The 72089-nt window shown below is 38.2% G+C and overlaps 3 long non-coding RNA genes across 3 annotated transcripts in view; all 3 read right to left on the bottom strand.

Moving 5' to 3' along the window:
* Positions 1-13746: 13746 nt before the first annotated feature.
* On the bottom strand, positions 13747-20514 carry LOC142173225 (uncharacterized). The gene is made up of 2 exons (XR_012702680.1): positions 20180-20514; positions 13747-14061 (listed from the first exon to the last, which is right to left on the bottom strand). It is a non-coding gene; the product is annotated as an uncharacterized LOC142173225 (long non-coding RNA).
* A 17019-nt stretch (positions 20515-37533) lies between these two features.
* On the bottom strand, positions 37534-40251 carry LOC107816499 (uncharacterized). Its single transcript, XR_001654976.2, has 2 exons — positions 40006-40251; positions 37534-39651 (listed from the first exon to the last, which is right to left on the bottom strand). It is a non-coding gene; the product is annotated as an uncharacterized LOC107816499 (long non-coding RNA).
* Positions 40252-71426: 31175 nt separating this feature from the next.
* The window catches only part of LOC107803041 (uncharacterized), an 886-nt gene continuing 223 nt past the window's right edge, over positions 71427-72089 (bottom strand). Inside the window, exons 1-2 of the long non-coding RNA XR_001651938.2 lie at positions 72084-72089; positions 71427-71729 (exon numbers count right to left, since the gene is read on the bottom strand). The exon at positions 72084-72089 is cut by the window's right edge and continues 223 nt beyond it. This is a non-coding gene — a long non-coding RNA (uncharacterized LOC107803041). The remainder of the gene's footprint in view (positions 71730-72083) is intronic.

Here is a 72089-nt window from a genome sequence, read left to right as displayed (position 1 = left end):
TGGTAGATTAATTGGTAGTTCTTGGAATAAGGAAAACTGTTTGTGAATCTAAGTTTTTCTTTTTCCCATTGTTTGTGGATCTACTTGATCACTGCAAAATTTTATAGACTTTCATTAGTGCACTTTTCTTTGAAGAATTATATTATTGATATAGTTTAATAGCAACAAATTATTTTCTCTCTTTAATAAATTACCAATTCAAGATAATTGTTTGATTTGCTTATTTTTTGGAAACAAAGCAGATGTCGCTGAGCTAGAAACTTTCTGTTGCTGGGTTAGACATTATGTTGTTGGGTTGTTGCTCGTTACTACTGGCAGCTAATGTTTCCAGTATTTTGTTTCCAGCATATGACTTACTATGAGTTTGTGAGACTGTGACATATCACAAAAAAAGGTGTTGACATTGAAAGAAATAGATTAATATTCTCCACTAGGGGAGATATTGTGATAGCTATAGAACGAACCCGATCAACAATCAACGACTTAGCACTTGTCGTGCAGTGAACAAGTCACGTTTAAAAATGAAATCCCATCTCAAAATCCAACTTCCAGAGTCAAATTTCCTCACATTACCATCCAACTTCATCTTACTATCTTAGCTTGCTGTGATAATTTATTTACTTATTTTTCCTTTCAAGTACTTGTTGTGATAATCAAGTGTGCATCTGGCTTGTTTCTGCTTGCTTAATGCTTAGGCTTTTAGCACTTAGCACTTAGCAGTACGTGACACATGAATATGTATCAAACGGAAACCGTACCGAACAAAAATAAAAAATACCGAACCGTACCAAAATACTTTGGTACAGTATTTAATATACACAATTAAAAAATCGAATACCGAAATACCGAATGCCCACCCGGCCACCCCTAGGGAACATGGAGGACCACAAAAATTAATAATGCATGGCTTGGAAATCAAAAAATAGAACAGTCTAGATCTTGAGTCTTGACTGTGGGGCTATAGCACTTAAACCATGGCACCTAAAGTCAGCTTGCAACTTGGGTGACATCCGCTATATTAGAGCCATTTTGGACGAAAATATCAGTACATAAATAAAATTTTATCCAAATAATCGGGTGATGTATCACTCCCAATCCCCTACATAGATCTGTCTCTGTTCATAGATCACGCCCGAAACGGGATAGGATGTGATAGTGCTCAACCTACCTTATTCGTCAAGCAAGTTCTATTCTAACTAACTTAAATTCTAAACTGAACATCAATATCTAAGAAATTCATAAATAAATCTTAAAGATAATAACCATCTAAAACTGGATTAAAACATAAACCTTAACATGTCTAACAATTGAACCACTAGCAAAATCATGAGTCTCTATTTGAAAAGAATTTGAGTACATGTATGTCACCGCGACATTCTTCTAGAATAATATATGTATATAATAATAGCTAAATGTCTGAAAAGAATATTGACACTACTAAAAGAAATCAATGGCTCACCAACTGAGTTTATTGAATCTGCCCTAGCCATGTGATTCGTCATCTACAAACTCAATGGCTACCCCATGATGTGGCATGCCCAAACGGGTAAAAACCATCAAAAGATATCCAAAAAGTCTTGTTGACAATACCCAAAGCGAAAGACAAGACTAACATAAGCTATTAATATAAGAAAATACAACAAGTAGAGCTGATAATTCACATAAGAACAACTAAATAATCTAGAAGCTAAAACTGATTTAGACAACTGGATTTAAACTAATAACCGAAAGTTGAAGCTGTAAACTGAGTATGTATCTTATAACTGAAACTAAAGCAGAAAGCTGAGTCTACAATTGATATCTCTTCTAAAGGTGTAAATTGAATTATTTTTAAGAAAATAACTTTTCTAAAAACTTTGCACATAGTGAGTGTCCCTACATATGCGAGTATCGGGGACACGTATGGGCATTGCCAAAGTTGCTATGAGACCTCTGAATAAGCTTACTCAAGCTAAGCCCATAGGTAAGGCCATCGAGTAGCCCAATCAAGCTCAACCCACTCCGAGCGCATTAATAGGTCCTCTGATTATGCTCACTCAAGCTCAACCCATATATGGGGCCATCAAGTAGCTCAATCAAGCTCAACCTTGAGCGCGTTAGCACTTGAAAGCATGGAGTAACTAACGCTAGCCACCTCGACACTCACGCTCGGGGAGATTGGCTACTTCTCCCATTCCGAATGTGATCACAGTAATATAAATTTGAACTGAAAGTCTAAACAGTACAACCAATGGCACATAAACAAGTAACCACATCACATCATAGAAACTAATCATTTTTCATTCTAAATCTGAAAAGAAGATCTGAGCAATACAGGCATTTGCACATGGACAAATAATTTCACATAAACAAGTAAATGAAATATCTAGTTTAACTTAGTTATTTTTTATCATAAGGAGTTTATTCTAAAAATAATGCAAACAATAATATACACATTCTAATCTAGTATGGGAATATTGGAGTTGATTACTAAAATCAGTGTAAAGAGTAATTATTTTACCGGATATCATTGTATAAATAATGGAGCGTAAATAATTTGGAATATGTTATGAAATATAGATCAAAGTAACAATATAGAACAAAGAAAAATAAGCTACGAGATATAGACAGAAAGAGAGAAGAAATTCTTATTTCTTCTTCAATTGTGTATTTATTCCTATCTATTACAAGACCTTTATATAGGCATGAAAAGTAAAGAAAAATATGTCATTGAATATGTCATTAAGCATTTGAGAAGATCATTGAGGAAGAGTAGACATCCACCATAATTTAATTTTTCTTATTACACTCCCCCTTGGATGTCCATAGATAATGTGCCTTCGTTAAAACCTTATTAGAAAAAAAAAACCTATGGAAAAAAATTTTAATGAAGGAAAAAGAGTACACATGTTTAGAAATACACCTTTTATGCTTCGTTAAAAACCTTCAAGAAAAATCAAGTGGGACAAAACCTTGTAAGGAAAAAAGAGTACAATGCATATTAACTCCCCCTAATGAGAGCATCAATTCACATCCTTGAGCCTTCGCATCCCAATCTTGTACACTAGTTCTTTAAGGTTGACGTCGGTAGAGATTTGGTGAACAAATCAGCCATATTATCATTTGAACGAATCTGTTGCACATTGATATCACCATTCTTTTGAATATCATGTGTGAAAAATAACTTTGGTGAAATGTGCTTTGTCCTATCTCCTTTTATGAATCCTCCCTTCAATTAGGCTATGCATGCTGCATTGTCTTCATACAAAATTATGGGTAGTTTTTCATACTTTAAACTGTATTTGTCACTAATAAGATGTATTATATACCTCAACCATACACATTCTCGACTTGCTTCATGAATAAAAATTATCTTAGCATGATTAGATGAAGTAGCCACGATTAATTGCTTAGTCGATCACTAAGATATGGAAATGCCTCCACATGTAAACATATAGCATGTTTGAGATCGAGCCTTGTGTGGGTCAGATAAATACCCAGTATCGGCATAACCAACAAGGTCGGGATTGCAATCATTGCCATAAAATAAGCCCATATCGATAGTCCCTTTTAGATACATTAATATGTGTTTGATTCCATTCCAATGTCTCCTTGTAGGAGCAGAGCTATATCTTGTTAAGACATTAACTGAAAAAGTTATGCCAGGCCTTGTAATGTTAGCAAGATACATTAGTGCACTAATTGCACTAAGATATGGTACTTTAGGACCAAGAAGCTCTTCATTATTTTTATGAGGTCGGAATGGATATTATTTATATCGAGTGATCTCACAACCATCGGGGTACTCAATGGATGTGCTTTATCCATATAGAATCGCTTTAAAATCCTTTTAGTGTATGCTGATTGATGGAAAAAAATTCTATCTTTCATATACTCAATTTGTAGATTAAGACAAAATTTTATCTTTTCAAGATCTTTCATTTCAAATTCTTTCTTTAAACAGTCTACTCCTTTAGGAAGCTCCCCAGGAGTTCCAATGATATTTAAATCATCAACATACATGACTATTATAATAAATTTAGATCCAGATCTTTTTATAAAGACACAAGGACAAATTGAATCATTCTTGTACCTTTTTTTCAACAGGTACTTATTCAGGCAATTATACCACATGCGCCCTGATTTTTTCAATTCGTATAAGGATTTTTGAAGCTTTATTTAATAAATTTCTTGAAAACCTTAATATACTTCAGAAAAATTTAAATCCTTCAATAATTTTCATTATACGCATATCAAGTTTTTTATGTATTGCCAGATTAAAATCTAAAATGACTACATCCACCACAGGAGGACATGTCTCTATATAATCAATGCCAAGGTATTTACAAATCTTCTTGTGATGCAATTCGTCTTTATGTCTATCAACTTGACCTTTTTTTTTGCACAAGAACACATTTATACCTCCACTGACTTTATACTTTCAGGTGTTGGAACTATCCGTCCAACTTCATATTTTTCAGGTGAAATCAATTTTCATTGCGTATTTTTCATTTGGCCAATCATTTATCTGTCCAAATTTCATGACAAAGAGGTTGTGAGTTCGAGTCACCCCAAGAGCAAGGTGAGGAGTTCTTGTAGGGAGGGAGCCGAGGTAAGGTCTGCATACACACTACCCTCCCCAGACCCTACTAGTGGGATTATACTGGGTTGTTGTTGTTGTTGTTGCCAATAAAGACATAATTTATGGAGATCTCTTTATCTCATTATTTTCAAGTACCCGAGCCTCTCCCATGAGGTCTTCTGAAGTATTATGTCGTGGTGCTCTTCTAGAGCACTTGCTTCCTTATTTTGACTATCTTGAACATTTGCTCCTCTCCTTCTTCAAGAAGTTTTATCTTTGGAACCGATTAGTCTATTATACTTCATGCATGCCATAGACTCTATTCATTATGAACTTTATTTTATTTAGATCATTAGCAGTTGAATATGACATGTAACTTTGGGTCAGCAAATACGCCTGGCAATATTTTGCAAATGAATTATCACTTGAACTTCAAGTTCACATTTTCTCATACGAGGATCTAGATGTACTCATAATAATTTATTACATGCATTACTATTTCAGCTGCCCATTTTCTCCCCCTATTGTTGGAATCACCAACACATATCCCTAGCCTTATTTGGGGATCCATCTTTGTGCATTGTGGTAGAACAATTAAATCATATAACACATTAATATTTCTAGATGGAAATTATTTGGTTTCTGACCGTGAACCGATTGTGATAGGGAGAACTTATCATAACTTGGCTAGATGCGTACAAGTATTATTGTATATTAAATAATACATCACATACCAAATTTTATTTTGGCAGTTTTGTTCTCATAACCAATGGTTTAGCTAAAATTGGAGGCATACAATTTCTGCTAAACCAACTTAGATTTAAACCAGTATTATCAAGATAAATCATCATAATTTATATTCTGAAATTGTGCTCTAATATTTTGATTTAATTATTTTCTTGGTTATTTTAATTTACCTGATCTTTTCATATTGTTTTAATTCTTGCAAGTAAGAAGAGTTTAATTACTCGGTTCCTTTTAAAAGAATTGAATATGGGTTTTTAATTAATAGTTGGCTTGCCTAGTGTCACGACCCAAAATTCCACCACAGGCGTCGTGATGGCACCTAGTCTCTAAGACTAGGTAAGCCGATTTCTATTACATTTTGAAGCCATTTTTTTTAAATCTAACAGCGAAAATAATTACAATACACAACCTCCCAAGACTGGTAGTACTGAGTCACGAACTCTACTGAATACATGGAATGATCACGAGGACCGAATATACAATAATGTTTGATTACAAATTAACAATACAATGAAATGAAAAGACTCCAAGAGACTGCGACGACCAAGCAGCTCTACCTTGAATCCTTACAGTCCTGCTTTAACTCTTCTCAAGTCCGTTATCTTCAATACATGGCTCTGCACAAAAATGTGCAGAAGTGTAGAGTGAGCACACCACAGTGGTGCCCAGTAAGTATCAAGACTAACCTCAATGGAGTAGAGACGAGGTACAGTCAAGACACTCACTAGTTTAATAACCTGTGCAATATAATATACAAAATAATAGGAAACACATAATAATAAGGGCAGGATAAAACAACCAGTGTTATGCACAACAGACAACAAGAATACCATTAATATCACTCAACAATTAATAAACACAATTACACCCAATTAAATTAAGCCCTTCAAATAAAAGTATTTCACATAGTTCTTCCAGATAACTCTCTTTCAAATATAATTTTCTCAAATAATTATTTTCCAAATATAATTCTTTCAATAAATCTTTTCAAATACAATTTCCTCAAATAAATATCTTTCAAAATACAATTCTTTTATATAATACTTTCTAAGTAAAAATCCTTCCAAATAAATATTTTGAATATAATTCTTTTAATTAAAAAGTCATCATGTGACACCTCATTTCAAAATCATCAAAATACGGGTCTCAGCCCATTTACATATTCTTCGTAAATACAGGTCTCATCCCCTTTTCATATTTTTACGGCACCTCGTGCCCATAATTAAATCATCATATTTGCCCGGCACCTCGTGCCCTCATTTTCATATCACAACTGTACGGACAATTCATGTGCCAAATATCATTATCATTTTATCACAGCGCCTCGTGCCCACATTTTATATCACAACTGCACGGACAATTCACGTGCCAATATCCCCATTTCATATCACAATTCATAGCACCTCGTGCCCACATTTCATTTTATAAACCGCCTGGCAATAGCCACAGACTCCCAATTTCAACATAAATCAGATTATTATCAATTTACTAACAACAAGACAAGTTGCACAAGGTATAAAAATAAACACAAGAAAATTACAACATCACATGAAAATTGTCAACACCACAACCCCACATCATCACATATCGTCCCTGACAATAGCCACCCTTATCACTCCTATTGCCACCATTATCGCTCCTATAGTCACCCTTATCGCTCCGCCCAGACAATATCAATAGACACTCTTATCACTCCTATTGTCACCCTTATCGCTTCTATAGCCACCCTTATCGATCCGCCTAGACAATATCAATAGCCAACAAACACAACAGTGAAATACCACCCTTATAACCATATAATATCAACGGTGAAATGCCACCCTTATCTCCCCAAAATAATAACTCACACAACACAATAATTTACACGAAAAATTATCACAATATAACAAAAATCAATTCATATCACAATTTGCCCAATGGACACAACCAAATTTCAAAGCTACAACCAAATTTCAAAGCTACAACCAAGTCAATTAATTTCACAGCAAATAGCCAAATGCTCTACACAATGTGTACAACACCCAAAAATAATCAATAGAGATAGAAATTACTCAGCATAAAGCAAAGTCTTCATAAAAGATTAAATTTTTAATAATTAGATAAACATCTCTTCTTAAGCTCATTTAATTAATTATTTGCAGAGGAAAAAATCCAAAATGAAATTAAATTCCAATAATTATCAAGCCAGCAAATTCACGAAATTTCATAAATAATCAAATAACAATAACATCACATTGTCATATAACAACAGAGTTAACAACAAGGGTTTAGGCGCGATAAGTAGATGATTAAATATATGCCAACAATTATCCAATTTACTACACAATATGCTCAAGACTTTAACTCAATAAAATTTGCACATATAAACCAAGTACGTACTCGTCACCTCGCGTACATGGTTTTCAATTACCCAAGTTGCACATAAGACTCAATGCCTAAGGGGAATTTCCCCCACTCGAGGTTAAGCAAGACACTTACCTTTTTGAAGCTAGGCCGATATTCCAAAATAGCCTTCTTGCTTGAATTGACCTCCGGACAGCTCAAATCTATCCAAATTAATTGTATAACTTCATTAAAATTTATCAAAAATAATTTCGGATAATAATACGTCGACTTAAAAATTTATTCCAAAAAGTCAACAAAAGTCAACGCGGGACCCGCCTCTCGGAACGCGATATAATTTTCATGAAATCCGAACACCCATTCCGATATGAGTTCAACCATACCAATTTTATCGAATTCCAATAACAAATCGACCTCCAAATCTTAAATTTTTGTTTTTGGAAGATTTTACAAAAATCTTGATTTTTCTTCTATTAAATTCAAATTAAATGATGGATTCAAAGACATAATCATGGAAATTAATCAAAATTGAATAAGAATCACTTACCCCAAACACCCACGCAAGAATCTCTCCAAAATCGCCTTCTACCGAGCTCCCAATTTGATTTTGAGTTATGAACTCAAACCCCCGTTTTTGGGACTTTTAATTCTGCCCAGATACACCTTATTCGCGTTCGCGACCATTCCTTTGCGTTCGCGAAGGCCAAAATCCAGCTGCCTCAAATCCTTCTTCGCGTTCGCGTGACAAGCATCGCGTTCGCGAAGGCTAACTGCTCCTGCCCGTCATTTCCTCTTCGAGTTCCCGAAGTCCTCGTCACGTTCGCGATGACCAACTGACCAACTCCTTCGCGTTCACGTTCCAAGCTTCGCGTTCGCGAAGGCCAAACGCCCCCAGGCCCCTATCTTCTTTTACTTCTTCGCGCGCGTTCGCGAAGACTTGCCCTGCTCCTTCTTCGCGTTCGCGAAGGACAAATCATCAGCCCCTCAAACTCCTCTTCGCGAACCCGGGACTCCCTTACCGTTCGCGAAGAAGGAAACTAGACTTCAGCAACAATAGTCCAAACAACTCCAATTTGGTCCGAAACCACTCTGAAATACACCCGAACCCCTCAAAACCCCGTCCAATCATGCTAACCAGTCCTATAACATATCACGGACTCGCTCGGGGTTTCAAATCACATCAAATTATGCCGAAAATACAAATCGCACCACAAAGCGAACTTATGAACTTCAAAAACTTCCAACTTCTAAAACTCATGCCGAAACCTATCAAACCAACCCGGAATGACGTCAAGTTTTGCAGGCAAGTCCCAAATAACATAATGGAGTTGTTACAACTCTCGGAATCGCATTCCGAGCCCGATATTAATAAGTCAACCCCCGGTCAAACTTTCCAAAATTTTGAGTTTCGCTATTTCAGGCTTAATTCCACTATGGACCTCCAACTAATTTTTCGGACATGCTCCTAAGTCCAAAATCATCATACGGAGTTTACGAAACCGACAGAACTCCATTCCGGAGTCATCTTCATACAGTTCTGACTACGGTCAAAATCTTAAGACTTAAGCTCCCTTTTTAGGAACTAAGTATCCCAAATCACTCTGAATCATCCGTAATTCAAACTCGACTACACACGTGGGTCATAATACATATTGCGAGGCTGATCGAAACCTTAAGTCACTGAACGAGGCGTAAATTCTTAAAATGACAAGTCGGGTTATTACAAGAAATCAAGGGATTCAATCCCAATCTTAACTGGTATATCATGAGAATAAGTAGCATAAGAGAATTCTTGAAGTATCTTATATTTCTTTAATATATTCCAATGTAATTCTCAATTAGTTTTTCGCATCATAATTGAACCGGGATAGTCAACCGGTTATGCCAACTAATATTCGTTTCAGTAAATCTCTAGTTTACTTGTGGCATATAATTCCATCATCATGCTTATATTTGTGTAGTACAAATCGAAAGAAATTCGGGTAATCTTTCATATTTACCCGTTATGATTATAGAAATATGAAAATATGAAAATATTCCTTTCATTTATAGTCTCAATATGCCAACCACTTTGACTTATACATTTGAAACTCAAAAGGTTTCTTTTGAGACTTTACAATATCAATATCGTGAATAATTTTATTCATCCGAGTATTAACAAATTAATTTTTTCAGAGCTCTTAACAACTTTTGTACTACAAGATCTTTTGTCACACCATTCATATGGTAAATGTCTCCTTCACGGAGAAAATTATATCATAATTAATTGTCATGGTCAAAATTATCATAAGCAAAATCATTTCTTGTTTAATTTTGCCTTTAATAACCTTTTATAAGGCACAATAAAATATATTTTGGCGTATCATATGTACGCGACCAATGACATATTCATGTAACCACACAATAATATTTATTCTCTTTATTTCACTCAAACCTCCCTTAGAGGTGAGTTGTGTGGTATTCATCTAATCATGTATTGCATGTCTTTATTCATTACTTTTATCACATATTGCAACATTCACCATTAGGAATGAGTCTGCATTCTCAATATTTATCACAAGTCACATTCTTTTTAAGGAATAGATCATAATCAGCGGCGTGTTTTATTATTTTTCATACCAATTTGATGGTAAAAATTGCCTTCACATTTTGAAGGACTATTTTGAGAACCCTTATTGCTCTCCTTTTATAATCATAGTGATGATTATTATTATTTTGATCTTTGGAACGCTCATGTTCATTGTTCAACCACTTGTTTACATTTAGACTTATTATGCGCCGCTACCACATTCACTTCAAGAATGGAGCAAATCAAGTGGGACAATATTCATGCCTTTTCATGAAAAATATATTATTTTTTTTAGTCATTATTATATCATCAATATGGTATAATGGGAATAACCCAAAGTCTTACCAATATAAAGGCATGTTAGACCATAATAAATTGGGACTCAAACCCAACTCTTATCATCATGGAGCATCAGGACTTGATCCTGATGTCTTACCCTCATGGTGCACTGCGACTTGAACTCATTGAAGTTGATATCATTAATAGCAAAAGACAAAAACAATTTCAAATACGAAGGAAATGCTTACCTCTTGAGTTAAACTCTTCATAATGTCATTTGGATATAATTCTCAATAATGGACTTTCATTTACTCAAATTAGCTAAGTAATTAGTGTCAAACAGATAAATAAAAATATAAAATAATATTAAAAATTCACACGTGGTCTTTGATGCAATAAGCTTAATTCAAGATGGAAGTGATATGACCAGAACATTAAAGAAATATGATGTATCAAATAGAAAAATATAGTACTACTAGTTACCATGCACTTTTGTGAAAACTAAGTATTATGCTCTCTAGAAAAACGAAGAGATATAGTAGAACCTTTAGGTTAATCAGGGAATAAAAAAAAAATAGAGGACAAATTTCTGTCTACTATCTACTACTATATGCTTTCCATATAGAAATGATTAAACATGTTAATTTGATAAGAACTATCATCAATGAAAAATTTGGTGTAGTGCATACTTCTTGTACTAATATTTTATCTTATTAAAATAAAATAGTTACGAGTATTATTATTATTATATTATATTTGACTATAAACTAATATATAATCATTATACTAGGCATACTAAAATCATATTATAAGGTAAAATCATACGCATACATAATAAAGTATAATTTTGTAGATTATTTAGTATACCGCATGCCACCTATTATTTAGTTCATGAAAATTTAACAAGGTGGCATCCTTAGCAGCCACATAAATACTAATTTTCTAATAACCAGATCATTTCTTATTCCAAATATTGGTATAAACTTATCTGGTTTAAAGCTCTGACTTGTTGCTGTAGCAGAAAGACGTGCCTGTAACACAGAAGTGGTATTCAACCTTGAGGTTAGAGATTTCGTGCTGATAACGTGTTATGAAATATAGCTCAAAGTAACAATATAGAACAAGAAAAAATAAGCTAAGAGATATAGAGAGAAAGAGAGAAGAGATTCTTATTTCTTCTTCAATTGTGTATTTCTTCCTATCTATTACAAGGCCTTTATATAGGCATGAAAAGTGAAGAAAAATATGTCATTGAATATGTCATTAAGTATAGAAATATGTCATTGAATATGTCATTAACCATTTGAGAAGATCATGGAGGAAGAATAGACATCCACCATAATTTGATTTTTCTTATAACATAATAGGTATTCATGAAATTTTTCATTTCTATTATTCATTCCTTTTAGCAACAGGAGTGAAATTGTCTTGGGCCCAAGGACAATGATAAGCCCAAGAGACTTTACCATGGGCTCTGTCACTATTCCACGGCCTTACGAGCCAGCTGAACTCAGCATTTGAGGCCAGCATGCTGGGCTGAAAATTTCATAATCTCCCACTCAACTAACAAGGCTAGCTTGGACGAGCTTTAATACGTTAGTTTTTTTTTTTAAAACTACATTTTTCAAAATAAGACAACTTACCTTGGCAATTTAAGATAAAAATATATTTTTATTGAAAATGAATAAATTATAATCACATTAGTATTATATAATAAGTAGCTTGCCCATGCATATTATTAGTAAAACTAATTCTTGATTTTTGTATCGCAATCCCGACATAATAATTTATGTATCATTATTAATTGCGTGAAAATCATATGTGTAAGCCCTACACATTCGTCTTATCAGTGTAGTTAAACTGCTTGTACTGCAGTAGTTAGATTTTTCAAGTTAAGGCTAGTGTGGAAGTTAAAACTGTTTGCCTTTTATAGTCAACTAGTGTGGAGATAAAGCTCCGCTTTATATGTTTATAGCTAGGAGTGTTAGTTTTTCGTTTACGGCACAAAAACTGACTTCTAACTGACTTATATTCAGGTGGATAAAACATTTGAAAGTAACTATTACACCAGAAAATAGGACTACTTTTGACATTGTACAGCACAAAGCCACAAACAAAATAAGTTAACGATTGATGTGTGTACTCCTAACTGTTTCCTCATGCTGATCAACATGCATGAGAAATACTCCATCTATTTCAATTTATGTGAACCTATTTCTTTTTTAGTCCGTGCAAAAATGAATGACCTCTTTCCTTATTTGGAAACAATTTATCTTTTGTGCAATCCTTTATAGCCACACAAAATATATGTGCTTCATTCTACATCACAAGTTCAAAAGTCTTCTTTCTTTTCTTAAACTCCGTGACCAGTCAAATGAGTTCACATAAATTGAAACAGAGAGGGAGTATTAAAATTTGACTGCTAACTCTTTTTAATCTAATTAAATTATACGTAGTTCATTTGCCACATTATTATTAGTATTATAATAATAATTATTATGATTTATGGCTATGATTCTTCAAATATTTAAATAATTTTGTTCTGAATTGTATAATATTGCATTAAATTTACATTTTTTAAATAGTTCTTAATGAATGTAGAAAACTTTTGCGATCTTTCGGCCTTTTAATTTATTTCTTTTTTGTACGCAGAGGGGATCCAGGATTTCAAGAAGATGGGTGAACTACTGAGAATAGATGGATATAAAATTTAATTATATTTGACGGGTTTAACTTTAGGTTCTTACCATGAACCCATAACACTTTTGAAAATATAGTTTCAAAATAATATTTGTTTAAATTTTTAGTGATTTTCACATACACACACACACACATAATACGTGTTAAAAACAAGACCGTATGAAGTGCGATTTGAAACATTAATTTTCACTTGTAGTGGTTCACCCATTGTACCATAGGAGTTTTTGAGCTTTGGTGCACGCACATATATTTAAGTAATTTTATAGAGATGTAATATTATTATACATGATTTAAGAGTATGGGTTCACGTGAATAACCTAGATAGTGTCACACCTCCTTTTTCCCGAGGGAATAGGGAGTTTTTATAATTAAAGTGACGTTAATCGAAATGAGATTATTTGTCATGCCCCAACCTCGGGGAGCTCGACCGGCGCTCAACCGAGTGAACCCGGTCGAGCAAGCCTATTAAATCTTTCCTACCCGACTCATTCATAATCCAAAAAGGGATCGCATCACCATTTGTAAAACATGGGAGAGATCAGTTATATAAATATATAAACGTTGCTAGTTCATTTTTCCTTATATACATTATGCCATAGTTGAGTTTCCAAAATACAACTCGATCCAACGACTACCCCAACATACATACATGACCCACATAAACGTCTACGGAGCCTCTAATGATACAAAAGACCAACATGACAATGCCGACAACAAGGCCCCGGCTATACCTCAAGATATGAAAACTTATTCAAAAGAAGGACTACATGACCCCTAGGAGAAATGGGACTCACCAAGACTGCTGTGAGGAGAGAAAAAGAGCACCACTATCTGCGATTGACACTATCTGCAATGGAACCACCTACATCCATTCAAAGATGTAGCGCCCCCGGCCAAAGGGACGTTAGTACTGTCGAATAGTACTAGCATGTAAGGCAAACACCAATCTTAGTATAATGAACAGTGAAATAAAGAGAAGACAGTCATAATAATCAATAAGTACTTCATAGAAATACAAGGAAACACCAAGTAAGGATCACATAGTTTCCAATTCAATCTTTCCATCTTTTTAGATTAATAACCTTTAGTGCCAAAGCCACAACTCACAATGCCACCATATTTTACACGGAGTCCGATCTCGGCCCGACCGGCTAAGCCATCTCAAGTGAGACATATCCATATCCACCATGTAAATCAATAATTCCAATACAAATGCCACCATGTGTACAACATGGTGTCCGATCTCACCGACCGGCTAAGCCATCTCACTTGAGACATAACCTCTTTCAATTGTTCACTCAATTCACATTTCTTTTCCATCTTTCGTTACATGGCACAAACAACCTCATTTATTAAGTAGTTCTTGGTACTTGGTAATATTTTACAATTCAAAGTCTTTCCCTTTTTATTTGTTCAAATAACATGATCATTCATGTCGATAAGTACCATCACACAAGGCATTTCACACATAAGGGAAGGAGCTTGGAAAATTATAATTACGTTCTCAAATAGCATGATGATATGGTAACTATCTAAAATAATTAGGGAACATGAATCTTTCAATCCAACACACTAAGGAAAATAATTCTAGTATGATCAAGTTGGAACTTATACCCATTATTCGGACACCAGGAGTTCGATTCTAGGAAGGAGAGAGTTAACCATACATACCTCAATTGCGCTTCTTTAGACTCTACAATTATCCAGAACCCTTAGCAACCTCAATCTATTTTAGCAATATACAAATTGAACCCAGAATTAGGAAAACGTTCATGGTTCTAGCCCACTTTTTCCCCACACTCTTTATCACATATGCATGCAAGATAAACCACCCTCATACCCATGAAGTATCACCCTAGTACCCCACATAGCTATGTTTGAAATTAAGAGCTGGGGTGATAAAGCTTTACCTTTTAGGATGAAGAATTTTGGTGCTCTACTTGAATATTTCCAAAGCTTTGAGTAATGGTTGAAGATCAATTTGATGAAAAATTAGGCCCTCCCTCTAGAACCCTCTCACTCACTCTAGAAATATCAGAAATGAGCTTCAAAATAGACTAAATGGGTGTTTTAACGGAATGAGGGTCGGGTTTTAAATTAAGAAAAAGAGTGCCACGACACAGGTCTACGGTCGCATATGCGACCGCATAATGGTTATGTGGTCCGCAATGTGACCGCAGAAATGGCCCTCAGGGGCCTAAGCTTTCGGCCCAGGTATGCGACCAGTATGCGGTCCGCATACTTGTTCTGCGGTCGCATAACGCACCGCAAAACTCCCTCCGCAAAAATCCAAGAGGGATTATGCGATCGATATGCGGTCTGCATAGTGATTACGCGGTCGCATAATCGACCGCAAAGCTCACCTCAAATTGGCCAACTTTTTGCTTTACTCTGCGGTCATTATGCGGTCCATAGAGTGATTATGCGACCGCATAATGGGCCGCAAAAATGCGTTCTTCTGAGAAACATTTTCCTCTAAGTCCGTAGAGTATTGTTCAATCCAAAAAGTCTGAACCGCGGCTCGCAAGCTCACCGCGAAGAATTTCTATTATAGTAATGCAAGAATCTATCTTGGCAACGAAACCCCAAGTTTTTGGTTAAAATTTTTACGGGTCCTTACATCCTCCCCCACTTAAGATCATTTGTCCTCGAATGAGGATCAAGGTTCACTTAACATAGTTTCAGTTATGCCACATACCATCAGCCCCAAATTTTCCTAACTTCCTAATTTTTTAAAAATTTCGCCAGAGTTTCCTTTGTATTTAGTCCTATCCACCTGTCAGAGAGCCCCCGAAGCACACCTTAGCAACATATATGAATTAAATGACACAACAGAATGCAAAATAACACCAACTGAAGCCTCATGGGGGACATATAGCTAGAAAGAAGTGTCTTTATATTAGCCGAACAAGTGATACAAACTTTAGGGGAAGGGGGGGGCAACTTTATAGAGCTATTACATGGCTATTTAAATAAATAAGGGTACTTCTCTTTCATTTCATTCTCGGCTTCCCAAGTAGCTTCTTTGACTTGCTGGTTTTGCCATAATACCTTTACAGATGCAATTTGTTTGTTCCTCAACTTTCGGACCTGTCTTTCAAGGATAGCAACCGGAATCTCTTCATATGACAGTTCGTCACTAACCTCCATGGTCTCAACCGGCACAATAGCGGAAGGATCTCCAACTACCTTCTTCAACATGGACACATGGAATACCGGGTGTACTAATGACATCTTAGGTGATAGCTCAAGCTTGTACGCCACCTGAACTATCCTTTGAATAATTCTATACGGCCCGACATACCTCAGACTTAATTTCCCTTTCTTTCCAAACCGCATGATCCCCTTCATGGGAGATATCTTCAAGAACACCCAATCATTTTCCTTGAACTCTAAGTCTCTGCGATGAACATCCGAATAGGATTTTTGACAACTCTGAGCAGTTTTCAACTGCTCTTTTATAATCTTAACCTTTTCCATAGCCTGATGCACACGGTCTGGTCCTATTAGTTCAGCTTCTCCAACCTCGAACCACCCAATCGGCGATCTACATCTTCTACCATACAAGGCCTCAAACGGCGCCATCTGAATACTGGCATGGAAGCTGTTGTTATAAGAAAATTCTATGAGCAGCAAATGATCATCCCGGCTACCCTTGACGTCAAGCACACATGCACGCAACATGTCCTCAAGCGTCTGAATAGTTCGCTCTGCTTGCCCGTCAGTTTATGTATGGAATGCCGTGCTAAGATTTACCTGTGTACCCAAACCTTGCTGAAATGTTTTCCAAAAATTAGCTGTGAATTGGGCTCCTCGATCGGAAATGATGGAAACTCGAGTGCCATGAAGCCTGACCATCTCCTTGATATACAATTGAGCATACTATTCTGCAGTGTCGGTGGATTTAACCGGCAAAAAGTGAGCTGATTTTGTGAGTCGATCCACGATCACCCAAATTGAGTTAAACTTATACGGAGTGCGTGGTAACCCTACCACAAAATCCATATTGCTCATTTCCCATTTCCATATTGGAATTTCTATACTCTGAGTTAACCCACCAGGCTTTTGATGCTCGGCCTTCACTTGTTGACAGTTTGAATATTTTGCCACAAAGTCTGCCACACCCCTCTTCATGTCATTCCACCAGTAAACTTTCTTGATATCATGATACATTTTTGTAGAGTCTGGGTGCACGGAATATCTAGAAGTATGAGCTTCTGCCATGATTCTTTCCTGAAGACCATCTACGTTTGGATCACATAGTCGTCCTTGGTACCGTAATGTACCGTCATCCATGCCAAGAGAAAAAGCCATAGTCTTATGTTTATGAATCCCTTCCTTCAGCTGTACCAACACTGGATCATTATATTGTTTCTCCTTGACTTCCTCCACAAGCGATGGTTCGGTCCTATTTCGCATAATCACTCCCCTTTCACTACAGTCCGTAAGACGAACTCCCAAACCGGCCAACTGGTAAACCTCCTGGGCCAAGGGTCTTTGACTTGCCTCCAAGTGAGACAAACTACCCATAGATTTCTGACTAAGAACATCCGCCACCACATTAGCTTTTCCCGGATGATACAAAATGTCGATGTCATAATCTTTAAGCAACTCAAGCCACCTTCTCTGCCTTAAGTTCAATTCCTTCTGTTTGAAAATGTATTGAAGACTCTTGTGGTCCGTGAATACATCTACATGGACTCCATACAAATAATGACGCCAAACTTTTAATGCAAAAACCACCGCCGCAAGCTCTAAATCGTGAGTTGGATAGTTCATTTCATAATTCTTAAGTTGCCTTGTAGCATATGCTATGACATAATTTAAATAATGCTGCCTTCTGCGTTAATTTAGTCAATGGAGAGGCAAGAGTGGAGAACCCCTCCACGAACCTCCTATAATACCCGGCCAAACCCAAAAAACTGCGAATCTCTGTTGGAGTAGTAGGTCTAGGCCAATCCTTCACCGCTACAATCTTTTGAGGATCAACCTTAATTCCTTCTTCGGAGACGACATGACCCAGGAATATAACAGATTCAAGCCAAAATTCACATTTCGAGAACTTTGCATATAATTGGTGTTGATGAAGAGTCTGCAGAACTGCCCTGAGGTGGTCGGTGTGATCCTCTCGACTTCGCGAATATACAAGGATGTCGTCAATGAATACTATCACAAAGGAGTCAAGAAACAGCTTGAAGACCCGATTCATAAGATCCATGAAAGTTGCCGGAGCATTTGTTAGCCCGAAAGACATTACCAAAAATTCAAAGTGCCCATACCGGGTTCTGAAAGCTGTATTCGGAATATCCTGCTCCCTTACCTTTAATTGATGGTATCCGGACCGCAAATCAATTTTGGAGAAGAACTTAGCACCTTGCAATTGATCAAACGCATCATCTATCCTTGGCAATGAGTATTTATTTTTGATTGTGACCTTGTTGAGCTGCCGGTAATCAATACACATTCGCAGCGATCCATCTTTCTTTCTGACAAAGAGAACCGGTGCGCCCCAAGGTGATACACTCGGTCTGATGAAACCTTTCTCTAGCAAATCCCTTAGTTGTTCCTTTAGCTCTTTTAATTCTGCTGGCGCCATTCTATAAGGTGGAATTTATCTTGGCACCACGAAACCCCGAGTTTTTGGTTAAAAGTTTTACGGGTACTTACATTATTTAATTAACCAGAGTTGCCACTTGGGATAATTTATGGGGTCCCAAGTCACCAGTTTATTTTTAAAGTTCCAAATTGAGGAAAGTGACTCTATTTTTGGTCCGCGAACACAGAAGACCGGGTAAGAAATTCTGTTAACCCGGGAGAAGGTGTGAGGCACTCCCGAGTTCCGTGATTTTAGCACTGTCGCTCAACTATTAATAATTAGCCTAATTATCTGATTTAATACATATTTGAACCTATTATGCATTTTTACCTTTTAAACTGCTTTTAGTATTTGTGAAATTTGTTTGAACAAGTCATGATGTCATGCACTCGTTTGTTTTTGTACACATTACGAGTCGCGCCACGTGAAATGCACCCGCGATTTATAACGTGTTAACTTTTATTATTATTTAAAGTTAGGGTCGAGTCACGAAACGCACACTCAAATTGGGAATTACGTATCATGACTATGCCACATAAACCGTATCCATAGTCACGATGACTTATTTAATCGCGCCTAGAGCAAACTATGATATTCATAAATTCATTACCTATCTAAATTTGAGATTATTGCAAGACCATGAATTATGGAAGAGAATTGTTGAAACAGAGATTTAATCATTCTTATACTGTCACACGTCAAAATGTTTCCATGCTTGAGTTAGTGTGGACAAGTCATGATGAAGCATCTACTAATTACTTGTTCGAAACTTCAGTTTAACAAATTAAAAGAGGAGGATCCATTAAGCTGTTACTATCATAGGAATGGAAATAAACATAATAACGGACTATCATTCTATTGGCCCAAACACGATTCGCGACTCCTAGGACTCTTCTTACGAGATCTTCTCAAATCTATCAGATTGATAAATAACAAATTCACATCTACATAAATTGATCATTCATAAAAATATAAATTGAAATTTAAACTAACACTTGCACCCGCTTTCACAGTGTCTGTTAATCAATCCAAGACGGAATAAAGTCTAAAGAACTAATTGATAGCTTAAGATCATGCATGAATCAAACAAATACATCTACAATTAATATAAACAGCAAGTATTTGACAATGATATATACATGTTGAGGTCTAAACAAACATGTGAAATCAGCTACAATTCTAGTTATGAAATGGCTATAGAGATCAGTTGTCCTTAACATGCAAATCCATAGCAGGTTTTAAATCTTAAACATATCGAACTAACATCCATTTATGTTTAAAACAAAACAGACAGCAAGTTTACACCATAACAACAAATAACTTTAAAGAATAGCCAACATTTCATTGCAAATCAAAAACAGAAGTACATGTGTGAGATATGTACCTAAACTCGTAAACAAGCTGAACCTTTTGCCAAATAAAGGCTAAGAAAAACCAACACTGGATGGATTCAGCAATATCAAGCAGCAGGAAACAGAAGAAAACAGCCTCAAAATCTCAGCTAAACCAGCAAAGTGACAGCAACAGAAATAAAAAAAAAGATCCAATTTTCAAAGAATTCTGTGTAAAATCAGTATCTGTTCTTGAGTGTATTTGAGAGGACTGCTGAGTGAATTAACATGTGTGAGAATGTAAGGAAGTGTCACTTTTTACAGAATATGCATATGCTATATGAGGGAATGCGATAAGGCCTAGAAAGGAATCTGTCAGCCTCCTACAATTTAGGAAAACGACATCTTTTTAACAATAAATGGACAGCTGTCCTTTTTTTCTCAGATATTTTCCTAATTTTCAGAATCTTTCTTAACAGATTGGGACAACGGTCCCTTTCTAGAAGTTTCTTCTTATTTTAACTTATGAAAATTCACTTTTTTCTACCTACAAAAGACCAAAACCACGACCTCTCTCTTTTCTGTATCATTTTATTTCTATTTGATCCCTTTCCACACTCTTCTAGGACTTTCCTAATTAGTTACAAAAGATTCTCCTGATTTTTGTCCTCCAGTCAACCCCCTTAGGTCACCCTTCCTTCATTTAAACCTTTTTTTTAACTTAAACTTTGCTCCCTTCTCTTTTATCAATTTCAAAAATAGACCTAGTAGGAAACAATCTTATTTTCTTAATGTCAGAAACAAATGCAACGACAGATTAACCAATTAAACTAAAACCTAGAATCTATATCAATGCACAATTACACTAATCAAAACCCCAATTCAAACGCTGGCCTAATCATGGGACTATTCGAACAACCATCACAATTCACGAGCTAACTATTAATAGATGATAAATCAAAAATTAAACATGCTAATAATTGAACCTTCTTCTGAACTCAACCAACAATCAAGACAATTAAACCATTTCGGACCAGATTCGAGAACCCTTATTAATTAAGCAATTATGTTGTTATTTTCCACCGGAATTTAGATAGGCTAACAACAAACGCAACACAAAAGAAAAGAAGATAAGAAGGATCACCATTTTTGAGCCAAAAATGAAATGGAAGGAGATTTTAAGAGAAACCAGTGACAAACAAACACCTGCTCGGACTCCGGTGGTCGTGTGATGAATTGAAATCATCATCAATCGACCGCTCTTATCAAGAGTAATCGACTGATATCGATTTCAAATTCAAAAGACCAGGATTGAAGAAAAACAAGCGAATTAGGTTTTTTTGATTTCTCAGATTTGAAAATCGACGGGTTTGGTGGAGCTTTTTGGAAAACTAATGGTAGAATAAGAATAAGGGTGATGTGAGGAGTCTAGGGTGTGAATTTGGGCGTGATTGGGGTGGTAGCCGTTGGCTAGTAGGGTTTGGAAATTTTAGGGCGGCTAGGTTTAGAAGGGTTGAAGAATGATGAAGAGAGTGGTTCCTAAGGGTTTTTTTTTGGGGGGGGGGGGGGGGGGTGTTCGGACAACTATAAGAGGGAAAGGGGTTTGTCATGACCCAAAATCTCACCTGTCGTAATGGCGCCTATCTCAATACTAGGCAAGCCGACAATCTCTATAAACCACCATATCTATTAAGTTTGAAAACCAAATAATTAAATTCAGCGGAAGAAATCTCACAAATACAAATATGACACTTCCAAAACCCGGTGTCACTAAGTACATGAGCATCTAAATGAATACAAAGTCGGACTGGCAAACAAAAATCACTGTCTGAAATATAAAACAGTACAATAACTAAACAGGAAGGGAATCAAGTCTGCGGTCTTCAAGCAGCTACCTTGATGGTCTCCAACGGAAAGAACTCCGAATTCTAACAGTCGTCGTATCCGGGAGCACCTGGATCTGCACACAAGGTGCAGAGTGTAGTATGAGTACAATTAACTTAATAAGTAACAAGACTAACTTCTGGGCTGAAAGTAGTGACGAGCTCCGCAGGTACGGTCCAATATAAATAATGGTACAAAAATATAGGCATGCATTCAAGTTCAACAGTTAAACTCAGTACAAGCGAAATAGATCAATATTGCATGATATGAGGAATATGACATCTCAGTAGAAAGACCTCAAGTAAAAACTAGTCACCAATTATTCGGTCACTCGGTACTGTTTATGGCCAATCCAGCCCAGGGGTGTTCCAACTCGTATATAAATACACATCGACAGTCAGTCAGTCACTCAGTACCGTATAAGGCTAATCCAGCCCTGGGGTAATTTATCCCCAAATATAAATGATACGGACAACATCCATGTCCAGGTAAATTCATTATAATACAAATAAGTAAGGCAAGTCCATGCCCTGGAAAATCCATCCCGAATATAAATAATCATCTACGCTCACTGGGGGTGTGTACAGACTCCGGAGGGGCTCCTTCAGCCCAAGCGTAATACAAAGCCAATATGGCCCACTGCAAGCGGGCAGTCCCGATCTATATAATAACAAAGCCTATAAGGCCTGCTGCAGGCGGGCAACCCCAATTCATAAAATAGTAAAGCCTATAAGGCTTGCTGCAGGCGGGCAGCCCCGATCCATATAATAATAATGTATAAAGCCATTATGGCCTACTGCAGGGAAGCAACTCAATCCCATAAATATCCTCACAATGGACAATTATTATTGAGTGTGAACTGTATATTTTTAAACAATTAATTCAACAGCAACATTACCCCATGGTTCCCAAAATATTGGCACGTAGCCTAAACATAATCTTTAATAGGAGTCTCAGCTCAATTTCTCTAACACGTAGAGAATGTTCAGGTAATAACATGATTCATTAATCTTACAACTGCACAGGATTTATTCAAGATACAATTTATATGGTGCACGTCCACATGTTCGTCACCTATCGTGAGTGTCACCTCCAAACAATTTATATCATACCAAATTCGGGGATTCATACTCTTAGAACCAAGTTTAGAAGTGTTACTTACCTCAAACCGTGTAATTCTTTATTTTGGTATGCCTTTTACTCATGAATTGGCCTCCAAACGCCTCGAATCTAGTCATAAATAATTCGATTCAGTCAATAAAATTTATTGGAATTAATTCCATAAGTAAATGCTAATTTTCCATAAAAATTCGAATTTTAGCTCAAAGATCGCCTGTGGGGCCCACGTATTGGAATTCGGCAAAACTCACAAAATCCAATAACTCATTCAATTACGAGTCCAACCATACCAGTTTCACTCAAATCCGACTCCGAATCGACACCGAAATCTCAAAAAATCGTTTCTATGAGATTTTTAAAATTTTCCCAAATTTCAATCTCAAAATACTAATTAAATGGTGAAAACAAATGATGGATTCGGGTAATCTAACCATAATTGAGTTAAGAACACTTACCCCGATGTTTTCTCTGAAAACCTCCCAAAAATCGCCTCTCCCCAAGCTCCAATTTGACAAAAATGAAAAATGGGACGAAGTCTCCTGCTTTATAATATACAGTTATGTCCAGGCCCTCGGCCTTCGGTCCTCGTCCCTCGTCCATCCGCCTTCGGTCCTCGGCCCTCGATCTTCGGTCCTCGACCCTCGATCTTCGGTCCTCGGCCCTCGGTCTTCGGTCTCCGGCCTTCGGTCTTCGGCCTTTGGTCTTCGGTCTTCGGTCCTCTGTTTTTCATGGCCTCGATTGTTTCCAGCAGCAGAAATTTCCAGCAGCTGTTTAAGTCCAAATTTTGATCCGTTAACCATCCGAAACCTCCCAGACACAAACCATATATGAATTTCAATCATAAAACATGCTACGAACCTGCTCGCGCACCCAAAACACCGAAAAGAGGTCGTCTTGACCCGATATTGACCATGGTCAAACTCCCAAATTTCTTAACCTTACTAGTCTCTCAACCAATGATCCAAAAAGAAATACATCCAAGCCCCCCGGGACCTGTCAAATCATACCAACAAGTCCTATAACATCATATGGACTTAGTCGAAACCTCAAATCATATCAAACAACGCTAAAACCATGAATCATACCCCAATTCAAGCTTAAGGAACTTAAAAATTTTTAACTTCTACATTCGATGCCGAAACCTATCAAATCAATTTCGATTGACCTCAAATTTTGCACACAAGTCATAAATGACATAACGGAGCTATAAAAATTTTCAGAACTGAATTCCGACCCCGAAATCAAAAAGTCAACCTCCGGTTAAACTTCCCATAAATTCGACTTTCGCCATTTCAAGCCTAATTCTACTACGGACTTCCAAATAATTTTTCGGACACGCTCCTAAGTCCAAAATAACCATAAGGAGCTATTGAAATTATCAGAATTTGAATCTGAGGTTGTTTACACATAAGTCAATATCTGGTCAACTATTTCAACTTAAGCTTCCAATATGAAATTTATTCTTCCAAACTAACTCTGAAATACCTTAAAACCAAAACCGACAATTCATACAAGTCATAATACCTCGTAGGAAGTTATTCAAGACTTCAAATAGTTGAAAGGAGCGTAAATGCTCAAAACGACCGGTCGGGTCGTTACAGGTTTAGTTGTGGACCGTAGGTTTAGATAGAATGGAGGGTGGGGATTGAAAGATAATAAAACGGGGTCCTTTGGTTATTTTAATGAGGGGAAACGGACTGGGTGGGTATTTAGTGTGGACTAGGCGGATTTGCCCAATTTGGGCCTCTGAGGTGCTTGGCCCAACACAAACAAAAAGCCTTGTTTTCCTTTCTTTGTTTCTTTTCTTTGATTTTAAATCCTAAATAAATTAAATAAAACCCTATACTAAATCCTAACTTAAATCTAATTTGTAAAATTAACCTACTTACTATTTATAATATTTAAATAATTAATTAACTAAAAACTAATGAAAGGAAATTAATAATTTAAGACTAAAAGCTAAAAATATAAAATGACCATGGTATGTTTTGTGATTTTCATTTAAAAATACATTTAATTAATGTAGCTAAATCCTAAATGCAATTTAAGATCTAAAATGCAATGCAATAAAGAATGTAACATTTTTATGGTATTTTTTATAATTTTTAAAATATTAAATATGTACAAAAATGTAACTAAATAATTAACAAGAAATTCCTGGAAATTCTATGAAAAATTAAAACAATTAGAAAAAATCTATTTTTGTGGATCAGTAGATGGCGCCCACCTGGAAAATAAGGGAATTCATTTCAAGTTCAAGTTATTAGCAGGCACACACCTGTAGAATGAGGGAATTTATTTCAAGTTCAAGGCATTAGCATACGCCCATCGTGAGAATGAGGGAATTTATTTCAAGTTCAAGTCATTAGAAGGCACTCATCTGGAGAATGAGGGAATTAATTTCAAGTTCAAGGCATTAGCAGCGCCCACCTGGAGAATGAGGGAATTCATTTCAAGTTCAAGTCATTAGCAAGCACGCACCTGAAGAATGAGGGAATTTATTTTAAGTTCAAGGCACTAGCATGCACCCACCGGGAAAATGAGGGGAATTCATTTCAAGTTTTAAGTAATTAATAGGCACCCACCTGGAGAATGAGGGAATTTATTTCAAGTTCAAGGCATTAACAGGCGCCCACTTGTAGAATGAGGGAATTTCATTTCAAGTTCAAGTCCTTGGCAGGCGCCCACCTGGAGAATGAAGGAACTCATTTCAAGTTTCAAGGCAGTAGCAGGAGCCCACCTAGAGAAAGAGGGAATTCTTTTAGAGTTATTTCAAATTTTGAGTTAATATCAGGCGACCACCTGGAGAACGATGGAATTCATTTCAAATTTATTTCAAGAGTTTCAAGTCATTAGCAGGCGCCCACCTGCAGAATGAGAGAATTCATTTTAAGTTCAAGTCAGTAGCAGGCGCCCGCCTGGAGAATGAGGGAATTCATTTCATGTTCAAGTCAATGGCAGGCGCCCACCTGGAGGGTATTCATTTCAGAATTCATTGCAAGTTCAAGTCAGTAGCAGGCGCCCACCTGGAGAATGAGGGAATTCATTTCAAGTTCAAGTCAATGGAAGGCACCCACCTGGAGAACGAGGGTATTCATTTCAGAATTCATTGTAAGTTCAAGTCAGTAGCAGGTGCCCACCTGGAGAATGAGGGAATTCATTTCAAGTTCAAGTAAGTGGCAGGCGCCCACTTGGAGAACGAGGGAATTCATTTCAGAATTCATTTCAAGTTTCATGGAAGTAGCAGGCGCCCACTTGGAGAACGAGGGAATTCATTTAAGAGTTATTTCAATTTTCAAGTCAATAGCATGCACCCACCTGGAGAACGAGGGAATTCATTTCAAAATTCATTTCAAGTTCAAGTCAGTAGCAGGTACCCACCTGGAGAATGAGGGTATTCATTTTAGAATTCATTGCAAGTTCAAGTCAGTAGCAGGAGCCCACCTGGAGAACGAGGGAATTCTTTTCAGAGTTATTTCAAGTTCAAGTCAGTAGCAGGCGCCCACCTGGAGAATGAGAGAATTTATTTCAATTTTCAAGTCAGTAGCAGGCACCCAGCTAGAGAACGAGGGTATTCATTTCAGAATTCATTGCAAGTTAAGTCAGTAGCAGGCGCCCACCTGGAGAATGAGGGAATTCATTTCATGTTCAAGTCAGTAGTAGGCACCCACCTGGAGAACGAGGGAATTCTTTTCAGACTTATTTCAATTTTCAAGTCAGTAGCAGGCACCCACCTGGAGAATAAGGTAATTCATTTCAGAGTTATTTCAAATTTCAAGTCAGTAGTAGGCACCCACCTGGAGAACGAGAGAATTCATTTCAGAGTTATTTCTAAGTTTCAAGAGTAGCAGGCGCCCACCTGGAGAGCGAGGGAATTCATTTCAGAATTCACTTCAAGTTTCAAGTCAGTATCAGGCACCCACCTGAAGAACGAGGGAAGTCATTTCAGAATTCACTTCAAGTTTCAAGTCAGTAGCAGGAGCCTGCCTGAAGAATAGGGTCAATTCAGGTTAGAAGTAGCAGAAGCTCGCCTCAAGAATGCGAGTCGACAGTTCGAGATGCACAACAGGACTGTAGAAGATTCAAGATCAATCTTCAAAAAATTTATAAATAGGAATCTTGTAACTCATAGCTGATAGGCTTGTTTAGTTTCTTTTCATTTTGATTTTGGTGTAATAAGGAGTTCAGCGAGCAGTAACAGAAGCAACAATAGTGAGATCACAACTTTTCGGTAGTCCCAGCTACCAAAATTCCCAGAACTATACTGACCTGATTCCTTTATAGCCAAGGATATGTAGGCAACCTCCGAAGTAAGGTTCGGTCAAACTTTTTCAAAATGCTTCCCATGGAGTATCAAACGGAAAAAAATTGCTCATAATTGCTCACTTTATCTTTGCCCGAAAAGTCTTTGTGTTTCCGAGTAAAGAGGGGCAGCTGTAAGCAAGTGATTTTTGCCCGATGAAAATACTCCTATAATTAATGACTTGAACTTGAAATGAATTCCCTTATTCTCCAGGTGGGCACCTGCTAATGACTTGAACTTGAAATAAATTCCCTCATTCTCCAAGTGGGAACCTGCTAATGACTTGAACTTGAAATAAATTCCCTCATTCTCCAAGTGGGCACCTGCTACTGACTTGAACTTGAAATGAATTCTCTCATTCTCCAGGTGAGCGCCTGCTACTGACTTGAACTTGAAATAAATTCCCTCATTTTCCAGGTAGGCACCTGCTACTGACTTGAACTTATAATGAATTCTGAAATGAATACCCTCATTCTCCAAGTGGGCGTGTGCCATTGACTTGAACTTAAAATGAATTTCCTCATTCTCCAGGTGGGTGGCTGCTACTGACTTGAACTTGTAATGAATTCTAAATAAATACCCTCGTTCTCCTGGTGGGCACCTCCCATTGACTTGAACTTGAAATTAATTCCCTCATTCTCCAGGTGGGCGCCTGCTACTGACTTGAACTTGCAATAAATTCTGGAATGAATACCCTCGTTCTCCAGGTTGGTGCCTGCTACTATCTTGAAACTTGAAATAAATTCCCTCATTTTTCAGGTGGGCGCCTGCTACTGACTTGAACTTGAAATAAATTCCCTCATTCTCTAGGTGGGCGACTGCTACTGACTTGAAACAAATCATGAAATATTAACCCTCGTTCTCCAGGTGGGTTCCTGCAATCAAAACAAACAAAATAAACAAAATTTTCTTCATCAGTTTGCACTAGGAAGATTTGTGAGTTGTTAGCAAAACTTTAAATCACCAATGCTATCGATGAAGGATGCAATGATGAGACTAAAACTAAAGACTCGACTAGGATGTGCGTCTCCTGTGAGTAAAACCAAGAAAAGTTTGACTAGCAAATGCGTCTGCTAAAAATAAAATCTGAATGACCTAAACTAGGAAGTGCGTCTCCTAGGGGTGACACTTGAATGACCCAAACTATGAAGTGCGTCTCCTAAGGATGAACTCAAATGACCCAAACTAGGAAGTGCGTCTCCTAGGGGTGAAACTTGAATGATCTAAACTAGGAAGTGCGTCTCCTAAGGATGAACTCAAACTACCCAAACTAGGAAGTGCGTCTCCTAGATGTGAGATTGAGCCTGAGGAAAACTGTAAAATGAGCTTGACTAGAATAAAAACTGGCCTATTTTCTAGGCGGGACCCCTGAACTCACAGAAAACTAGAGATTAACAACTAACCCTATTCTCCAGGCGAGACCCCTGAACTTAAGGAAAACTAAAGATTAACTTAAAAAAACTAAAATTGACCCTATTCTCCAGGTGGAACACCTGAACTCAAGGAAAGCTAAAGATTAACAACTTAAGAAAGCTAAAATTGACCCTATTCTCCAGGAGGCCCCCCTGAACTTTAAGAAAAACTAAAGAGTAACAAATTAAGAAAGCTAAAATTGATCATATTCTCCAGGCGGGAGCCCTGAACTCACAGAAAGCTAAAGATTCTTCTCAACTACAGGGAATGCCTAGGAGGTATGGTTCTTCTCAACTAGGAAAAATGCCTAGGAGGTAATGATCTTCTCAACTAAGAAAATACCCGGGGGTAATGAGATTCTCAAACAGCCTATGCTTCAATTAAAACAAACACATGATTTGTTTTCTCTTTTTTCCTTTTTTAATTAAAAAATAATTTGGTTGACTCGTGACAAACTTGCAAGATGACTTTTAAGCATTGTTATTTCACTTGGCTTGCCAGGGTTGATTTGCATTGGTTTTGAAGAAGATCCAAAGTGATTTGCCCATGGTATTCGACCAAGTTTGTTCACGTCACTTCACTCAAATTCCCAAAATTAATTCATTCGTTTAAGTTGTATTGCCAAACAAGTTATTTCCCTTTCACTTGGATTGCCGAATTGAGCGTCTCTTCACATTGATTGTCAAAATAATCACCTCCCTTCCTAATTTGGGAACTATTTGTAGCATATTTTGAAAGTTCTTTCTTGCTTGTCTTGAGCAAAAGAAGAAGAATAAATGCACAAGTAAAACTCAAAGAAAGTGGTGTATGATGAGATTCTACTGAGAAGAAGGAGAGCTTATCTAAATTGAAGAATAAGGCAAAGGAATGTGACATGCATTTAGACCAATAACTTGATTTGTCCATCTTTCCAAACTTGTTGACTCGTCAAATCCTTACCTGATGTTGAAGAGTTGGTCTACTTTGCTCCTCCAAATGTGCCGCAGACATTGCATGTTTTAATCAAAGACATGTTGTAGCACACATATCTCACCATTTCGACTTGTAGTGCCTCGAAAGGTTTTCACCAACAAGTCTCTCTCATTTTCCTCTTTTCTCTCATTCAATGCCTCTTCCAATTCTTAGCTTGGCTAATTGACTACCCCTTCAATCGTATTGATTTTCCACAAAAACTTTGATAAGCTCACAACATGCTTGACTTGGCATTCTCAGGAATCAATCTAATAAGGACTTTTATTTAGACCGTAATGAAGGTTTTTGGACAGGGTGAGAAAGAAAGGACCGCATGGAGGCTCAAAATTATAATGACAAGGTTACTTTATTTACAACTTTTGGAATCCAATTTAAAAACTTTGCCCCAGTTTCTTCAACAAGAGAATTTAATTTTTTTTCCTTTTTTTTTTGAGATGGAATTTCTAAAAAACTGCCCCACTCTTGACTTTGTGGGATTATGAAATATTTTATTTAGTGCGACTGAACTGTAAGGCTGCCTACGTATCTTGTGGTAACAAGAATCAGGTCGAACGTAGTTCAAAGAACTACATGGTATGGGGATCTCTTTTTTGTTTCTCCTTTTTTTTTCTTTTTCTCTTTTTTTTCTTTTTTTGAATATTAAATTTAAACCGGGACTATTTTAAACCTTAACAAATAGTTGATTCCAAAAGAGGGTTGCCAATGAAATATAAATATATTAAGGCTCATAGGGCTGACAAGTGGTATTAGTATTTGGATAGCAGAAAGATAGCCTTTCATCATTTCAACTCTAAAAATGCCAACTCAAGACATGCTTCACACTAATTTTATCTGGAACATCCTGAAGGATTAACATACATATGGAGGATAGAACCAAAATTACTTCAGATTTCACTTGCGAATTCTCTCTTCTATTGAGCCCTAGAGGTGCTTATCATCAGCTCAAAAACTTGTTTCTTCCTGAATGCGAAATTTATTATCATCTTTTCCCTTGGAAATTCATTATCTTATAACTCATTACCTGAAAGCTTGTGCTGATGTACAAACCTTTCCACTAGTCAAGACGCATGTCACATTAATTAGGCTAAAAGATGGTGAACTGTAATGAATGAGAATGAGAAAATGCAATAACAATAGGGAATGTGTAAAAGATTTTATTTAAGAGAGAAAGGTGAAAAGGACACGGGGGGTTGAACAAGACGAGCAAAACATGATCCAAAACCTCGGTTGAACCGGTCTATCTGAAAGAATGACCAAATTAAAACCACAAACAAGTCCCTTTGGCACGAGAAAGGATTGAGATCTGCACTATTCTCGTGTCCTTTGGATAAGGTCATAGGCTATTATTGGCATGTGAGACCAAGGGATATTGGTATCCTCCATTGTGAATCAGCTCAATGAATCCTTTTAATTAATCAAGACCTTGAAGAGTTCAAAAAGGGTCAAGGCATGGAGGGAAGTGACGGTTTGTATCGAGTGGTACATGGTCTATGTTATCTTTTGATGTGAAGATGGATTGAAAGAAGATGGGTATGGTCTTGAAAGAACATGAGTTTTCATTTCTAGCCAACATTGCTTTTGGTTGAATAGAAACGGAATGGTGTTCGTTCAACTCCAAAGTTGTCACGAGTCAACCTTTATTTTGAAAAATCTCTTTTTTTCTTTTTTTCTTTTGAAAATAATTCGATCAAACCCGATGTACGTTGCCTAAGTATCTCACATCCGATGAGAATCAGACCAAGCGTAGTTCTGGAAGATCAGGAATAAAGCAAATTTGGAATTTTCTAAGGAAAGACTTCTAAAAAAGGAATTAAAAGAAAATATTTTTGAATTTTTGAAAATTAGGGGCCAGAACCGATGAGGTTTGCCTACGTATCTCATAATCGGTAAGAATCAGACCCGTGTAGTTCCACCAGTTTTGACGCAACAGGAAAATGTGACTTATTTGAAATGACTTTCTTTTTTCTACGGTTATTTTTTTTCAAAATTTCGGCAGAGTTTCAGATTTCAAATACCTACCTCTCACTCTTGTTTGTTTTTTTTAATTTTCATTCCCTATTCTAGAAGCCGGTCAACATGCAAACCGAACAAACATATGCACAAGTAGCGCGTAAGATGCATCAAGATGGTCTTTTGAATTGGGTACACCTATCCTAGACGGACCCAACCCTTATGTTGAGTTTCCAAAGTCAAATGCACGTTATGCAAATAAACGTACCTACTAGAGATCCGGCATGAGGTTATGTCATTCTAGGTTTGAACCCTGAGGTGTATTGTCCTAGACTTGGCTTACCCGAGCGGACAACTCGAGCCTTGGGGGGATAACGTATCGGGAACCAAAAGGCCATACGACTTTGTAACTAATCTGATCCTCGTTCTAAATTAGGGTATGACACTAACAGAAAAGAAGTCACGCCAGTGTGCACTTCCCAGAAGATTTAGAAGACTCAGAGAAAAGAAGGATTTCGTAACAGTTTTATATACAGTTCACACAATATCAAAGCGGTAAAAAGCAGCATTTAGCACATTAGGCTCAAACATGTAATATCAGACAATCACAAGTAGCCAAATATAACAGTTATTCTAAGCTCGAATTCTGAACCCTGAACCCTGAACTAGAGATTCTGGGTTCGATCCCCAACAGAGTCGCTAGAGCTGTCACACCTCATTTTTTCCCAAGGGGATAGAGAGTTTTTCCAATTAAAGTGACGTTAATCGAAATGAGATTATTTAATTAATTAGAGTCGCCACTTGGGATAATTTATGTGTCCCAAGTCACCGGTTTATTTTTAAAGTCCCAAATAGAGGAAAGTGACTCTATTTTGGGTCCGCGAACACAGAAGACCGGGTACAGAATTCTGTTAACCCGGGAGAAAGTGTGAAGCACTTCCGAGTTTCGTGGTTTTAGCACTATCGCTCAACTATTAATAATTGGCCTAATTATCTGATTTAATACATATTTGAACATATTGTGCATTTTTACCTTTTAAATCGCTTTTATTATTTATGGAATTTGTTTGAACAAGTCGCGATGTCGTGCACTCGTTTGTTTTTGTACACATTACTAGCCGTGCCACGTGAAACGCACCCGCGATTTATAACGTGTTAAATTTTATTATTATTTGAAGTTAGGGCCGAGTCACGTAAAACGCACACTCAAATTGGGAATTACGTATCATGACTATGCTACGACAACCGTACCCATAATCACGATGACTTATTTAATCGCGCCTCAAGCAAACTACGATATTCATAAATTCATTACCTATCTAAATTTGAAATTATTGCAAGGCCACATTATGGAAGAGAATTGTTGAAACAGAGATTTAATCATTCTTATACTGTCACACGTCAAAATGTTTCCATGCTTGAGTTAGTGTGGACAAGTCATGATGAAGCATCTGCTAATTACTTGTTCAAACTTCAGTTTAACAAATTAAAAGAGGCAGATCCATTAAACTGTTACTATCATAGGAATGGAAATAAACATAATAACAGACTATCATTCTATTGGGCCCAAACACGATTCACGACTCCTAGGACTCTTCTTACGAGATCTTCTCAAATCCATCAGATTGATATACAACAAATTCACATCTACTTAAATTGTATTATAAAATAAAGACTGTAAAGTAAAGACAAGTATAGAGAGAAACTGATATATTATTCAAACTTCAAACTTCTGTACATAATGAACTGAATTTTCCTCTATTTATAGAAGAAAGGAAGCTGCTGTGTAAGCTACTTGTAAGCTGCTGCTCTAAACTATTGTGCCAGATATAGATAATCTTCTATCATGGGTAATATTTATCCATAACGGAGTACCGAAAGGATAAGCTTCTTCAGGAGGCTTATTTCCAATAAAGTACTAAATAGATAAATGTATTTATGGCGGAGTCTCATATGGATAAACTTCTTCAGGAAGCTTATTTACAATGGAGTACTAAATGAACATCCATAATATAATATATTCATAACACTCCCCCTTGGATGTTCATTAAAAGATAATGTGCCTCGTTAAAACCTTACTAGAAAAAATCCCGTGGGCTAGTGAAGGAAAAAGAGTACACATATTTAGTAATACGCATTGCTAGCTGCCTTATTAAAACCTTATAAGGAAAACCCTATGGGAAAAAACCTTAATAAGGAAAAAAGAGTACATCGCGTATTTTACTCCCCCTGATGAAAACCTTATTTCAAATATTTAAGTCTCTGCATTCCAATCATGTATACCATCTTCTCAAAAGTTGAAGTTGGTAAAGATTTGGTGAATAAATCTGTCGGATTGTCACTTGAACGGATTTGTTGCATATCAATGTCACCATTTTTCTGAAGATCGTGTGTGTAGAATAATTTTGGTGAAATGTGCTTCATTCTATCTTCTTTTATAAATCCTCCCTTCAATTGGGCTATGCATGCAGCATTGTCTTCGTATAAAATTGTGGGTCTTTTCTCACATTCCAAACCATATTTTTCTCGAATAAAATGAATTATTGATCTCAACCATATGTATTCCCTACTTGCTTCATGAATAGCTATTATTTCAGCATGATTTGAAGAAGTAGCAACAATAGATTGTTCTGTGGAGCGCCATGATATGATAGTACCTCCACATGTAAACATGTACCCTGTTTGAGATCTAGCTTTATGGGGATCAGATAAATAACCTGCATCTACATAACCAACAAGATCTGCACTATCTTTGTTAGCATAAAACAAACCCATATCAAGAGTTCCCTTTAAATATCGCAATATATGCTTAATCCCATTCCAATGTCTCCGTGTAGGAGAAGAGCTATATCTTGCTAGTAAATTAACAGAAAATGCTATGTCAGGCCTTGTAGCATTAGCAAGTTACATAAGTGCACCAATTGCACTGAGATAAGGTTTTTCAGGACCCAGGAGTTCCTCATCCTCTTCTGGAGGTCGGAACGGGTCCTTATTCACTTTAAGTGATCGAACAACCATTGGTGTACTCAATGGGTGTGCTTTGTCCATGTAAAAGCGTTTTAAGACCCTTTCTGTATAGGCAGATTGATGGATAAAAATCCCGTCTGCTAAATGTTCAATTTGCAGACCAAGACAAAGTTTTGTCTTCCCAAGATCTTTCATCTCAAATTCTTTCTTAAGATATTCAATTGCCTTTTGGAGCTCTTCTGAAGTTCCAACAAGATTTATGTCATCAACATAAACAACAAGTATAACAAATTCTGAAGCCATTTTCTTTATAAAAATACATGGACAAATAACATCATTTATGTAACCCTCTTTCAGCAAATATTCACTGAGGCGATTATACCACATGCGCTCAGATTGCTTTAAACCGTACAAAGATCTTTGTAATCTGATTGAGTACATTTCCCGAGATTTTGAATATGCTTCAGGCATTTTAAATCCTTCAGGGATTTTCATGTGAATCTCATTATCAAGTGACCCGTACAGATAAGTTGTAACCACATCCATCATATGTATTTCAAGCCTTTCACGTAAGGCTAAACTGATAAGATATCAAAATGTTATGGCATCCATAACGGGTGAATATGTTTCTTCATAATTGACTCCAGGTCGTTGTGAGAATCCTTGTGCGACAAGGCGAGCCTTGTATCTTTCAACTTCATTTTGCTCATTCCTTTTTCGCACAAAAACCCATTTATGACCAACTGGTTTTATACCAGCAGGTGTTTGGACTACTGGTCCAAAACCTCTCTTTTAGCAAGCACGTTCAATTCTGATTGAATTGCCCTTTGCCATTTCGGCCAATCAGATCTTTGTTGACATTCTTCAACAGATCGGGGTTCAAAATCCTCATTATCTTGCATAATGTTAAGTGCAACATTATATGCAAAAATATTATCCACCACTATTTCAGATCGATTTAAATTAATCCCATCACTAGTAGAACTTATTAAATGTTCTTCGCTCACTTGAGTCTCGGGTTTATTGATTTCTTCAGGAATCTCATAACTAATCAGATCTTGGGTCTCTTCAGGAGATCCCTTCATAATATCATTTTGATTATTTGTCAATTTTCTTTTTCTAGGATTTCGATCCTTAGAACCCATAGGCCTACCACGCTTCAGGCGTGCTTTAGGTTCACTAGCTCTCATGCTAATAGATGGTCCTGCTGGGACATCAATTCGGATAGACACATTCTCTGCAGGGATATGTGACTTAGTTATCCTTTTCAAATCAGTAAATGCGTCTGGCATTTGATTTGCTATATTCTGTAAATGGATGATCTTCTGGACCTCCTGATTACATATAGGGGTACGTGGATCAAAGTGAGATAATGATGAAACTTTCCACATAATTTCTCTTTTGATTTCCTTTTTCTCTCCCCCTAATTGTGGGAAATTTGTTTCATCAAATCGACAATCTGTAAATCGAGCAGTAAATAAATCTCCCGTCAATGGTTCAAGATAGCGAATAATAGAGGGTGATTCAAACCCAATATATATTTCTAACCTTCTTTGGGGGCCCATCTTACTGCGTTGTGGTGGTGCTACTGGCACATATACAGCACATCCAAAAATTCGTAGATGGAAAATATTTGGTTCATGACCAAAAACTAATTGTGACGGAGAATATTTATTATAATGTGTTGGTCTGAGACAGATAAGTGATGCTGCGTGCAAGATAGCATGACCCCAAACAGTAGTGGGCACTTTTGTTTTCATAAGTAGTGGTCTTGCTATCAATTGCAGCCGTTTAATAAATGACTCTGCAAGGCCATTTTGAGTATGAACATAAGCTACAGGATGTTCAACTTTTATCCCAACTGATAGGCAGTAATCATCAAAAGCTTAAGATGAGAATTCTCCAGCATTATCAAGGCGAATAGCCTTTATAGGATAATCTGGGAATTGTGCCCTTAATCGAATTATTTGGGCTAATAACTTTGCAAACGCCAGGTTGCGAGATGATAATAGGCACACATGAGACCATCTTGAAGATGCATCTATTAGGACCATAAAATATCTAAACGACCCACTTGGTGGGTGAATAGGTCCACATATATCCCCATGTATACGTTCTAAGAAGGTAGGGGACTCAATGCCAACCTTCATTGGTGATGGTCTAGTGATCATTTTGCCTTGATAACAAGCATCACAAGAAAATTCATTATTTGTAAGAATCTTCAAGTTCTTTAATGGATGCCCACTCGAATTTTCAGTAATTCGTCTCATCATTATTGATCCAGGATGGCCCAAACGGCCATGCCAAAGTACAAAAGTATTTGAATCAGTAAACTTCTGGTTTACGATAGAGTGTGCTTCAACTGTACTAATCTTTGAATAATATAAGCTAGAAGATAAAGTTGGTAACTTTTCTACAATGCATTTCTGGCCAGAAATATTCTTTGTAATACAAAGATATTCCACATTCATTTCATCTATTGTCTCAACATGATACCCATTTCGGCGGATATCTATAAAACTCAACAAGTTTCTTCGGGACTTGGAGGAGTACAATGCATTGTCGATAATAAGTTTTGTTCTCTTAGACAGAAATACAATAGCTCTTCCGGAGCCTTCAATCAAACTTATATTACCAGAAATTGTAGAAACATTTGCTTTTTCCTTATGCAAATAAGAAAAGTATTTCTGATCTTTGAATATGGCATGAGTTATTCCACTATCAACTACACAAATATCTTCATGATTGGTCTTTGATCCAAACATAATTTGAGGATTATCCATATTCTTCAAAATGACATAAACAAAATAAATATGATAGTAAACATTATAACTTTTATTTATGTACAACAATTACATAACTATACTATCTACTACAAATAACAGAAATTAAAATATTTACATCTCTACAGATTCACTACCGATCACATGACTTGTTTCTCCTTCTGGGAGTGCAAAGTAATCAGCTACATCCAAATGCATGAAGTCTAAATTATCTTTAGAAATAAAATTTGCTTCAGCATTTTTCTCTGTCTTCTTCAGGGAAGCTTGATATAGCTCAACCAGGTGCTTTGGCGTACGGCATGTACGTGACCAGTGCCCTTTTCCTCCATATCTATAGCATACATTATCTGGCTTTGCTGCTTGCACCGCTTCATGCTTTTGTTCCTTCCTTTTCCACTGCAGGTGGTGAGGAGGGTTCTTTGGTGCATTATTATTACCACGATTAGAGTTTCCTCCCCGACCACGGCCATGACCACGACTGGGGCCACGTCCTCTTCCACGTTTAGCTTGGTGGAAGTTTGTCTCATTCACTTTAGGGAATGGACAAGAACCAGTAGGTCGGCTTTCATGGTTTTTCATTAATAGCCCATTATGTTGCTCGGCTACAAGAAGATGTGAGATAAGTTCAGAATACTTTTTAAATCCCATCTCTCGATATTGCTGCTGTAGGAGCATATTCGAGGCATGAAAAGTGGTGAAAGTTTTCTCCAACATATCATGATCAGTAATATTATCACCACATAGTTTCAATTGATTCTGAACATAGCAGAATTATACTCACTGATAGATTTAAAATCTTGTAACCTTAGATGAGTCCAATCATAACGTGCCTGTAGAAGAACGACCATCTTCAGGTGGTCATATCTATTTTTCAAATTACTCCACAGTATGACTGGATCTTTAACAGTAAGATATTCCATTTTCAGGCCCTCATCAAGGTGATGGCGTAGGAATATCATTGCTTTGGCACGGTCTTGGTTTGATGCCTGATTTTTATTTTTGATGGTGTCTGCCAGACCCATCGCATCAAGATAAATTTCGGCATCAAGCACCCAAGACATGTAGCTTTTGCCCGATATATCCAGGGCTACAAACTCAAGTTTAGAAAGATTTGACATTATTTAGAAAAAGAAAGTTCGTACCTCTGATACTTTCAAAGTATTTGCTCGAGATGGCAGAGTCTCGTGCTGATAACGTGTTATAAAATAAAGACTGTAAAGTAAATACAAGTATAGAGAGAAACTGATATATTATTCAAACTTCAAACTTCTGTACATAATGAACTGAATTCTCCTCTATTTATAGAAGAAAGGAAGCTGCTGTGTAAGTTGCTGCTGCAAGCTGCTGTGTAAGCTGCTGCTCTAAACTGTTGTGCCAGATATAGATAATCTTCTATCATGGGTAATATTTATCCATAACGGAGTATCGAAAGGATAAGCTTCTTCAGGAGGCTTATTTCCAATAGAGTACTAAATAGATAAATGTATTTATGGTGGAGTCTCATATGGATAAACTTCTTCAGGAAGCTTATTTACAACGGAGTACTAAATGAACATCCATAATATAATATATTCATAACATTTTGATCATTCATAAAAATATAAATTGAAATTTAAACTAACACCTGCACCCACTTTCACAGTTTCTGTTAATCAATCCAAGATGGAATAAAGTTTGAAGAACTAATTGATAGCTCAAGATCATGCATGAATCAAACAAATACATCTAAGATCTGTAAGAAGATTGAACACATACACGATTCCTCTCATGCTATTGCTAAAACAATTTTAGTTGATTTGGAGAAAACACAGTTTTGGACACGAACAAAGCATTTAAGGCATATGGCAGTATTATAGCTTAACAAAATAAATAATCAATTGAACAAATGAACTTCTGAACAGTCACCTGAGCAACTACATTGCCAGCTATGGAACGCATCATTGTATGCTTAAAATTTTTATATTCATGTCCCATTAAAAAATGCAGCTATGGTTAAACCTCACTATGATCACGATTCTAATTGATACTTAATGGATAACAAACCCAAGCAACAAAGATCCGACGGAGACGCAACTTTGCTCAAGCCTTAAACTGCAAATCGAACCAACATGTGGCCAGATCCCCAATTATTGACCTTCAAATCAAGAATTAGACTTTAATTTATCAGAAATCATGAAAGCAGGCTCAGATTTCAGTAGTTAATACTCAAATATATACATCAAGTATTTGAAAATGATATATACATGTTGAGGTCTAAACAAACATGTGAAATCAACTACAATTCTAGTTATGAAATGGCTATAGAGATCAGTTGTCCTTAACACGCAAATCCATAGCAGGTTTTAAATCTTAAACATATCGAACTAACATCCATTTACGTTTAAAACAAAACAGACAGCAAGTTTACACCATAACAACAAATAACTTCAAAGAATAGCTAACATTTTATTGCAAATCGAAAACAAAAGTACATGTGTGAGATGTGTACCTAAACTCGTAAACAAGCTGAACTTTTTGCCAAATAAAGGCTAAGAAAAACCAACACTGGATGGATTCAGCAATATCAAGCAGTAGGAAACAGAAGAAAACAACCTCAAAATCTCAGCTAAACCAACAGAGTGACAGAAACAGAAATAAAAAAAAAGATCCAATTTTTAGAGAATTCTGTGTAAAATCAGTATCTGTTCTTGAGTGTATTTGAGAGGACTGCTGAGTGAATTAATGTGTGTGAGAATGTGAGGAAGTGTCACTTTTTACAGCATATGCATATGCTCTATGAGGGAATGAGATAAGGCCTAGAAAGGAATCTATCAGCCTCCTACAATTTAGGAAAATGACATCTTTTTAACAATAAATGGACCGCTGTCCTTTTTTTCTCAGATATTTTCCAAATTTTCAGTATCTTTCTTAACAGATTGGGACAACTATACCTTTCTAGAAGTTTCTTCTTATTTTAACTTATGAAAATTCACTCTTTTCTACCTACAAAAGACCAAAACCATGACCTCTCTCTTTTTTGTATCATTTTATTTCTATTTGATCCCTTTCCACACTCTTCTAGTACTTTCCTAATTAGTTACAAAAGATTTCCCTGATTTTTGTCCTCCAGTTAACCCCATTAGGTCACCCTTCCTTCATTTAAACCTTTTCTTTTACTTAAACTTTGCTCCCTTCTCTTTTATCAATTTCAAAAATAGACCTAGTAGGAAACAATCTGATTTTCTTAGTGTCAGCTACGCAATGACAGATTAACCAATTAAACTAAAACCCAGAATCTATATTAATGCACAATTACACTAATCAAAATACGAATTCAAACGCCGGCCTAATCATGTGACTATTCGAACAACCATCACAATTCATGAGATAACTATTAATAGATTATCAATCAAAAACTAAACATGCTAATAATTGAACCTACTTCTGAACCCAACCAACAATCAAGACAATTAAACCATTTCGGACCAGATTTGAAAACCCTTATTAATTAAGCAAGTCATTATTTTCCATCGAAATTTAGATAGGCTAACACCAAACGCAACACAAAAGAAAAAAGGATAGGAAGGATCACCATTTTTGAGCCAAAAATGAAATGGAAGGAGATTTTAAGAGAAACCAGTGACAAACAAACACCTGCTCGGACTCCGGTGGTCGTTTGATGAATTGAAATCATCATCAATCGACCGCTCTTATCAAGAGTAATTGACTGATATCGATTTCAAATTCAAAAGACCAGGATTGAAGAAAAACATGCGATTTAGGTTTTTCTTGATTTCTCAGATTTGAAAATCGACGGGTTTGGTGGAGCTTTTTGGAAAACTAATGGTAGAATAAGGATAAGGGTGATGTGAGGAGTCTAGGGTGTGATTTTAGGCGTGATTGGGGTGGTGGCCTCCGGCCAGTAGGGTTTGGGATTTTTAGGGCAGCTAAGTTTAGAAGAGTTGAAGAATGATGAAGAGAAATGAGGGGTTCCTAAGGGTTTGGGGGGGGGGGGGTGTTCGTATAGGCTCTTATACCAACTTGTCACGACCCAAAATCTCACATGTTGTGATGGCGCCTATCTCAATATTAGGCAAGCCGACAATCTCAATAAACCACCATATCTATTAAGTTTGAAAACCAAATAATTAAATTCAGCGGAAGAAATCTGACAAATACAAATATGACACTCCTAAAACCCGGTGTCACTAAGTACATGAGCATCTAAATGAATACAAAGTTTGACTGGCAAAAAGAAATCACTGTCTGAAATATAGAATAGTGCAATAACTAAACAGGAAGGGAATCAAGTCTGCGGTCTTCAAGCAGCTGCCTTGATAGTCTCTAACGGAAAGAATTCCGAATTCTAACAGCCGTCGTATCTGGGAGCACCTGGATCTGCACATGAGGTGCAGAGTGTAGTATGAGAACAATTAACTCAATAAGTAACGAGACTAACTTCTGGGCTGAAAGGAGTGACAAGCTCCGTAGGTACAGTCCAATATAAATAATGGTACAAAAATATAGGCATGCTTTCAAGTTCAACAGTTAAACTCAGTACAAGCGAAATAGATCAATATTGCATGATATGAGGAATATGACATCTCAGTAGAAAGACCTCAAGTAAATACTGGTCACCAATTATTCGGTCACTCTGTACTGTTTATGGCCAATCCAGCCCAGGGGTGTTCCAACCCGTATATAAATACACATCGACTGACAGTTAGTCATTCAGTACAGTATAAGGCCAAACTAGCCCTGGGGTAATTTATCCCCAAATGTAAATGATACAGACAAGATCCATGTCCAGGTAAATTCATTATAATACAAATAAGTTAGGCAAGTTCATGCCCTGGGAAATCCATCTCGAATATACATAATCATCTTCGTTTACTGGGGGTGTGTACAGACTCCGGAGGGGCTCCTTCAGCCCAAGCGTAATACAAAGTCAATATGGCCTATTGTAGGCGGGCAGTCTCGATCCGTCTAATAACAAAGCCTATAAGGCCTGTTGCAGGCGGGCAACCCCGATCCATAAAATAGTAAAGCCTATAAGGCTTTCTGCAGGCGGGCAACCCTGATCCATATAATAATGATGTATAAAGCCATTATGGCCTGTTGCGTTACGCAGTTCCATCCCATAAATATCCTCACAATGGACAATTATTACTGAGTGTGAAATGTATATTTTTGAATAATTAATTCAACAGAAACACGACCCATGGGTCCCAAAATGCCTCGAATCTAGCCATAAATAATTTGATTCAGTCAATAAAATTTATTAAAATTAATTCCATAAGAAAATGCTAATTTTCCATAAAAATCCGAATTTAAGCTCAAATATCGCCCGTGGGGCCCACATCTCGGAATTCGGCAAAACTCACAAAATCTGACAACCCATTCAATTATGAGTCCAACCATACATATTTCACTCAAATCCGACTCCGAATCGACACCGAAATCTCAAAAATTCGTTTCTATAAGATTTCTAATTTTTTTCCAAATTTCAATCTCAAATCAATAATTAAATGGTGAAAACAAATGATGAATTCAGATAATCTAACCATAATTGAGTTAAGAACACTTACCCCGATGTTTTCTCTAAAAACCTCCCAAAAACCGCCTCTCCCCAAGCTCTAATTTGACAAAAATAGAAAATGGGACGAAGTCCCCTGCTTTATAACTTACAGTTCTGTCCAGGCCGTCGGCCTTCGGTCCTCGGTCCTCGCTCCTCTGTTTTCGGTCCTCGGCCTTCGGACCTCGGTCCTTGGTCTTCGATCTTCGGCCTTCGGTCTTCAGCCTTCGATCTTCGACCTTCGGTGTTCGGCCTTCGGTCTTCGGTCCTCGATTTTTCATGGCCTCGATTTTTTCTAGCAGCAGAAATTTTCAGCAGCTGTTTAAGTCCAAATTTGGATCTGTTAATAATCCAAAACCTCCCGGACACAAACCATATATGAATTTCAATCATAAAACAGGCCACGAACCTGCTCGCGCACTCAAAAGACTGAAAAGAGGACGTTTTGACCCGATATTGACCATGGTCAAACTCCCAAATTTCTTAATCTTACTAGTCTCTCAACCAAAGATCCAAAAAGAAATACACCCAAGCCCCTCGGGACCTGTCAAATCATACTAACAAGTCCTATAACATCATATAGACTTAGTCAAAACCTCAAATCATATCAAACAATGCTAAAACCATGAATCATACCCCAATTCAAGCTTAAGGAACTTAAGAATTTTCAACTTCTACATTCGACGCCGAAACCTATCAAATCAATTCCGATTGACCTCAAATTTTGCACACAAGTCATAAATGATATAACAGAGCTATGAAAATTTTCAGAGCTAGATTCCGATCCCTATATCAAAAAGTCACCCCCCGGTCAAACTTCCCATAAATTCGACTTTCGCCATTTCAAGCCTAATTCTACTACGGACCTCCAAATAATTTTTTGGACACGCTTCTAAGTCCAAAATCACCATACGGAGCTATTGGAATTATCAGAATTCGAATTCGAGGCCGTTTACACATAAGTCAATATCTGGTCAACTATTTCAACTTAAGCTTCCAACATTAAATTTATTCTTCCAAGCTAACTCCGAAATACCTTAAAACCAAAATCGACAATTCACACAAGTCATAATACCTTGTAGGAAGTTATTCAAGATTTTAAATAGTTGAAAGGAGCGTAAATGCTCAAAACGACCGGTGGGGTCGTTACAATCTCCCCACTTAAACATACGTTCGTCCTCGAACATGCCAAGAGTTGTTCCTAAGCCTTTAAATCACTGTTCCTCCTTACCAATCACATACCTGGGGGTGATCCCATGTCACCCTATTCTATATAGGCCTGACAACATAACACAACTGAAAATCATTAATTTAACCTTAGCCAAAAACTTGGAGCCCAATTTCTAACACCTAGAATTCTTTCCAAAATCTAAATCTCACACACAGTATAAGTCTGAACAAGCTGTATCAAGCCATAGCCATAATCCCATATATAATCACATTACATACTACACAACTCACATGCTCGCAGCACCATTCCTGATCACAATCACAGTAATTACTCCAAACCAACCAAGTACAAGTATTAAACCTCATATTAAGCCAAACCTCGTTCCAAAACCTTCGTACACTGCTGATAATAAAAGAAACATGCAGAAATATCATGGCCCCTTATCAGAGCAACAAGTCATAGAGCTCTCTCGCCCCAACCAGAACCATAATCACTTTCTAAGCCGAATTTCAATATTATCCTACCGATCGCAACCTATGCAAGTCATAACTAATCCACAAATGTACCTCAGAACGAAACCAATACCGCAAATAATCACGCAATCAAATCGTGGATAGCAAACTCCCCCACTTGGCCCAAGGCCATATAACAAAACATATGATATCTCACCATACCCAGATAATATCTAAATTGACTATACTAAGAAATAAAAGATAAACTCTAGTCTCGTCCCCCAATAATTTTCACACACGACCGATACACCCAGTACACAATTATAGTATCGCTCATCGGTGTAGATACATGAACAGGTGGAACTAAGGACTTATGGGGCATATCCAGAAACTGAACAAAATATGATGAAACACGAATATGTGAAATCAGGGTCAAATAATATAGATGACTCCCTGTGGCACACTGAGACAATACCTGTGATCACTGCATCTGAAGCAACAACATCTGGTCTCGCAGGAAAAGCATAGAATCGACCCTGACCGCCACTGGATCGGCCTCCCCTCTTGGGTGACCCCTAGCTGACTGAGCTCCACCCTGAGCTGGCTGAGCGGTTTGTGGAGCAACTGGTCTAGAAGTAGTAGCCTGACTCCTCCACTAAACTAGACCTCGCGTATGGCGGGGACAATATTTCCTCACATGGCCCAGCTCTCCACACTCATAACACTCCATCTCGAAGAATGATGGTGAGTTCTGAGGCAGACCATGGGAACTAGAATAACTACCAGAAGGACCTGGTACATATGATCCCTGAACTGATGGAGCACGGAGCGTACTCGGGTGTAATGACCCAATCGGTCATTTTAACTTTTAGAACTCCGTTCCCCAAAATAAAACTTTTCGTAGGTGCTTGTAATAATTTATGATTGCGGAGATGGTTGGTTCGGGATTTGGAAGTGTTTGAGGTGAAACCGGAACACTTGGTTCCTTAAGTTGGCCTTAAAGTGCTAAGTTTGACTCGGTCCTCGGCCTTTGGTGCTCGGTCCCCGGCCTTCGATCCTCGGCCCTTGGCCCTCCTCCTTCGGCCCTCGGCCCTCGGCCCTCGACCCTCGGTCCTCGGCCTTCGGTCCTCGGTTTTTCATGGACTCGATTGTTTCCAGCTGCAGAAATTTCCAGCAGCTGTTTAAGTCCAAATTTTGATCCCTTAACCATCCTAAACCTCCCGGACACAAACCATATATGAATTTCAATCATAAAGTACGCTACGAACCTACTCGCACATGCAAAATACTGAAAAGAGGTCGTCTTGACCCGATATTGACCATGGTCAAACTCCCAAATTTCTTAGCCTTACTAGTCTTTCAACCAATGATCTAAAAAGAAATACACCCAAGCCCCTCGGTACCTGTCAAATCATATCAACAAGTCCTATAACGTCATACTGACTTAGTCGAAACCTCAAATCATATCAAACAACGCTAAAACCATGAATCATACCCCAATTCAACCTTAAGGAACTTAAGAATTTCCAACTTCTACATTCGATGCCGAAACCTATCAAATCAATTCCAATTAACCTCAAATTTTGCACATAAGTCATAAATGACATAACAGAGCTATGAAAATTATCACAACTGAATTCTGACCCCGATATCAAAAAGTCAATCCTCCGGTCAACTTCCTATCAATTCGACTTTCGCCATTTTAAGCCTAATTCTACTACAGACCTCCAAATAATTTTTCGGACACGCTCCTAAGTACAAAATCACCATACGGAGCTACTGGAATTATCAAAATTCAAATTCGAGGTCGTTTACACATAAGTCAATATCTGGTCAACTATTTCAACTTAAACTTCCAACATGAAATTTATTCTTCCAAGCTAACTCCGAAATATCTTAAAACCAAAACCGACAATTCATACAAGTCATAATACCTCGTTGGAAATTATTCAAGATTTCAAATAGTTGAAAGGAGCGTAAATACGAAAAACGACCGGTCAGGATGTTACAAGATTAGTTGTGGACCGTAGGATTAGATAGAATGGAGGGTGGGGATTGAAAGATAATAAAATGGGGTCGTTTGGTTATTTTAATTAGGGTAAACAGACTGGGTGGGTATCTAGTGCGGACGGGGCAGATATGCCCAATTTGGGCCTCTGAGGTGCTTGGCCCAACACAAACAAAAGCCTTGTTTTCCTTTCTTTGTTTCTTTTCTTTGATTTTAAATCCTAAACAAATTAAATAAAACCCTATACTAAATCCTAACTTAAATCTAATTTGTAAAATTAACCGACTTACTATTTATAATATTTAAATAATTAATTAACTAAAAACTAATGAAAGGAAATTAATAATTTAAGACTAAAAGCTAAAAATATAAAATGACCATGATATTTTTTGTGATTTTCATTTAAAAATACATTTAATTAATGCAGCTAAATCCTAAATGCTATTTAAGATCTAAAATGCAATGCAATAAAGAATGGAACATTTTTATGGTATTTTTATAATTTTTAAAATATTAAATATGTACAAAAATGGAACTAAATAATTAACAAGAAATTCCTGGAAATTCTATGAAAAACTAAAACAATTAGAAAAAATCTATTTTTGTGGATTTTATAGGAGTATTTTCATCAGGCAAAAATTACGTGCTCACAGCTGCCCCTCTTTGCTCGAAAACACGAAGAGTTTTCGGGCAAAGATAAAGTGAGCAATTATGAGCAATGTTTTCCCGTTTGACACTCCATGGGAAGCATTTTGAAAAAGTTTGACCGAATCTTGCTTCGGAGGTTGCCTACATATCCTTGGCTATAAAGGAATCAGGTCAGTGTAGTTGTGGGAATTTTGGTAGCTAGGACTACCGAATAGATGTGATCTCACCGTAGTTGCTTCTGTTACTGCTCGCTGAACTCCTTATTACACCAAAATCAAAATGAAAAGAAACTAAACTAGCCTATCAGCTATGAGTTACAAGATTCCTATTTATAAGTTTTCTGAAACTTGATCTTGAATCTTCTATAGTCATGTTGTGCATCTCGAATTGTAGACTCGCATTCTTGAGGCGAGCTTCTGCTACTTCTAACCTGAATTGACCCTATTCTTCAGGCGGGCTCCTGGACTGACTTGAAACTTGAAGTGAATTCTGAAATGACTTCCCTCGTTCTCCAGGTGGGTGCCTTGTACTGACTTGAAACTTGAAGTGAATTTTGAAATGACTTTCCCTCGTTCTCCATGTGGGCACCTGCTACTGACTTCAAACTTGAAATAACTCTGAAATGAATTCCCTCGTTCTCCAGGTGGGCGCCTGCTACTAACTTGAAAATTGAAATAACTCTTAAATGAATTCCCTCATTCTCCAGGTGGGCGCCTTCTACTGACTTGAAAATTAAAATAAGTATGAAAATAATTCCCTCGTTCTCCATGTGGGCGCCTGCTACTGACTTGGACTTGAAATGAATTCCCTCATTCTCCAGGTGGGCGCCTGCTGCTAACTTAACTTGCAATGAATTCTGAAATGAATACCCAATAATTTCCACACACGACCGATACACCCGGTACACAATTATAGTATCGCCCATCGGCGTAGATACATGAACAGGTGGAATTAAGGACTCACGAGGCATATCCAGAAAATGAACAAAATATGATGAAACGTACGAATATGTGAAATCATGGTCAAATAATATAGATGACTCCCTGTGGCACACTGAGATAATACCTGTGATCACTGCATCTGAAGCAACAACATCTGGTCTTGCAGGAAAAGCATAGAATCGGCCCTGACCGCCACCGGATCGGCCTCCCCCTCTTGGGTGACCCCTAACTAACTGAGCTCCACCCTGAGCTGGCTGAGCAGTTGGTAGAGCAACTAGTCTAGAAGTAGTAGCCTGACTCCTCTACTGAACTAGACCTCGCGTATGGCGGGGACAATATTTCCTCACATGGCCCAGCTCTCCACACTTATAACACTCCATCTCGAAGAATGGTGGCGAGTTCTGAGGCAGACCTTGGGAACTAGAATAACTACCAGAAGGACCTGGTACATATGATCCCTGAACTGATGGAGCACGGAGCGTACTCGGGTGTAATGACCCAACCGGTCATTTTAACTTTTAGAACCCCGTTCCCTAAAATAAAACTTTTCGTAGGTGCTTGTAATAATTTATGACTTGCGGGGATGGTTGGTTCGGGATTTGGAAGTATTTGAGGTGAAACTGGAACACTTGGTTCCTTAAGTTGGCCTTAAAGTGCTATGTTTGACGTCGGTCAACATTTTGACAAAACAACCCCGAAATAGAATTTTGATGATTTCAACAGCTCCGTATGGTGATTTTGGACTTAGGAGCGTGATCGAAATTTTATTTGGAAGTCCGTAGTGAAATTAGGCTTGAAATGGCTAAAATAAGAATTTAAAGTTTGAAAGTTTGACCGGGGAGTTGACTTTTTGATACCGGAGTCGGAATGCAGTTCCGAAAATTTTCATAGCTCCGTTATGTAATTTATGACTTGTGTGTAAAATTTGAGGTCAATCGGAGTTGATTTGATAGGTTCCGACATCGAATATAGAAGTTGAAAACTTTTAGTTTCATTATGCTTGAATTGGGGTATGATTCATGGTTTTAGTGTTGTTTGATGGGATTTAGAGGTTCGAATAAGTTCGTATGATGTTTTAGGACTTGTTGGTATATTTAGTTGAGGCCCCGAGGGCCTCGGGTGAGTTTCGGATGGTGAACGGATAAAAGATTTGAGTTAAAAAGCTGCTAAAATTTTTCCTCTTCTGTTGGACATTCTGGGCTATGATCGAGCCCAGGTATCGAGCCCACGATCGAGCCTTGAGTCGACGCCAGGGACGAGGCTCAGTATCGAAGCCTCGATCGAAGGCAAGGCTCGAGGGCATGATCGAAGGCAAGGCTCGAGGGCATGATCGATGGTAAGGCTCGAGGGCTAAGATCGAGACCCAAGCTCGATGCCCTGAGCGAAGGCCCAACCTCGATGCCCTGAGCGAAGGCACATGTTCGATGCCCTGATTTAGGTCATGACCGAGGTCCAAGCTCGAGCCTGTGATCGAAGCCGTGATCGAGGCCCAGTTCGAGGACCAGTTCCGAAGGCTGCTGGGCAGTTTTATAAAAAGAGGGCATTCGTCCCATTTGCCATTTTTGACGAACTTGAGCTTGAGCAGAGACGACTTTTGGCAGATTTTCAAGGGAAAAATATTGGGGTAAGTGATTCTAACTCGGATTTGGTCTACATATACAAGTATATCATTGTTTTCACAATTTAATTAGTGTTTTGAGATTGAAATTTGGAAAAGTTTAGAAATCTCATAGAAACGAAATTTTGAAATTTCGGTATCGATTCGGAGTCGGATTTGAGTAAAACTGGTATGGTTGGACTCGTAATTGAATGGGTTGTTGGATTTCATAACTTTCGCCGGATTCCGAGATGTGGGCCCCGTGGGCGAATTTTTAATTAATTTCAGGATTTTTATTAAAAATGTAGTATTTCCTTATAGAATTTATTTTCTATAATTTTTAGTGATTGTATCGAATTATTTTGGCTAGATTCGATCCAGACAGAGTTGGATAATCATGGAAAAGGCAAAATTGTGGATTATATTGGAGCAAGATGAGGTAAGTCTCTTGTCTTATCTTGTGAGGGGGAAATTACCTCATAGGTGATTAAAATTAAATAGTTGCTGCTAAATGTGGGGGAGGGGGGGGGATACATATGCACGAGGTGATGAGAGTCCGTGCGTAGCTACTATTAATGCTAAAGTCCGGGTAGTTTAGGATTCAAAGCATGCCTTACTTGTGAAAATTGTATTCTTTAATTTATTTATATTAATTGATATCTATATGAATATATTGTGAATTGTTAGATAAAGATATTAAAGGATGGAAATCTCATAGGCTTGATTGTCTGTTTAAATCAATTAATTGTTAAAAGAAATTGTTCTCCTCCCAAATTCATCTTATAATGAATATACTCTCCTTCCGGAGGCACATAAGAAAATGTCCTCCTTTCTTGTGGAGCAGGCCGAACACCTCGGCAGGATAGATGCATCTATGGATCGCGCCGCACGTCCCTCGGTAGTGTACACGACACTCTTGATCAGGCCGTGCGTCCTCGGCAGAAATCATGCTTAATAATAATAATTACACGATACTTTAATAATTTATTTCAGCTTGTGAAGCTAATTAATAAATTGGAAAATTCTTGGAATTTAATAAATTATTATTCTTGCTTGTTTAGGAATTAATTGTTACTCCTGTAAATGAGATTTAATTGATAAATTAGAATTTATTTGAATTGAAGGAATTTAATTAATATATTGAGAATTGTTACATTTGAGGAAATTTGATTATTTCCGCTGATTAAATAAATTATTATAAATTCTACAAATCATGCTGATTTAAATATCCTAGTTTTATTTCAATTATTATTGACCTATAGTGAGTGTCAAAGTCGGTCATCTCGTCTCTACCACTTCGAGATTAGGCTTGATACTTACTGGGTACACGTTGTTTACGTACTCATACTACACTTGCTGCACTTTTTGTGCAGGATCTGAGACAGGTACTAGTGGAGGACCTATTATCACATACCCACGTCATCCCGAGGCATAGTGGTGAGCTGCCTTTCTGAGCCGTTCTGCAGCTACCAGTGTCTCTTCTTATATTTATATTCTGTCTATTTCATTTCCGAAATTATTTGGAGTTTTGTATAATCTACTAGATGCTTATGCACTTGCGACACCGAATCTTGGCACACACATTGGTAGAAGTTGGTATTTTATTATTTTTTTGGAATAAAAGTTTAACCAATGTACGATTGACTTATTAGTTGGCTTGCCTAGCTGTAGTGTTGGGCGCCATCACGACCTATAGGTGAAATTGGGTCATGACATCCAGCAGAGGTCAGTTCGTGAGGGGACAGTCCAGCAGACCCTCATATCCAGCACCACCACCTCCTCGAGGTGCTCCAGTACGACCTTATTTTAGTGTTATACCAGAGAGTTCTTATCGCCCACCAGCTATTCAGGGTTCTTTCCGTGGGTATTCAGGTCCCCAGGGCCAAACACTTAGTCAATAGCCCATCGCACCGAAAAGTTGTTACGAGTATGGGGATCCCAGTCACATGTGGAGGTTTTGCCCCAGGCTTCGAGGTAGACCAGTACAGCAGGGTCAGCAGCCTATGCTTACCGGACCAGTTGCTCCACCAGTAGTCCGACCACCCAGAGGTGGAGGACAGGTGGGTAGGGGCCGTCCTAGAGGTGGAGGTCATCCAGGCGGAGGCCAGACAGTTGGCGCTCCAGCTCAGTTCTATGCTTTTCCGACTAGACCAGATGCAGAGGCCTCAGATGCCGTAATTATAGGTATTATTTTTGTTTGTGGCAAAGGTGCCTCAGTATTATTTGATCCAGGATCTACGTATATGTGTCATCTCTATTTGCTCCATTCCTGGATGTTTCTCGTGAGTCCTTGAGTACTCCTGTTTATGTGTCCACTCATGTGGGTGATTCTGTTGTTGTGAACCGGATCTACCGATCCTGTATTATTACATTCTGTGGTTATGAAACTAGAGCAGATCTACTATTGCTTGAGATGACCGATTTTGAAATTATTCTGGGTATGGACTGGATATCTCCATATCATACTATTCTAGATTGTCATGCCAAGACTGTTACCTTAGCTATTCCAGCATTGCCTAAGCTGGAGTGGAAGGGTTCGCCTGTTAGTTCATTTAATCGAGTTATTTCTTTTATAAAGGCTCAACACATGGTTGAGAAGGGTTGTTTGGCTTATCTAGCCTATGTTCAGGATACTACTGTAGAGACTCCAGCTATTGATTCAGTGCCTGTAGTTCGGGAGTTCCCCGATATATTTCCGTCAGATCTTCCAGGTATGCCACCTGATCGTGATATTTATTTCTGCATTGACTTGGCTTCAGATACCCAGCCTATATCTATCCCACCATATCGCATGGCTCCGAAAGAATTGAAAGAATAGCTTGAAGAGTTACTAGCCAAAGGGTTTGTCAGAACGAGTGTATCGCCTTGGGGTGCACCAGTATTATTTGTGAAAAAGAAGGATGGAACAATGCGGATGTGTATTGATTATCGCCAATTGAACAAAGTCACTATTAAGAACAAATACCCGTTGCCGCGTATTGATGATCTATTTGACCAGTTGCAGGGTGCTAGGGTATTCTTTAAGATCGACTTGAGGTCGGGGTACCATCACTTGAAGATTCGGGATTCGGATATTCCGAAGACTGCTTTCCGTACTAGATATGGTCATTATGAGTTTCTGGTAATGTCTTTTGGTTTAACTAATGCCCCGGCAGCGTTTATGGATCTGATGAACAGGGTATTCAGGCCATATATTGACTCATTTGTCATTGTCTTCATTGATGACATTTTGATCTACTCACGTAGTAAGGAGGAGCATGAGAAGCATATGAGAGTAGTGCTTCAGACATTGCGAGTCTGTAGCATTTTTGGGACATATTGCATCGGGCGAAAGTATTAAAGTTGATCCCAAAAAGACTGAGGCAGTTCAGAATTGGCATCGTCCCACTTCGGCGACAGAGATCAGGAGTTTTCTGGGTTTGGCAGGTTATTATCGTTGGTTCGTGGAAGGTTTTTCATCTATTGCAGCACCTTTGACCAAATTAACCCAGAAGGGTGCTCCATTCCGATGGTCTGATGATTGTGAGGTGAGCTTTTAGAAGCTCAAGACATCATTGACTACAACACCAGTGTTAGTGTTGCCTTCCGGTTCGGGGATGTATACAGTGTATTACGATGCTTCGCGCGTTGGCTTAGGTTATGTATTGATGCAAGAAGGGCAAGTTATTGCATATGCTTCACGTCAGCTGAAGCCCCACGAAAAGAATTATCCGGTACATGATTTGGAGTTAGCTGTGATTGTTCACGCTCTTAAGATTTGGAGGCATTATCTTTATGGGGTGTCTTGTGAAGTTTACACTGATCATCGCAGTTTGCAGCATTTGTTCAAGCAGAGGGACCTAAATTTGAGACAGCGCAGATGGCTGGAGTTACTAAAAGATTATGATATTACTATCTTGTATCATCCGGGCAAAGCAAATGTGGTTGCAGATGCCTTAAGCAGAAAGGCGGAGAGTATGGGTAGTTTGGCTTTCATTTCAGCAGAGGAAAGGCCATTAGCCTCGGATATTCAGTCCTTGGCTAACAGACTTGTGAGGCTGGATATTTCAGAGCCCAGCCGATTTCTTGCATGTGTTGTGGCCCAATCTTCACTATTTGAACAGATCAAGGCTCGCCAGTATGATGACCCACACCTGGTGGTTCTTCGTGAAACGGTACTACGAGGTGGTGCCAAGGAAGTTACTATTAGAGCGGATGGTGTTCTGCGACTCCAGGATCGTCTATGTGCTCCTAATGTGGATGGACTGAGGAAAAAGATCCTGGAAGAGGCACACAGTTCTCGATATTCTATACATCCAGGTGCTACTAAGATGTATCGTGACTTGAGGCAACATTATTGGTAGCGACGAATGAAAAAGGACATAGTTGAGTATGTAGCTCGGTGTCTAAATTGCCAGCAAGTTAAATATGAGCACCAGAGGCCAGGTGGCCTACTCCAGCAGATGACCATACCAGAGTGGAAATGGGAACGAATTACTATGGATTTTGTAGTTGGGTTACCGCGGACCTTGAGGAAGTTTGATGCAGTTTGGGTGATTGTTGACAGGTTGACCAAGTCGGCACATTTTATTCCTGTTGTGACTACGTATACTTCAGAGAGGTTGGCCCAGATTTATATTCAGGAGATAGTTCAATTGCACGGTGTGCCAATTTCCATCATATCAGATAGAGGCCCTCAGTTTACTTCACATTTCTGGAGAGCAGTACAGAGTGAGTTGGGGACCCTTGTAGAGCTCAGCACATCCTTTCATCCACAGACCGATGGACAATTAGAGAGGACAATTCAGATTTTGGAGGATATGCTCAGGGCATGTGTGATTGACTTTGGATGTCAGTGGGATCGTTTCCTGCCTTTGGCCGAGTTTGCTTATAATAACAGTTACCAATCCAGCATCGAGATGGCTCCATTTGAGGCTTTATATGGTCGGCGATGTCGTTCACCTATCGGATGGTTTGAGCCAGCTGAGGCTAAGTTATATGGTACTGATTTGGTAAGGGATGCCTTGGAAAAGGTAAAGTTGATTCAGGAGCGACTTCGTACAGCACAATCCAGACAAAAGAGTTACGCGGATCAAAAAGCGCGTGATATATCATTTATGGTAGGTGAAAAAGTTCTCTTGAAGGTTTCGTCGACGAAGGGAATTTTGAGATTCGAGAAGAAGGGCAAGTTGAGCCCAAGGTTTATAGGCCCATTTGAGGTGTTGAAACGAGTTGGGGAGGTTGCTTATGAGCTTGCATTGCCTCCCAGCCTATCGGGAGTTCATCCGGTTTTCCACGTATCTATGCTCCGGAAGTATCATGCCGACCTATCACATGTATTAGACTTCAGCACAGTTCAGCTAGATAATAGCTTGGGTTATAAAGAGGAGCCAATTGCCATTGTTGATAAACAGGTTCGCTAGTTGAGGTCCAACAGGATTTCTACAGTAAAAGTCCAGTGGAGGGGCCAACCAATCGAGGAAGCAACTTGGGAGGCCGAGGAAGACATGCGGAGCAAATATCCACACTTATTCAGCACTCCAGGTACAATTCTAAACCCGTTCGAGGACAAACGTTTGTTTAAGAGGTGGAGAATGTAATGACCCAACCGGTCATTTTAACTTTTAGAACCCCGTTCCCTAAAATAAAACTTTTCGTAGGTGCTTGTAATGATTTATGACTTGCGGGGATGGTTGGTTCGGGATTTGGAAGTGTTTGAGGTGAAATCGGAACACTTAGTTCCTTAAGTTGGCCTTAAAGTGCTAAGTTTGACTTCGGTCAATATTTTGAGAAAACGACCCCGGAATAGAATTTTGATGATTCCAACAGCTCCGTATGGTGATTTTGGACTTAGGAGCGTGATCAGAATTTTATTTGGAAGTCCGTAGTGAAATTAGACTTGAAATGGCTAAAATAAGAATTTAAAGTTTGAAAGTTTAACCGGGGAGTTGACTTTTTTATACCGGAGTCGGAATCCAGTTCCGAAAATTTTTATAGCTCCGTTATGTAATTTATGACTTGTGTGTAAAATTTGAGGTAAATCGGAGTTGATTTGATAGGTTCCGACATCGAATGTAAAAGTTGAAAACTCTTAGTTTCCTTAAGCTTGAATTGGGGTATGATTCTTGGTTTTAGCGTTGTTTGATGGGATTTAGAGATTTGACTAAGTTCGTATGATGTTTTAGGATATGTTGGTATATTTGGTTGAGGTCCCGAGGGCCTCGGGTGAGTTTCGGATGGTTAACAGATCAAACATTTGAGTTAAAAAGCTGCTACAATTTTTCCTCTTCTATTGGACATTTTAGGCTGTGATCGAGCCCAGATATCGAGCCCAAGATTGAACCTTGAGTCAACGCCAGGGACGAGGCTCGGTATTGAATCCTCGATCGAAGGCAAGACTCGAGGGCATGATCGAAGGAAAGGCTCGAGGGCATGATCGATGGTAAGGCTCGAGGGCTAAGATCGAGACCCAAGCTCGATGCCCTGAGCGAAGGCCCAACCTCGATGCCCTGATCGAAGGCACATGTTCGATGCACTGATAGAGGCCATGACCGAGGTCCAGGCTCGAGCCTGTGATCGAAGCCGCGATCGAGGCCCAGTTCCGAAGGCTGCTGGGCAGTTTTATAAAAAGAGGGCATTCGTCCCATTTGCCATTTGTGACGAACTTGAGCTTGAGCAGAGACGACTTTTGGCAGATTTTCAAGGGAAAAACATTGGGGTAAGTGATTCTAACTCGGATTTGGTCTACATATACAAGTATATCATTGTTTTCACAATTTAATTAGTGTTTTGAGATTAAAATTTGGAAAAGTTTAGAAATCTCATAGAAACGAAATTTTGAGATTTCGGTATCGATTGAGAGTCGGATTTGAGTGAAACAGGTATGGTTGGACTCGTAATTGAATGGGTTGTTGGATTTCATAACTTTCGCCGGATTCCGAGATATGGGCCCTGCGGGCGAACTTTTAATTAATTTCGGGATTTTTATTAAAAATGTAGTATTTCCTTATAGAATTTATTTCCTATAATTTTTAGTGATTGTATCAAATTATTTTGGCTAGATTCGAGCCAGACAGAGTTGGATAATCGTGGAAAAAGAAAAAATTGCGGATTAAATTGGAGCAAGACGAGGTAAGTCTCTTGTCTAATCTTGTGGAGGGGAAATTATCTCATAGGTGATTAAAATTAAATAATTGTTGCTAATTGTGGGGGGGCTACGTACGCACGAGGTGATGAGAGTCCGTGCGTAGCTACTATTAATGCTAAAGTCCGGGTAGTTTAGGACTCAAAGCATGCCTTACTTGTGTAAATTGTATTCTTTGATTTATTTATATTAATTGATATCTATATGAATATATTGTAAATTGTTAGATAAAGATATTAAAGGATGGAAATCTCATAGGCTTGATTATCTGTTTAAATCAATTAATTGTTAAAAGAAATTGTTCTCCTCCCAAATTCATCTTATAATGAATATACTCTCCTTCCGGAGGCACATAAGAAAATGTCCTCCTTTCTTGTGGAGCAGGCCGAACGCCTCGGCAGGATAGATGCATCTATGGATCGCGCCGCACGTCCCTCGGCAGTGTACACGACACTCTTGATCAGGCCGTACGTCCTCGGCAGAAATCATGCTTAATAATAATAATTACACGATACTTTAATAATTTATTTCAGCTTGTGAAGCTAATTAATAAATTGAAAAATCCTTGGAATTTAATGAATTATTATTCTTTCTTGTTTAGGAATTAATTGTTACTCCTATAAATGAGATTTAATTGATAAATTAGAATTTATTTGAATTGAAGGAATTTAATTAATATATTGAGAATTGTTACATTTGAGGGAATTTGATTATTTCCGATGATTAAATAAATTATTGTAAATTCTGTAAATCATGCTGATTTAAATATCCTAGTTTTATTTCAATTATTATTGACCTATAGTGAGTGTCAAAGTCGGCCATCTCGTCTCTACCACTTCGAGATTAGGCTTGATACTTACTGGGTACACGTTGTTTACGTACTCATACTACACTTGCTGCACTTTTTGTGCAGGATCTGAGACAGGTACTAGTGGAGGACCTATCATCACATACCCACGTCATCCCGAGGCATAGTGGTGAGCTGCCTTTCTGAGCCGTTCTGCAGCTACCAGTGTCTCTTCTTATATTTATATTCTATCTATTTCATTTCAGACAGTATTTGGAGTTTTGTATAATCTACTAGATGCTCATGCACTTGTAACACTGGGTCTTGGCACACACATTGGTAGAAGTTGGTATTTTATTATTTTTTTGGAATAAAAGTTTAACAAATGTACGATTGACTTATTAGTTGGCTTGCCTAGCTGTAGTGTTGGGCGCCATCACGACCTATAGGTGAAATTGGGTCGTGACATCGGGGCTGGAAGTGCACTGAGAGATGACTGACTCTGATGAGAACTGTATGAACCATGGCTGGATGATGCACCACGGTGAACTGGACGACCCCTGTTGTGGTAGGACTGCCCTCCAGAAGGTACCCCACCAAAACTGCTCGAACCTCGGGGCCTCTTAGCCTCCCTATCATCATGCTCCTGGCTATAGATCACCTCTGTCTATCGAGCAACGTCAACCACCTCATCAAAAGTGGCACCAGATACCCTCTCCCTAGTCATAAGCAACCGCAGTTGATACGTGAGGCCATCAATGAACCGCCTAATCCTCTCTCTATCAGTGGGAACCAACAAAACTGCATGACGAGCCAACTCAGAAAATCTCATCTCTTACTGCGTCACGGACATGCCATCCTGATGTAACTGCTCAAACTGTCTGCGCAGCTCCTCTCTGCGAGACTGCGACACAAACTTCTTGAAAAAGAGAACGTAGAACTCCTGCCATGTAAGTGGTACTACACCAACCAGCCTGCGCCTCTCATAAGCCTCCCACCATCTAAAGGCAGCCCCAGAAAATTGAAAAGTAGTGAACGAGACCCCACCGGTCTCAAGAATACCTGCTGTCCGAAGCATCCGTTGACACTTATCCAGAAAACCCTGAGCATCCTCTGACTCGGCACTGCTAAATGGTGGAGGTCGAAACCTCTCAAATCTCTCAAGTCTTCTCTGCTCATCATCTGACATAATAGGGACTACCGCTAAGCGGCTGCAACAGGCTGGGCTGGTAGTGCCCCCGGTATCTGAAGTCCCTATACTACCTGATCTGGAGTACGAGCAATAGGGGTATGAGTACCTCCCCCAGCCTGCGAAGTGGCAGGTGCGGCCTAAGCGGAAACCACCTAAGCGAGGCCAGTGTAAACTGTTAATATCTGGGCCAAAGTCTCCTGAAGACCTGGAATCTCAATGGGCATAGCTGTGCTTGAGCTGGTGCAACTGGTGGTACTACAGGTGCTGGTCCCACTATGGTACGAGCTACACCTCGACCTCTACCTCAGCCCCGGACTCTTGCGGCCCTAACTGGTAGCACTGGTGGCTGACCGTCCGACCCTGTAGTACGTGTCCTCACCATCTTTGAGAGAATAGAATAACAGAAATTTAGTTTCTGGAATCAACAAATTCGCACGACAGAATACAAGAAAGTGAACTTTTTCCTAAGGGTTCTGCAGCCTCTTGAAGATAAGTACAGAAGTCTCTGTACCGATCCGTAAGACTCTACTAAACCTGTTCATGACTCGTGAGACCCATGTTACCTAGAGCTTTGATACCAACTTATCACGACCCAAAATCTCACCTGTCGTGATGGCACCTATCTCAATACTAGGCAAGCTGTCAATCTCAATAAACCACCATATCTATTAAGTTTGAAAACCAAATAATTAAATTCAGCGGAAGAAATCTCACAAATAAAAATATGACACTCTCAAAACCCGATGTCACTAAGTACATGAGCATCTAAATGAATACACAGTCTAACTGGTAAAAAAGACATCACTATCTGAAATATAGAAAAATACAATAACTAAATAGGAAGAGAATCAAGTCTGCGGTCTTCAAGCAACTACCTTGATAGTCTCCAACGGAAAGAACTCCGAATTCTAACAGCCGTCGTATCCGGGAACACCTGAATTTGTACACGAGGTGCAGAGTGTAGTATGAGTACAACTAACTCAATAAGTAACAAGACTAACCTCTGGGCTGAAAGTAGTGACGAGCTCCGCAGGTACAGTCCAATATAAATAGTGGTACAAAAATGTGGGCATGCTTTCAAGTTCAACAGTTAAACTCAGTACAAGCGAAACAGATCAATATTGCATGATTTGAGGAATATGACATCTCAGTAGAAAGACCTCAAGTAAATACTGGTCACCAATTATTCGGTCACTCAGTACTGTTTATGGCTAATCCAGCCCAGGAGTGTTCCAACCCGTATATAAATACACATCGACTGACAGTCAGTCACTCAGTACCGTATAAGGCCAATCCAGCCCTGGGGTAATTTATCCCCAGATATAAATGATACGGACAAGATCCATGTCTAGGTAAATTCATTATAATACAAATAAGTAAGGCAAGTCCATGCCCTGGGAAATCCATCCCGAATATACATAATCATCTACGCTCATTGGGGGTATGTACAGACTCTAGAGGGGCTCCTTCAACCCAAGCGTAATACAAAGCCAATATGGCCTACTGCAGGCGGGCAAACCCGATCCGTATAATAACAAAGCCTATAAGGCCTGTTGCAGGCGGGAAACCCTGATCCATAAAATAGTAAAGCCTATAAGGCCTGCTGCAGGCGGGCAACCCCGATCCATATAATAATGATGTATAAAGCCATTATGGCCTGCTGCGTTGCGCAGCTCCATCCCATAAATATCCTCACAACGGACAATTATTACTGAGTGTGAAATGTATATTTTTGAACAATTAATTCAACAGCAATACGACCCCATGGGTCCCAAAATATTGGCACGTACCCTAAACATGATCTTTAATAGGAGCATCAGCTCAATTTCTCTAACACGTAGAGAATGTTCAGGTAATAACATAATTCATTAATCTTACAACTGCACAGGATTTATTCAAGACATAATTTATATGGTGCACGCCCACATGTTCGTCACCTATCATGAGTGTCACCTCCAAACAATTTATATCATACCAAATTCGTGGATTCATACTCTCAGAACCAAGTTTAGAAGTATTACTTACCTCAAATCGTGTAATTCTTTACTCCGGTATGCCTTTTCCTCGTGAATTGGCCTCCAAACGCCTCGAATCTAGCCATAAATAATTCAATTCAGTCAATAAAATTTATTGGAATTAATTTCATAAGTAAATGCTAGTTTTCCATAAAAATCCGAACTTTAGCTCAAAAGTCGCCCGTGGGTACCACATACCAGAATCCGGCAAAACTCACAAAATCCGATAATCCATTCAATTACGAGTCCAACTATACCAGTTTCACTCAAATACGACTCTGAATCGACACCGAAATCTCAAAAAATCTTTTCTATGAGATTTCTAAATTTTTTTCCAAATTTCAATCTCAAAATACTAATTAAATGGTAAAAACAAATGATGGATTCGGGTAATCTAACCATAATTGAGTTAAGAACACTTACCCCGATGTTTTCTCTGAAAACCTCCCAAAAATCGCCTCTCCCCAAGTCCCCTGCTTTATAACATACAGTTATGTCCAGGCCCTCGGCCTTCGGTCCTCGGTCCTCGGCCCTCCGCCTTCGGTCCTCGGCCCTCCGCCCTCCGCCTTCGGTCCTCGTTCCTCTGTCCTCAGCCCTCAGTCTTCGGTCCTCGGCCTTTGGTCTTCGGTCTTCGGCCTTCGGTCTTCGGCCTTTGTTCTTCGGTCTTCGGTCCTCTATTTTTCATGGCCTCGATTGTTTCCAGCAGCAGAAATTTCCAGCAGATGTTTAAGTCCAAATTTTGATCTGTTAACCATCCAAAACCTCCCGGACACAAACCATATATGAATTTCAATCATAATACATGCTACGAACCTGCTCGCGCACCCAAAACACTGAAAAGAGATCGTCTTGACCCGATATTGACCATGGTCAAACTCTCAAATTTCTTAACCTTACTAGTCTCTCAACCAATGATCCAAAAAGAAATACACCCAAGCCCCCCGGGACCTGTCAAATCATACCAACAAGTCCTATAACATCATATGGACTTAGTCAAAATCTCAAATCATATCAAACAATGCTAAAACCATGAATCATACCCCAATTCAAGCTTAAGGAACTTAAAAATTTCTAACTTCTACATTCGATGCCGAAACCTATCAAATTAATTTCGATTGACCTCAAATTTTGCACACAAGTCATAAATGACATAACAGAGCTATAAAAATTTTCAGAACTGAATTCCGACCCCGGTATCAAAAAGTCAACCCCCCGGTCAAACTTTCCATAAATTCGACTTTCGCCATTTCAAGCCTAATTCTACTGCGGACCTCAAAATAATTTTTCGGAGACGCTCCTAAGTCCAAAATTACCATAAGGAGCTATTAAAATTATCAGAATTCGAATCCGAGGTCGTTTACACATAAGTCAATATCTGGTCAACTATTTCAACTTAAGCTTCCAACATGAAATTTATTCTTTCAAGCTAACTCCGAAATACCTTAAAACCAAAATCGACAATTCATACAAGTCATAATACCTCGTAGGAAGTTATTCAAGGCTTCAAATAGTTGAAAGGAGCGTAAATACTCAAAACGACCGGTCAGGTCGTTACAGGGTTAGTTGTGGACCGTAGGTTTAGATAGAATGGAGGGTGGGGATTGAAAGATAATAAAACGGGGTCCTTTGGTTATTTATTGAGGGGAAACAGACTGGGTGGGTATTTAGTGTGGACTAGGCGGATTTGCCCAATTTGGGCCTCTGAAGTGCTTGGCCCAACACAAACAAAAGCCTTGTTTTCCTTTCTTTGTTTCTTTTCTTTGATTTTAAATCCTAAACAAATTAAATAAAACCCTATACTAAATCCTAACTTAAATCTAATTTGTAAAATTAACCTACTTACTATTTATAATATTTAAATATTTAATTAACTAAAAACTAATGAAAGGAAATTAATAATTTAAGACTAAAAGCTAAAAATATAAAATGACCATGGTATTTTTTGTGATTTTCATTTAAAAATGCATTTAATTAATGTAGCTAAATCCTAAATGCAATGCAATAAAGAATGGAACATTTTAATGGTATTTTTATAATTTTTAAAATATTAAATATGTACAAAAATGTAACTAAATATTAACAAGAAATTCCTGGAAATTCTATGAAAAATTAAAACAATTAAAAATAAATCTATTTTTGTGGATTTTATAGGAGTATTTTCATCGGGCAAAAATTACGTGCTCAAAGCTGTCCCTCTTTGCTCAGAAACATGAAGAGATTTTGGGCAAAGATAAAGTGAGCAATTATGAGCAATTTTTTCCCGTTTGACACTCCATGGGAAGCATTTTGAAAAAGTTTGACCGAACCTTACTTCCGAGGTTGCCTACATATCCTTGGCTATAAAGGAATTAGGTCAGTGTAGTTCTGGGAATTTTGGTAGCTGGGACAACCGAAAAGTTGTGATCTCACTATTGTTGCTTCTGTTATTACTCGCTGAACTCCTTATTACACCAAAATCAAAATGAAAAGAAACTAAACAAGCCTATCAGCTATGAGTTACAAGATTCCTATTTATAAGTTTTCTGAAGATTGATATTGAATCTTCTATAGTCCTGTTGTGCATCTCGAACTGTCGACTCGCATTCTTGAGGCGAGCTTCTGCTACTTCTAACCTGAATTGACACTATTCTTCAGGCGGATTCCTGCTACTGACTTGAAACTTGAAGTGAATTCTGAAATGACTTCCCTCGTTCTCCAGGCGGGCGCCTGATACTGACTTGAAACTTGAAGTGAATTCTGAAATGACTTCCCTCGCTCTCCAGGTGGGCGCCTGCTACTCTTGAAACTTAAAAATAACTCTGAAATGAATTCCCTCGTTCTCCAGGTGGGCGCCTGCTACTGACTTGAAAATTGAAATAACTCTGAAATGAATTACCTCGTTCTCTAGGTGGGTGCCTGCTACTGACTTGAAAATTGATATAAGTCTGAAAAGAATTCCCTCATTTTCCAGGTGGGTGCCTGCTACTGACTTGAACATGAAATGAATTCCCTCATTCTCCAGGTGGGCACCTGCTACTGACTTAACTTGCAATGAATTCTGAAATGAATACCCTCGTTCTCCAGGAAAGCGCCTGCTACTGACTTGAAAATTGAAATAAATTCCCTCATTCTCCAGGTGGGCGCCTGCTACTGACTTGAACTTGAAATAACTCTGAAAAGAATTCCCTCGTTCTCCAGGTGGGTGCCTGCTACTGACTTGAACTTGAAATGAATTTTGAAATGAATTCCCTCGTTCTCCAGGTGGGTGCATGCTATTGACTTGAAAATTGAAATAACTCTTAAATGAATTCCATCGTTCTCCAAGTGGGCGCCTGCTACTGCCATGAAACTTGAAATGAATTCTGAAATGAATTCCCTCGTGCTCCAGGTGGGCGACTGTCACTTACTTGAACTTGAAATGGATTTCCTTATTCTCCAAGTGGGCGCCTGCTACTGACTTGAACTTACAATGAATTCTGAAATGAATACCCTTATTCTTCAGGTGGGCGCCTGCCATTGACTTGAACTTGAAATGAATTCCCTTATTCTCCAGGTGGGCGCCTGCTACTGACTTGAACTTGCAATAAATTCTGAAATGAATACCCTTGTACTCCAGGTGGGGGCCTGCCATTGACTTGAACATGAAATGAATTCCCTCATTCTCCAGGTGGGCGCCTGCTACTGACTTGAACTTGAAATGAATTCCCTCATTTTGCAGGTGGGCGCCTGCTAATGACTTGAAACTCTTGAAATAAATTTGAAATGAATTCCATCGTTCTCCAGGTGGGCGACTGATATTGACTCGAAATATTAAATAACTCTAAAAGAATTTCCTCGTTCTCTAGGTGGGCGCCTGCTACTACCTTGAAACTTGAAATGAGTTCCCTCATTCTCCAGGTGGGCACCTGCCAATGACTTGAACTTGAAATAAATTTTCTCATTCTCCAGGTGGGTGCCTATTACTTACTTAAAACTTGAAATGAATTCCCTCATGCTCCCGGTGAGTGCATGTTAATGCCTTGAACTTGAAATAAATTCCCTCATTCTCCAGGTGCGTGCTTGCTAATGACTTGAACTTGAAATAAATTACCTCATTCTCCAGGTGGGCGCAGCTAATGCCTTGAACTTGAAATGAATTCCCTCATTCTCCAGGTGGGTGATGGGCGCCCGCTAATGACTTGAACTTGAAATAAATTCCCTCATTCTCCCGATGGGCGTATGCTAATGCCTTAAACTTGAAATAAATTCCCCCATTCTCTAGGTGTGTGCCTGGTAATGACTTGAACTTGAAATGAATTCCCTCATTTTCCAGGTGGGCGCCAACTACTGACTTGAACTTGAAATAACTTCCCTCATTCTCCAGGTGGGAACCTGCTAATGAATTGATCTAGAAATAAATTCCCTCATTCTCCAGGTGCGCGCCTGCTAATGACTTGAATTTGAAATGAATTCCCTCTTTCTCCAGGTGGGCGCTTGTTAATGACTTGAACTTGAAATGAATTCCCTCATTCTCCAGGTGGGCGCCTGCTACTGACTTGAACTTGAAATAAATTTCCTCATTCTCCAGGTGGGCGCCTGCTACTAACTTGAAACTTGAAATAAATTTCCTCATTCTCCAGGTGGGTACCTGATAATGACTTGAAATAAATTCCCTCATTCTCTAGGTGGGCGCCAGCTAATGATTTGAACTTGAAATGAATTCCCTCATTCTCCAGGTGGGCGCCTGCTAATGACTTGAACTTGAAATAAATTCCCTCATTCTCCAAGTGGGCAGCTGCTACTGACTTGAACTTGAAATGAATTCTCTCATTCTCCAGGTGAGCGCCTGCTACTGACTTGAACTTGAAATAAATTTCCTCATTTATCAGGTGGGCACCTGCTACTAACTTGAACTTATAATGAATTCTGAAATGAATACCCTCGTTCTCCAGGTGGGCGCCTGCTATTGACTTGAACTTGAAATGAATTTCCTCATTCTCCAGGTGGGCGGCTGCTACTGACTTGAACTTGTAATGAATTCTGAAATGAATACCCTCGTTCTCCTGGTGGGCACCTCCCATTGACTTGAACTTGAAATTAATTCCCTCATTCTCCAGGTGGGCTCCTGCTACTGACTTGAACTTGTAATAAATTCTGAAATGAATACCCTCGTTCTCCAGGTTGGTGCCTGCTACTATCTTGAAACTTGAAGTGAATTCCCTCATTTTTCAGGTAGGTGCCTGCTACTGACTTGAACTTGAAATAAATTCCCTCATTCTCTAAGTGGGCGACTGCTACTTATTTGAAACAAATCATGAAATATTAACCCTCGTTCTCCAGGTGGGTTAACAAAACAAATAAAAGTTTCTGCATCAGTTTGCACTAGGAAGATTTGTGAGTTGTTAGCAAAATTGTAAATCACCTATGCTATCGATGAAGGATGCAATGATGAGACTAAAACTAAAGACTCGACTAGGATGTGTGTCTCTTGTGAGTAAAACCAAGAAAAGTTTGACTAGCAAATGCGTCTGTTAAAAATAAAATCTGAATGACCCAAACTAGGAAGTGCATCTCCTAGGGGTGACACTTGAATGACCCAAACTATGAAGTGCGTCTCCTAAGGATGAACTCAAACGACCCAAACTAGGAAGTGCGTCTCCTAGGGGTAAAACTTGAATGATCCAAACTAGGAAGTGTGTCTCCTAAGGATGAATTCAAACTACCCAAACTAGGAAGTGCGTCTCCTAGAAGTGAAATCTCAATTTAGGAAGTGCATCTCCTAAAAGAATGACCTGAAAGACCCAGACTAGGAAGTGCGTCTCCTAGGGGTAAAACTTGAACTAGGAAGTGCATCTCCTAGAAACTGAATAACTCAAAATAGGAAGTGCGTCTCCTAGATGTGAGATTGAGCCTGAGGAAAACTGTAAACTGAGCTTGACTAGAATAAAAACTGACCCTATTTTCTAGGCGGGACCCCTGAACTCACAGAAAACTAGAGATTAACAACTAACCCTATTCTCCAGGCAAGACCCCTGAACTTAAGGAAAATTAAAGGTTAACTTAAGAAAACTAAAATTGGCCCTATTCTCCAGGCGGAACCCCTGAACTCAAGGAAAGTTAAAGATTAACAACTTAAGAAAGCTAAAATTGACCCTATTCTCCAGGCAGGCTCCCTGAAGTTTAAGAAAAACTAAAGAGTAACAAATTAAGAACGCTAAAATTGACCATATTCTCCAGGCGGGAGCCCTGAACTCAAAGAAAGCTAAAGATTCTTCTCAACTAGAGGGAATGCCTAGGAGGTATGGTTCTTCTCAACTAGGAAAAATGCCAAGGAGGTAATGATCTTCTCAACTAAGAAAATACCCGGGGGTAATGAGATTCTCAAACAACCTATGATTCAATTAAAACAAACACATGATTTGTTTTCTCTTTTTTCCTTTTTTAATTAAACTATGATTAGATTCCACTGAGAAGAAGGAGAGCTTATCTAAATTGAAGAATAAGGCAAAGGAATGTGACATGCATTTAGACCAATAACTTGATTTGTCCATTTTTCCAAACTTGTTGACTCGTCAAATCCTTACCTGATGTTGAAGAGTTGGTCTACTTTGCTCCTCCAAATGTGCCGCAGACATTGCATGTTTTAATCAAAGACATTTTGTAGCACACATATCTCACCATTTCGACTTGTAGTGCCTCGAAAGATTTTCACCAAAAAGTCTCTCTCATTTTCCTCTTTGCTCTCATTCAATGGCGCTTCCAATTCTTAGCTTGGCTAATTGACTACCCCTTCAATCGTATTGATTTTTCACAAAAAATTTGATAAGCTCACAACATGCTTGACTTGGCATTTTCAGGAATCGATCTAATAAGAACTTTTATTTGGACCATAATGAAGGCTTTTGGACAGGGTGAGAAAGAAAGGACCGCATGGAGGCTCAAAATTATAATGACAGGGTTACTTTATTTACAACTTTTGGAATCCAATTTAAAAACTTTGCCCCAGTTTCTGCAACAAGAGAATTTAATTTTTTTTCCTTTTTTTGAGATGAAATTTCTTAAAAACTGCCCCACTCTTGACTTTGTGGGATTATGAAATATTTTATTTGGTGCGACCGAACCGTAAGGCTGCCTACGTATCTTGTTGTAACAAGAATCAGGTCAAACGTAGTTCAAAGAACTACATGGTATGAGGATCTCTTTTTTTTTTCTCCTTTTTTTTTCTTTTTCTCTTTTTTTTCTTTTTTTGAATATTAAATTTAAACCGGGACTATTTTAAACCTTAACAAATAGTTGATTCCAAAAGAGGGTTGCCAATGAAATATAAATATATTAAGGCTCATAGGGCTGACAAGTGGTATTAGTATTTGGATAGCAGAAAGATAGCCTTTCATCATTTCAACTCTAAAAATGCCAACTCAAGACATGCTTCACACTGATTTTACCTGGAACATCCTGAAGGATTAACATACATATGGAGGATAGAACCAAAATTACTTCAGATTCCACTTGCGAATTCTCTCTTCTATTGAGCCCTAGAGGTGCTTATTATCGGCTCAAAAACTTGTTTCTTCCTGAATGTGAAATTTATTATCATCTTTTCCCTTGGAACTTCATTATCTTATAACTCATTACCTGAAAGCTTGTGCTGATGTCCAAACCTTGCCACTGGTCAAGACGCATGTCACATTAATTAGGCTAAAAGATGGTGAACTATAATGAATGAGAATGAGAAAATGCAATAACAATGGGGAATGGGTAAAAGATTTTATTTAAGAGAGAAAGGTGAAAAGGACACGGGGGGTTGAACAAGACGAGCAAAACACGATCCAAAACCCCGGTTGAACCGGTCTATCTGAAAGAATGACCAAATTAAAACCACAAACAAGTCCCTTTGGCACGAGAAAGGATTGAGATCTGCACTATTCTTGAGTCCATTGGATAAGGTCGTAGGCTATTATTGGCATGTGAGACCAAGGAATATTGGTATCCTCCATTTTGAATCAGCTCAATGAATCCTTTTAATCAGTCAAGACCTTGAAGTGTTCAAAAAGGGTCAAGGCATGGAGGGAAGTGACAGTTTGTATCGAGTGGTACATGGTCTATGTTATCTTTTGATGTGAAGATGGATTGAAAGAAGATGGGTATGGTCTTGAAAGAACATGAGTTTTCATTTCTGGCCAACATTGCTTTTGGTTGAATAGAAACGGAATGGTGTTCGTTCAACTCCAAACTTGTCACGAGTCAACCTTTATTTTGAAAAATCTCTTTTTTTTTTCTTTTGAAAATAATTCGATCAAACCCGATGTAGGTTGCCTAAATATCTCACCGATGAGAATCAGACCAAGCGTAGCTCTGGAAGATCAGGAATAAAGCAAATTTGGAATTTTCTAAGGAAAGACTTCTAAAAAAGGAATTAAAAGAAAATATTTTTGAATTTTTGAAAATTAGGGGTCGGAATCGATGAGGTTTGCCTACGTATTTCACAATCGGTGAGAATCAGATCCGTGTAGTTCTGCCAGTTTTGACGCAACAGGAAAATATGACTTATTTGAAATGACTTTTTCTTTTTTCTACGGTTATTTTTTTTCAAAATTTCGGCAGAGTTTCAGATTTCAAATACCTACCTCTCACTCTTGTTTGTTTTTTTTTAGTATTCTTTCCCTATTCTAGAAGCTGGTCAACATGCAAACCGAAACGAACAAATGGCCAAGTAGCACGTAAGATGCATCAAGATGGTCTTTTGAATTGGGTACACCTGTCCTAGATGGACCCAACCCCTGTGTTGAGTCCCCAAAGTCAAATGCACGTGATGCAAACAAACGTACCTACTAGGGATCCGACATGAGGTTATGTCATTCTAGGTTTGAACCCTGAGGTGTATTGTCCTAGACTTGGCTTACCCGAGCGGACAACTCGAGCCTTGGGGGGATAACGTATCGGGAACCAAAAGGCCATATAGCTTTGTAACTGATCTGATCCTCGTTCTAAATTAGGGTATGACACTAACAGAAAAGAAGTCACGCCATCGTGCACTTCCCAGAAGATTTAGAAGACTCAGAGAGAAGAAGGATTTTGTAACAGTTTTATATACAGTTCACACAATATCAAAGCGGTAAAAAGCGGCATTTAGCACATTAGGCTCAAACATGTAATATCAGACAATCACAAGTAGCCAAATATAGAAGTTATTCTAAGCTTGAATTCTAAACCCTGAACCCTGAACCCTGAACCAGAGATTCTGGGTTCGATCCCCAGCAGAGTCGCCAGAGCTGTCACACCTCCTTTTTTCCGAGGGGATAGGGAGTTTTTCCAATTAAAGTGACGTTAATCGAAATGGGATTATTTAATTAATCAGAGTCACCACTTGGGATAATTTATGGTGTCCCAAGTCACCGGTCCTAAATCGAGGAAAGTGAATCTATTTTTGGTCTGCAAACATAGAAGATCGGATAAGGAATTCTATTAACCCGGGAGAAGGTGTGAGGGATTCCCGAGTTTCATGGTTTTAGCATGGTCGCTCAACTATTAATAATTGTCCTAATTATCTGATTTAATACATATTTGAACCTATTGTGCATTTTTACCTTTTAAATCGCTTTTAGTATTTATGTAATTTGTTTGAACAAGTCGCGATATCGCGTACTCGTTTGTTTTTGTACACATTATGAATCGTGCCACGTGAAACGCACCCGCAATTTACAACGTGTTAACGTTTATTATTATTTGAAGTTAGGGTAGAGTCACGTGAAACGTACACTCAAATTGGGAATTACATATCATGACTATGTCACGGGAACCGTACCTATAATCACGATGATATATTTAATCGCGCCTAAAGCAAACTACGATATTCATAAATTCATTATCTATCTAAATTTGAGGTTATTGCAAGGCCATGAATCATGGAAGAGAATTGTTGAAACAAAGATTTAATCGTTCTTATACTGTTACACGTCAAAATGTTTCCATGCTTGAGTTAGTGTGGACAAGTCATGATGAAGCATCTACTAATTTACTTATTCGAAACTTCAGTTTCACAAATAAAAAGAGCCGGATCCATTAAGCTGTTACTATAATAGGAATGGAAATAAACATAATAACGGACTATCATTCTATTGGGCCCAAACACGATTCGCGACTCCTAGGACTCTTCTTACGAGATCTTCTCAAATCCATCAGATTGATATACAACAAATTCACATCTACTTATATTGATCATTCATAAAAATATAAATTGAAATTTAAACTAATACTTGCACCCACTTTCACAGTGTCTGTTAATCAATCCAAGATGGAATAAAGTCTGAAGAACTAATTGATAGCTCAAGATCATGCATGAATCAAACAAATACATCTAAGATCTGTAAGAAGATTGAACACATACACGATTCCTCTCATGCTATTGCTAAAACAATTTTAGTTGATTTGGAGAAAACACAGTTTTGGACACGAACAAAGCATTTAAGGCATATGGCAGTATTATAGCTTAACAAAATAAATAATCAATTAAACAAATAAACTTCTGAACAGTCACCTGAGCAACTACATTGCCAACTATGGAACGCATCATCGTATGCTTAAAATTACAATATTCATGTCCCATTAAAGAATGCAGCTATGGTTAAACCTCACTATGATCACGATTCTAATTGATACTTAATGGATAACAAACCCAAGCAACAAAGATCCGACGGAGACGCAACTTTGCTCAAGCCTTAAACTGCAAATCGAACCAACATGTGGCCAGATCCATAATTATTGACCTTCAAATCAAGAATTAGACTTTAATTTATCAGAAATCATGAAAGCAAGCTCAGATTTCAGTAGTTAATACTCAAATATAAGCAGCAAGTATTTGTCAATGATATATACATGTTGAGGTCTAAACAAACATGTGAAATCAACTACAATTCTAGTTATGAAATGGCTATAGAGATCAGTTGTCCTTAACATGCAAGTCCATAGCAGGTTTTAAATCTTAAACATATCGAACTAACATCCATTTATGTTTAAAACAAAACAGACAACAAATTTACACAATTACAACAAATAACTTTAAAGAATAGCCAACATTTCATTGCAAATCGAAAACAGAAGTACATGTGTGAGATGTGTACCTAAAT

This window comes from Nicotiana tabacum, chromosome 19, assembly GCF_000715075.1.
Source record: "Nicotiana tabacum cultivar K326 chromosome 19, ASM71507v2, whole genome shotgun sequence".
Classification (NCBI taxonomy): Eukaryota; Viridiplantae; Streptophyta; class Magnoliopsida; order Solanales; family Solanaceae; genus Nicotiana; species Nicotiana tabacum.
Note: the sequence above shows the minus strand (reverse complement) of the source record. Positions and strands in the feature narration are given on the sequence as shown.